Here is a 71847-nt window from a genome sequence, read left to right as displayed (position 1 = left end):
CCTCGAGCTTACCAGTCTGTTTCACACTGTCCTCTCCAACAATATGGCCCCTCTCGTTTGTAAATACTGAAGAAATGTACTCGTTCAAGACCTCTCCTATCTCTTCAGACTCAATACACAATCTCCCGCTACTGTCCTTGTTCGGACCTACCCTCGCTCTAGTCATTCTCATATTTCTCACATATGTGTAAAAGGCCTTGGGGTTTTCCTTGATCCTACCCGCCAAAGATTTTTCATGCCCTCTCTTAGCTCTCCTAATCCCTTTCTTCAGTTCCCTCCTGGCTATCTTGTATCCCTCCAGCGCCCTGTCTGAACCTTGTTTCCTCAGCCTTACATAAGTCTCCTTCTTCCTCTTAACAAAACATTCAACCTCTCTTGTCAACCATGGTTCCCTCACTTGACCATCTCTTCCCTGCCTGACAGGGACATACATATCAAAGACACGTACTACCTGTTCCTTGAACAAGTTCCACATTTCACTTGTATCCTTCCCTGACAGCCTATGTTCCCAACTTACGCACTTCAATTCTTGTCTGACAGCATTGTATTTACCTTTCCCCCAATTGTAAACCTTGCCCTGTTGCACGCACCTATCCCTCTCCATTACTAAAGTGAAAGTCACAGAATTGTGGTCGCTACCTCCAAAATGCTCCCCCACTACCAAATCTATCACCTGCCCTGGTTCATTACCAAGTACCAAATCCAAAATGGCCTCCCCTCTGGTCGAACAATCTACATACTGTGTTAGAAAAGCTTCCTGGACACACTGCACAAACACCACCCCATCCAAACTATTTGATCTAAAGAGTTTCCACTCAATGTTTGGGAAGTTGAAGTCACCCATGACTACTATCCTGTGACTTCTGCACCTTTCCAAAATCTGTTTCCCAATCTGTTCCTCCACATCTCCGCCACTATTGGGAGCCCTATAGAAAACTCCCAACAAGGTGACTTCTCCTTTCCTATTTCTGACTTGAACCCATACTACCTCAGTAGGCAGATCCTCCTCGAACTGCTTTTCTGCAGCTGCTATACTATCTCTAATTAACAATGCCACCCCCCCCCCCCCCCACCTCTTTTACCATCCTCTCTAATCTTGTTGAAACATCTATAACCAGGGACCTCCAACAACCATTTCTGCCCCTCTTCTATCCAAGTTTCCGTGATCGTCACCACTAGGGGCTGGTTTAGCTCACTGGGCTAAATCGCTGGCTTTTAAAGCAAACCAAGCAGGCCAGCAGCACGGTTCGATTCCCGTACCAGCCTCCCTGGACAGGCGCCGGAATGTGGGGACTAGGGGCTTTTCACAGTAACTTCATTGAAGCCTACTCGTGACATTAAGCGATTTTCATTTCATTTCATTTCACATCGTAGTCCCAAGTACCGATCCATGCCTTAAGTTCACCCACCTTATTCCTGATGCTTCATTTGATCGGGTGGAATGGGGGTACCTGATGGCAGTGCTGGAACGGTTTGGGATTGGACCAAGATTTGTGAACTGGGTAAAGTTATTATATAAGGAGCCGAAGGCGAGTGTCCGCACGAACAATATCAGTTCGAGATACTATTCTCTCCACCATGGGACGAGGCAGTGATGTACTCCCTGCTGTTTGCGCTTGCGATATCAGTTCGAGATACTATTCTCTCCACCGTGGGACGAGGCAGTGATGTCCTCCCTGCTGTTTGCGCTTGCGATTGAGCCATAGGCCATCGCATTAAGACGTTCGGGAGCATGGAAAGAAATAGTGTGGGGGGGATAGAGCATAGGGTGTCCTTGTATGCCGACGACTTGCTGCTGTATGTGTCGGAGCCGAGTGCGTCAATAGGAGGAATATTGGATGTGCTGCAGGTATTTGGGTCTTTCTCTGGGTACAAGCTGAACTTGGACAAGAGTGAGTATTTTGTGGTGTCTCAACCGGGGGTGGGGGCAGGGGTGGTGGGGCTGCCATTCCGTAGGGCAGGGACTCACTTTAGGTATTTGGGGGTGCAGGTTGCCCGGGAGTGGGGAAGGCTTCGCAGAAACAACATCACTAGTTTGGTGGGGAGAGTGAAAGCCGACCTGGCGAGGTGGGATGGTTTCCCTCTGTCACTGGCGGGTCGGGTGCAGGCGGTTAAAATGAATGTGTTGCCGCAATTTCTGTTTATTTTTTTAATGCCTACCGATTTTCCTGCCAAAGTCTTTTTTCAGGGAGATTGAGGGGAGGATTACCTCGTTTATATGGGGAAGGAAGGTGGCCAGAGTGAGGAAGGTGCTGCTACAGAGGGGAAGGCAGGCAGGGGGTTAGGGTCTCGCGAACCTGATGTACTACTACTGGGTGGCGAATGTGGAGAAGGTGCAGAGCTGGGTCAGAGGGGTTGATTCCCGTGGGTCAGAATGCAGGAGAGTTCGTGCAGGGGGTTGGGGCTGAAGGCACTAGCAACGGCCCAGCTCCCGATAGCTCCGGGGAAATACTCAGGGAGTCCGGTAGTAATAGCTTCATTGAAAATATGGAGGCTGTTTCGCCAACACTTCAGGTTGGGGGCAGGGTCGAGGGAAATGCCGATCCGGGAGAACCACAGATTTGAGCCAGGGAGGTGGGATGGAAGCTTTCGGAAATGGGAAGAGAAGGGGATTAAGACTCTAAAAGATTTGTTTCCTCGGGGTCGATTTGCAGGATGGAGGGAGCTGGAAGCGAAGTATGGACTGGAGCAGGGAGAAGTGTTTAGGTATGTGCAGGTTCGGGACTTTGCCAGGAAGGAGATACAGAGCTTCCCGGAGGAACCGGCCTCCACATTTTTGGAGGAGGTGCTGGCGGCAAGTGGACTGGAGAAGGGGACAGTGTCAGCGGTATACGGAGTGATGGAATAGATGTGATCCAAAACTCAGCTGAGGGTCAAATGAAAAGTGTGTGCCCATTGCATCTTTTGATCCATTTTCCTGCCCGTGCCCATTCCACACGAGGTTCTCCGTCTCCAAAAGGGCCTTGCAAAATTAGGGAGCATTTATCAAGTTTTTTTATTTATTCTGTGCATTGCCAAAGTCCAAACATCCCACAGAACAAACAAGGCAATTACGGACCAAAGAGAGCCAGAGAAAATCAACACGCCACATGGAGGGGCTCCATTTCTTTGAAATCTAGTTTTCTCAGAAGTCGACAGTAAAAAAACATGCTCATAAATGTCCTTGGGGAAATTGAGGAACACAAGATTAAATGAACTGAAAGAAAGCTCCCCGCCAAATTCATAACCGTCCGATTAAAGTCAATGCGAGTCAGGGAGGGCGTCAGAAATGAAGATGGGAATGTACAGATTAGCGCAGTTTATTTTCTGGTTACCACAAGAGAGGGGCAGAAATTACTATTCGGCATTCCAGGAAAAAATTCCAATGTCAGGAAACGAAGCTAATTCACCCAATTTGTCCCCCCTGATAATGTCCATGTTTGCTGCACTAAAGGTGGATATGAGGAGCTGGTGAAAAGACCTACCCCCACCTTGTTGTATTTTAGGGCGCAATCAACCAAACAGGAACAAAACAAAGCTGATTTCGACATTATTAAATTCCCTTCTGCTTAAATGGAATAATCAGAAAAGTCAGCGGCTTCTTTCACGTGACTTTGGACGTCAGGCTCTCTCTACCTTGTCCCGGTGTGGCTCTGAGCCCGGTCCTCCAGGCCAGCCCCGAGCTCTCTGCCTCTGATACCGGCGCCGCTCACACTCGGATCTCCTCCCTGAGCATCGACATGTCTCTCGGTCTCCTCGCTAATCTCCTCAACACACTCCGGCGCCGCTGGAAAACAGAAAAGCTTTTGTTCCTGTATCTAAGCAACTTTATAAGTGTCTGTAACATTTTCCAGCATTGCCCTGCTTCTGTGTGTACATGGAGAGTAATGAATGATCTGTTAGGCTGGTGTGAGGTAGCTCCTGTTTCACCACAATTTACCTCAGTTAGGACAGCAAACGCAATAAGTCTGGTCTCTTGTGACGTTTCAGGGGACCTCTGTTGCTGAGATTATGTTAAATATATATATAATCTATACCTAGAGATAGATATACTTTGTGCACATCGTTCACTCCAGACAGAAGTCGATGGAGTGTGCTGTTGCTATTTGGTTTTAAGGCCTCATTGTGATCCGAGCTCAAACGCAAAAAGATATAGTCTACTCCTGTCCTATCTCTCGTGTTCTTGCCTTTTCTGAGGTGAACATGCCATGCATGCTATTTTTCATCACGCATAGATGAGTTCACTGGCTTGAGCATTTGCACAGAATGGAAGGTGGCAGCAGGGATCTACCTGGCTCGTAATGCCTTGCAAGATCTAACGCGATTTTGTGAGCCGTTACAATGTGAATCCTGCCCATTGTGGGTGGGATCACGTTTTAGCAAATCTGCATATTTAAGCAAGTCCGCTAGTCTCACTTTAATGTGCAGATTCCGGAATCATGGGATCAATCTCGCTTGCCTCGGAGACTTTGGGTGAGCGTCGTTCAGTACTGGTCTCCACAAACAGGGAATAGATGGAATGGCACTCATGGGGGTCTCCCAAGGAAGTGGAGGCCCCCAGGTGCACACCCTTTGGGCAGGGTGGTACCCTGACATGGCTGGTGCCAACAGACAGCCTGGCATTGGACAGTGAGGAGGGAGGCAGTAAAAAGGGGAAGATGTTGCACCTCCTGGAATTGCAGGCAACGGTGCCCTGGGAATGGAGTGAGATGTTGGGAGGTGATAGCAGAGTGAGCCATCACAGAGGGAAATCCCCTTTGGAATCCCCTTCATGCAGGTTCAGTCGGCAGTTAAGAAGGCAAATACAATGGTGTATTCATGTCAAAAGGGCTAGAATACAAGACCAGGGATGTACTGCTGAGGCTGTATAAGGCTCTGGTCAGACCCCATTTGGTGTATTGTGAGCAGTTTTGGGTCCCTTATCTAAGGAAGGATGTGCTGGCCTTGGAGGTCGAGAGGGGGTTCACAAGAATGATCCCTGGAATGAAGAGCTTGTCGTATGAGGAAGAGAACGTAGAACATAGAACATTACAGTGCAGTACAGGCCCTTCGGCCCATGATGTTGCACCAACCTGTGAAACCCCTCTAAAGCCCATCTACACTATTCCCTTATCATCCATATATTTATCCAATGACCATTTAAATGCCCTTAATGTTGGTGAGTCCACTACTGTTGCAGGCAGGGCATTCCACGCCCTTACTACTACAATGGTTGAGGACTCTGGGTCTGTACTCATTGGAGTTTAGAAGGATGAGGGGGGATCTTATTGAAACATACAAGATACTGCGAGGCCTGGATAGAATGGACGTGGAGAGGATGTTTCCACTTGTAGGAAAAACTAGAACTAGAGGACACCATCTCAGATTAAAGGGACGATCCTTTAAAACAGAGATGAGGGGGAATTTCTTCACCCAGAGGGTGGTGAATCTGTGGAACTCTTTGCCGCAGAAGGCTGTGGAGGCCAATTCATTGAATGTCTTTAAGACAGAGATAGATAGGTTCTTTATTAATAAGGGGATAAGGGGTTATGGGGAGAAGGCAGGAGAATGCGGAAGAGAAAATATCAGCCATGATTGAATGGCGGAGCAAACTCGATGGGCCAAGTGGCCTAATTCTGCTCCTATGTCTTATGGAATGCTGACAGGGGAGGGGAAGATGTGTTTGGTGGTGGCATCATACTGGAATGGCACAAATGGGGAATGATGGTCCTTTGAATGTGGAGGCTGGTGGGGTGACAACGGGAACCCTATCATGGTTCTTGAAAGTGGGAAAGATAGACGTGTAGGAAATGAGCCAGACATGGCTGAAGGGCCCTGTCAACCACAGTGGGTGAGGTGGGGGAAGGGGGGAGGGGATTCCAGGTTGTGGTGAAAGGACCTCAGGTGCTTTTGTGAAGACTACATCATTAGAACAGAAGCAACAGACAAACTGGAAGAATAGAATGGAATCCTTACAGAGGGCAGAGTGTGAGGATGTATAGTCAAGGTCGCTGTGGGAGTCGGCGGGCTTGTAATGAATATTAGTAGACAGTTTATCCCGGGAAATAGAGTCAAAGGACTTTCGATTGTGGCATGTAGATGGAGGTCGCATGTTTGGTGGCTCCTGCCAGAGTAGTCTTAGGCCCTTCACACCAAGGTTTGGGGCAATCCTTTGGGAAAATCTGTGGGAAGGTCTGAGGCGTCAAAAACTGTAAAAGAGAACCCAGGGGAAAAGGGAGTGAGTGAAAGTCCACGTCAAGCATGGTGAGGAGTTCAGCGGGAGTAAAGGTGACAGGAGAAAGCCAATCGGATGGGCCGCACATCACGGTGGAAAAGATGGATGAAGTGATGGCTGGGGAATTTGAGCAGCTATTCTCAAAACATTTTGAAAGGCATTGGACAAAGATGATGATCTCACTTAAGGAGTGGGCTGGTGAGACCCTTGCCCCAATGAGAGAGGAGTTGGTGAATACTTTGACAACAGTGCAGGAGCAAGGAGAGAAAATGAAGGGGGTGGAGGAGGCATTGTCACGGTATAATGGCCAGTTCACCTTGATGGGTGAGGAGTTGCGGAAGGTGGCAGAGATCAACAGAGAGCTGAGAGCCAAAGTAGAAGACCCGGGGAACAGGTCACAAAGGGAGAATCTGATGATTGTGGGTGTGCCTGAGGGGGCCGAGGACCAGAGGTCTACAGAGTACTTCACCAACATGCTGGCGAATTGGAGGGGCCTTCCCAGTATGAATTGGACAGGGCCCACTGGTCGCTCCAGCCGAAACTGAGAATAAATGAAGCACAGAGAGCTGTGACCTGCTTTCACAATTTTCAAGTGAAGGTGAATTTGCTGAGGTAGGTGAAGCAGAAGAGGGAGCTGGAGTGGGACGGCAATGGTATACGTATATACCAGGATCTAACGACGGAGCAGGCGAGGAGACGGGCGGCCTTCGGTCGAGCTAAAGCGTCGTTGTATAACCCCAATCCGTTGGATTGCCCCAAAACGGGTGAGGTTCCCAATGGAGACGGTGGTGGCAGACCGGGGGGGCAGGTATGTGATAGTGATGGGGACGTTGGGAGGCTGGTTGTGCTGGTTAGCGTATATGCCCCAAATTGCAACGACACTGGGTTTGTGAGGAAAATGCTAGCGGCCATACCAGACTTGGATACTCACCATTTGATATTGGAAGGCGGCGGGGGGGTTGGAATATGGTGCTGGGCCCGAAGGTGAACAGGTCCCGGCCACACTCGCTGGTCCCTTCAGGGGGTGGGGGGTGAGGGGGATTGCTGGCCGGGTTCATCAGAGAGATTGGAGGGGTGGATCCGTGAAGGTTTTTAAATCCGCAGGATAGGGAATATTTGTGCTTTTTGCCGGTGCATAAGGTGTACTCCAGGATCGACCTTTTTGTGGTGGGGAAGGTGCTGCTAGCTGGGTTAAAGAAGGCAGAGTATTCGGCAATCAAAGATGTGCGGGTTAGGTGGATTGGCCATGCTAAATTGCCCGTAGTGTCCTTAAAAGTAAGGTTAAGGGGGGGGGTTGTTGGGTTACGGGTATAGGGTGGATACGTGGGTTTGAGTAGGGTGATCATTGCTCGGCACAACGTTGAGGGCCGAAGGGCCTGTTCTGTGCTGTACTGTTCTATGTTCTATGTTCTATGATATCGGACCATGTTCTGCACTGGGTGGACGTGGTCTTGGAGAAGGGTCTAGCGCAGTGGCCAGCGTGGAGGCTAAATATGGTTTGATGGCAGACCCAAATTTTTTCACGAAGATGGGGAAGGTGATTGAGGAATATATGGAGTTCAACCAGAATGGGGAGCTCTTGCCTTTGTGGGTTTGGGAGGCATTGAAGGCGGTAGTGAGGGGCGAGGTCATTTCATTCACGGCAAAGGTGAATAGGGAGGCGCGGGAGGAATGGCAGTGGCTGATAGAGGAAATTTTTGAGGTGGATGGAAGATATGTAGAGGACACGGAGCCGGGGCTATTGGCGAGAAGGAAGGACTATGGCGAGGTTTGATCTTCTGTCCATGGGCCGGGCGGTTTGGCAGTTGAGGTGTTGTCTATGAGTATGGTGAGAAGGCCAGTCGAGCTGGCGGGGCAGCTCCGTGGGCAAGCAACAGCGAGGGAGATGGTGCGGATTAGGGATGGAACGGGCAGGTTGGTGGTGGCGCCAGAGCAGGTGAATAAGGGGCTTGTATGAGTCGGAGCAGCCAGAGGACAAGTCGGAGATGAGGGAATTTCTGGAGCGACTGGACTGTCCAGATTTTCGAGAGGAGGAGAGGGCAAGGCTGGAGGAACCAATGGGGTTAGAGGAAGTGCAGGCAGCAATAGGGAAGATGCAGTCGGGCAAGGCACCGGGGCCAGATAGATTCCCGGTGGAATTTTAAAAATTCAAGGATGAGTTGGAACCCCTGATGGTAGAAATGTTTGCGGACATAATAGTTAGGGGAGTATTGCCCGAGACGATGGGGCTGGCATCCATCTCATTATTACACAAAAAGGAGGATCTAGTGGACTGTGGGTCTTACAGGCCCATTTCTCTACTGAACATTAATGCCAAGGTATTGGTGAAGGTGTTGGCAGTGAGGCCGGAGGAGTGCCTTCCAGAGGTGCTGGGGGAGGATCAGACGACGTTTGTCAAGGGCACGCAGCTGTCATCAAGTGTGCGGCGGCTGCCGAATGTGGTGCTTTCTCCGACAGACTCGGCAGAGGGAAGGAAGCTGGAGGTGGTGGTGGCATTAGATGTGGAGAAAGCGTTTAACAGAGTGGAGTTATTTGTTTGCAGTGCTGGAGAAGTTTGGGATTAGGCCCAAATTTATGGCATGGGTGAAATTGTTATACAAGGACCTGGCTTCCTAAACTTAATTTCTCGAGTCTGGTGGGAAGGGTGAAGGAGGAGATGGTGCATTAGGACAGTCTCCCCTTGTCGCTGGCAGGCCAGATGCAGGCAGTAAAAGTGAACATTCTGCCAAGGTTCTTGTTTCTGTTCGTGTCTGCCGGTCTTTTTGCAAAAATCATTCTTTTGAGGGCGTGGACAAGCTGGTCTTGCCAGCATTGGGCAGGGAAGGTGGCTAGGATAAGCAAGGCAGTGCTCCAAAGGGGTCAGCAGTGGTGGTGGGGGGTTTGGCCCTTCCAAACTTGTTACACTATTACTGGGTGGTGAATGCAGAAACGGTGTGCGTGCGGCTAGAGTGGGTTCGGATGGATGCAGGTACTTACGAAGGATCAGGGTTGTGGGTACTGCCAATGGCGCCACTACCATTCGCCCAGGTATGTACTCGGGTAGTCCTGTAGCAGTAACCACGCTGAAGATTTGACAGCACTTCAAGTTGAGGGAAGGTTCGAGGGTGATGCTAATAAGAGAGAATCATGGGTTTGAGCCAGGGAGGATGGATGTGAGGTTCCAGGGATGGGAGGAGAAAGGGGTGAAAGAGATGAAGGATTTCTGTTTTTGGAGGGGTGGTTTGCAAGCTTGGAGGAGTTGGGGGTGAAGTATGGGCTCCTGCGTGAGGAGGGCTTCGGGTATATGCAGGTGCGGAATTTCACAAGAAAGGTCTTCCCGAACTTTCCAGTGGCACCGTCCTCCTCGTTGTTGGACGAAGTGCTGTCGTTGGGGATTGGATTGGATTGGTTTGGATTTGTTTATGGTCACGTGTACCGAGGTACAGTAAAAAGTATTTTTCTGTGAGCAGCTCAACAGATCATTAAGTACATGGGAAGAAAAGGGAATAAAAGAAAATACATAATAGGGCAACACAAGGTATACAATGTAACTACATAAGCACCCGCATCGGATGAAGCATACAGGGTGTAGTGTTAATGAGGTTAGTCCATAAGAGGATCATTTAGGAGTCTGGTAACAGCAGGGAAGAAGCTGTGTTTGAGTCTGTTCGTGTGTGTTCTCAGACTTCGGTATCTCCTCCCGATGGAAGAAGTTGGACGAGTGAGTAAGCCGGGTGGGAGGGATCCTTGATTATGCTGCCCGCTTTCCCCAGGCACCGGGAGGTGTAAATGGAGTCAATGGATGGGGGGCAGGTTCGTGTGATGGACAGGGTGGTGTTCACAACTCTCTGAAGTTTCTTGCAGTCCTGGGCCGAGCAGTTGCCATACCAGACTGTGATGCAGCCCGATAGGATGCACTCTATAGTGCATCTGTAAAAGTTGGCACGGGTTAATGTGGACATGCCGAATTTTCTTAGTTTTCTGAGGAAGTATAGGCACTGTTGTGCTTTCCTGGTGTAAGAGTCGACGTGGGAGGATCAGGATAGATTTTTGGAGATGTGCACCCCTAGGAATTTGAAACTGCTAACCATCTCCACCTCGGCGCCGTCGATGCTGACAGGGGTGTGTACAGTACTTTGCTTCCTGAAGTCAATGACCAGCTTTTTAGTTTTGCCGGCATTGAGGGAGAGATTGTTGTCGCTGCACCACTCCACTAGGTTCTCTATCTCCCTCCTGTATTCTGACTAATCGAGATCCGGCCCACTATGGTCGTTTCGTCAGCAAACTTGTAGATCGAGTTGGAATCAAATTTTGCCACGCAGTCGTGTGTATACAGGGAGTAGAGCAGGAGGCTAAGTACGCAGCCTTGTGGGACCCCGGTATTGAGGGCTATTGTGGAGGAGGTGTTGGTGTTGATTCTTACTGACTGTGGTCTGTTGGTCAGAAAATTGAGGATCCAGTTGCAGAGTGGGGAGCTAAGGACTAGGTTTTGGACCTTTGATATGAGCTTGGCTGGGATTATGGTGTTGAAGGCAGAGCTGCAGTCAATAAATAGGAGTCTGATGTAGGCGTCCTTGTTGTCGAGATGCTCTAGGGATGAGTGTCGGGCCAGGGAAATGGCGTCTGCTACGACGGTATGCGAATTGCAGTGGATCAAGGCGTTCTGGGAGTATGGAAGTGATGCGCTTCATGATCAACCTCTCGAAGCACTTCATCACGACTGAAGTCAGGACCACCGGATGGTAGTCATTGAGGCACGTTGCCTGGTTCTTCTTTGGCACCGGTATGATGGTGGTCTTCTTGAAGCAGGTGGGGACCTCGGAGTGGAGTAGGAACAGGTTAAAGATGTCCGCGAATACCTCTGGCAGCTGGTCCGCGCAAGCTCTGAGTGCACGACCAGGGATCCCATCCGGGCCCATCGCCTTCCGAGGGTTCCCTTTCAGGAAGGTCAATCTGACTTCAGAAGTTGTGATGGTGGGTATGGGTGAGTTATGGGCTGCTGGGACACTCGACAGCGGATTGTTGGTTACCTGTTCGAACCGAGCATAGAATGCATTGACTTCATCGGGGAGGGGTGTGTTGCTGCCGGAGATACTGCTCGGCTACGCTTTGTAGCCCGTTATGTTGTTTAGTCCTTGCCGCAATCTCCGAGAGACTGTGACTCTAGCTTAGTTTGATATTCTCTCTTGGCATCTCAGGTGGCTTTGCGGAGGTCGTACCTGATTTCTTGTATAGGTCAGGGTCGTCTGACTTGGAACGCCTCAGATATGACCTTCAGTAGGGAGTCAATCTCGTGATTGAGCCATGGTTTCCGGTTGGGGAACGTACGTACTGCTTTCCTTGGCGCGCAGTCATCCACACATTTGCTGTGGTTGATGGTTTGCTGTGGGAGTCTGGTTGATTCAGCTATCGATGGTAGGCTCACGGAAGAGGACAAGGAATCTATGGAAAGTATTAAAGCCAAGTGGGAGGAAGAGTTGGGGATGGTGTTGCAGGAAGAATTATGGTGTGAAGTGCTGCAAAGGGTCAATGCCTCAACCTCGTGCGCAAGGCTGTAGTTGATTCAATTAAAAGTGGTGCACAAGGCACACTTATCAAAGGTGAGGATTTGCCGGCTGTTTGAGGGGGTGGAGGATATCTGCGAACAATGCAGGAGGGGCCCAGCCAATCATGTTCAAATGTTCCGGTCCTGCGCGAAGTTGGAGAAATTTTGAGGGTCGTTTTCAGCACCATGTTGGAGGTTCTACACTTGGAATTGGAATCTGGTGCTCTGGGGGGCATATTTTGGGTGTCAGACCTGCTGGAGTTGCAGACGGGAACGGGACAGATGGTTTCGCTTTCGCCTCGTTGATCGCTCGCAGGCGGGTCCTGTAGGATGGAGGTCAGCTTCTTCCCGCCACCCCCCTCCCCCTATGCCTCGGCATGGCTGGAGGATCTAATGGAGTTCCTGTATTTGGAGAAGGTGAAATTTGCTCTGAGAGGGGCAGGTGAGGGGTTCCACCAGAGATGAGGTTTGTTTGTCTTTCATTTTGGGGATCTGGTGTTGCCATCAAGGGGTGGGGTGGGGAGGGGGGGGGCATTAGGGGTCGGGTTCATTTGTTGTAAAAATGTTAAAAATTTGAATAAAAATATTTTTCACAAAAAAAGCAAATGCAGAGGCAGGATATATTAGGGAGGGGTCATGTGACGGTAAGAGAAGGATGAAAATTGAAAGCAAAATCGATTGATTTTAGCAGTTCTGAAGGAGTTCTGAAGGAAGCAGCACCAATACAGTCATCGATATAGCAGTAAGAAAGTTGTGCGAGGGGATCTGAGGAGGACTCGAACAAGGAATGTTCCACATGCCCCATGAAAAGGCAGGTATAACTGGGGCCAATGCGGGCACTCATAGTCGCACCTTTTCTTTGGTGCAAGTGAGTCAGCTGAAAGGAGAAATTGTTCAATGGGAGAACAAGTTCAGCCAGGCAGAGGAGGGTGATGATAGATGCAGAAAATGTTCGGGCCTCCATTCAAGGAAGATGCCGAGGGCCATCTGACCATCCAGGTAGGGGATGGAGGTGTAGAGGGTCTGAACATCCATAGTAAAGAGGAGGGGAAGACAGACTTTTACTGCATTGTTGCACTGGTATAGATTCCCAGGTCAGTTATGGAATTTGGGAAATATAAATAGTACAACACGCTCTGATCATATATCAATCTGAATACTCCCTCTTCCCTGTGCTCTTTGCAGGTATAAAAGAATCATGTGCTAAATGGCCTAAACACATACAGCAATGAGATTAATAATGTCCTCACATCACTAGAATTATTAAAACCACTTTGCTTCTCTACCTCTCAAAGATTGCCAAAGACAGACAGTGGTCAAAAGGAGAATGTAAACGTCGCCACAATCCCAGAGGACCATCGACTGCTCTCCTCTTTGAGAGCTGACTGGTGGTGATTTAAACAGAGAATCATCATGCCTCAGGTGGTAGGCAAGGTCGAGAAGGCAAATAAATTAATAAATAATTAATTAATAATCATCATGAATAACCTCAGCCGCTACAGGAATTGAACCTGCGCAGTTGCCGTCGCTCCACATCACGAAACAGCTGTCCAGCCAAATGCTCTTCAAATAGCTTTACTGCAGCTGAAAGAGGGCTTACCTTTCTGCACCCCACAAAGTGCCTTCTGCTGAAATTGTGACATGCAGATGATCTCCTGTAACCCACAATATCTTTATTTATAAGGTGCCTTTGATATGATAAAACATCCTGAGGTGCTTCACAGGAGCATTATAAAACAAAAGCATGACAGCGAGCTATCTAGGGAGATATTAAGTCAGATTACCAAAAGCTTGGTCAAAGAGGTAGGTTTTACTGAGTCTCTTGAAGAAGAAAAGCAAGGTAGAGAGGTAAAGGGGGACGATTACCTCTCTTAGAGCTCAGAGTCTCATAAACTGAAGGTGCTGCCACCAATTGTGGAGTAATTGGGCTGGATTCTCCGCCCCGCAGAGCCATTTTTTCTGCCCCGACCCGCCGGCAGGATTCTCCATTACGCCAGCCGGTCAGTGGGGTTTCCCATTGTGAGGCAGCACCACGCTGTCGGGAAACCCTCGGGCGCCGGGCAAAACGGAGAATCCTGCCAGCGGAGAATCCCGCCCATTATGTTTGCGAATGCCAGAGGCCAGAATTAGAGTGCAGATATCATGGAGGGTTGTGGTATTGCAGAGATTACAGAGATAGGGAGGGGCAAAACCATGGAGGGATTCGAAAACAAGGATGAGAATTTTAAAATCAAGATGTTGTTCGACTGCGAGCCAATCTTGGTCAACAATAGCAAATGGGACCTGCTTTAAGTTAAGACACGAGAGACAGGGCAGCATGGAGATGCAATGGTTAGCACTGTTTGATCCCGGCTCCGGGTCACTGTCAGTGCGCAGTTCTCCCCGTGTCTGCGTGGGTCTCAGCCCCACAACCCAAAGATGAACAGGGTAGGTGGAGTGGCCGCGCTAAATTGCCCCTTAATTGGGGAAACAAATGAATCAGGTACTTAAATTTATTTTTAGAAAACACGAGTGACTTTAACTACCATAACTAATGAATCGTACATAATGATTCCATTTGACAATAAAACATGCAGTCAATGAGGCTGAAACATGAGCACGTCCTCTGGATTTCTAGACCATAATTAACCATGAAAATATAAATATTAAAAGAAAAGAAAAATTCAGGCAGACTGAAAAAAAATATGCCCTTTTGTTTTAATGTAGAAAAGCAATACAAAATCAAAGAAATCTAAATACAGCAACTTGAAGACAATCTTGAAATCACTATTAATTTGATTACCCAAAGTAGAAAGGTTATATATTATACCCTGTATAGAACATGGAAGAGACGCCTTTCTCATGTATTCACCATTTTCAGAAATTTCCAAGCAAGCATCAACATATCAACATAGGAGACCTAATTTGTGATGTTTTGCTGACTCAATTTTTGCATTCGCATCTCTGGCATGTACAGGATAATTAGGTTCCTGCAAAAGCCAATTCTGCCATCTTTCTGCTTCCTAGTTTCGATTGCAATAAAAATAATAACCAGTCTAAGTGTAAAGTACATAAAATGGCATGGTTTGTCAGGCGATAGACTTGTGCAGTAAGTAGTATCTATATCTGCTGTAGAGATTTCCCAGCTTGTTTACTGGAATAATCAAAAGTTTCCTGGGAATTTTTAAATGATAATTTTTTTAAAATTTAAAATTTAGAGTACCCAATTATTTTTCCCAATTAAGGGGCAATTTTGCGTCGCCAATCCACCTACATCTTTGGGTTGTGGGGGCGAAACCCACACAGACACGGGGAGAATGTGCAAACTCCACACGGACAGTGACCCAGAGTCGGGATCGAACCTGGAACCTCGGCGCCGTGAGGCAGCAGGGCTAACCCACTGCGCCACCGTGCTACGCTTTAAACGATAATTTGAGCATTACGATAGATTAGGGTTGAAACGGTTTCTGCTCTGCTGAATGGAGTATTGACTTGCAAAATCAAATGCTTACAATTGTTATATGTTTCAAATAAAGATGCTATTCACAAATATGTTCAATGAGTCAAACTTTAATTTCAATAAAAAGTTAATAGATTTTCCACATAACAGTTTGTAACAGTTGTACAATTGTAGGATTCACTAGCCAAATTTGATATTATATTTGAAAAAATACAATCCTTTTTCCAAAAGAAAAATAATTTAAGTAATTTATACAAAATCACAAATAGCATTAAAGTTTTATTCTTTCATCATTGATTTTGTAAAAATTAACATTGATAGCCCCTAATGAAACAAGTTTCTTAATATGTATAAACTTGCATTTGTATAGCACCTTCACCAACAACAACTTATATTTACATAGCTCCTTGAACATGATAAAATGTCCAAAGGTGCTTCACAGGATTATTACAAATTTGGGTAGATGGCCAAAACAGTTAAAGATTTGGGAGTGCCTTAAAAAGGAGAGCGAGTTAGAAAGGCGGAGAGGTTTAGAGAGAGAGTTCCAGAGCTTATAGCATGGACAGCAGAAGCCAGTGGTGGACCAATTAAAATTGGGGTTCTCAAGAGACACTGAGACAGAGGAAATTACAGAGACATCGAGGGGCAAGCTCAGAGATATTTCAAAACAAGATGAAAATGTAAAACAATTGAGACCTTGTTTAACCGCAAGTCAGTGATGACAAAGATCATAAGTGAACTGGTTTAAAGTGCGAGTTAGGACATGAATAGCAGAGATATTTGAATGGCATCAAGGTTATGGAGGAAGAGACCTGGGAGGCCTGCCAAGAGTACTTTGGAAAAGACGAATCTAGAGGAAACACAAAGGCATTGATTTGGGCTTCAGCAGCAGATGAATTAAAGACAGTGGCAGAGTTGGGGTGTAATGCAGTTGAAATCGGCAATCTTAATGATGGCATAGCTTTGTGGTAGACACTCGGGGTCAAATATGACTACGAGATTGCAAACAGTTTGCTTCAGCTTACAGACAGTTAGGGGAAGTGACGGGGACTGAAGACAATAGCTTCCCAAGATTTAATTTTGCTCATTGCTGAATTGCTCATTCAGTAGTGGATGTTGGAAAAGCAAGCTGACAATTTATCAACAGGAGTCGAGAGAGGTGGTGGTGAAGCAAAGCTGGGTGTCATCAGCGTACTACGGAAGTGACCTTTCTTTAAAGATTATGTCACTGAAGGGTAACGTTCAGATGAGAAACAGGAGGGGGCCAAGTATTGGGGATGACAGAATGATTCAAAGCAACAAAACATCCCAAGGCGACAGGAGAAATGAAATGAAAAAAAACCCAGAATGAATGAAAAGAATGAGAAGAAAGGTTAATAGATTTTGTGTGGCAATTCCAGAGGATGGGGCTTAGATAAAAGCTCTGCCAACAGGGAGCGCTACAAGGAGGTGGTGGAGAAGAGATGTGCAAGAGGATCACAGAGCTTGGGCTGGAGAAAGGTCTGATAGGGCATAGGGTGGGGCGGGTGGAGTGGAAAACTTGTTGGTGGGGCAGTTTGAGGTCAGTGGATTGAATTCTCCCAAAATCCTGGTGTTTTCGCGGGGGGGGGGGGGAGGATTTGTTGGGAGGCCTAAAGGTTTGTTTTTACGCCGGCGTGAGCTTACAACAGGATCGTCCATTGGCTTCTGCCGAAAAACCCACTCGAGGCCGGCATGAACCTCATTTGCATCCCACTAATGGGATGCAGCTGAAGGGTAAACCATCCATGCCCAATTCTCTGCGACGCCAGTGGGAAAGCATGTCGGTGCGAAACACCTTCACAACAATGTACCGTACAGATGTTGTGATTCTTCTGAACAATGCCTGGTGCTACCTCCAGAGTTCAGGATACAGGCCAGTGGGAATCCCAGACTCTAGACCACCACCGCAGTGGGTGGGTGGAGCATTTACAGGGTCACTGTCTGTGCAGAGTCTACACGTTCTCCCCTTGTCTGCGTGAGTTTCCTCCGTGCACTCCAGTTTTCTCACTCAAGGTGTGCTTGTTAGGTGAATTAAACATTTTGAATTTTCCCTCCGTGTACCCAAACAAGCGCCGGAGTGTGGCGACTGGGGATTTTCACAGTAACTTCGTTGCAGTATTAATGTAAGCCTACTTGTGGCACTAATAAAGATTATTATTATTAAAACACAGGACAGAATCTTATCAGATTTTGTCAAAGTGTCAGGCTCAGAATGAAAACCGGCATACAAGGTCTCAGCTGCACACTCCAGTTTTCTCTTCTGATATTAAGAAAAAAAAATGAGTGGGCATGGTTTACCCTGTCACGTTGGTGGGGCGGGACCTGATGGAGCAGGCACCTGACTCCACTGAGATCAGGGAGCTATTTTTAAAGGCTGCTCAATCAGAACTGAATCTGAATGGCCCCCACCTTGGACAATCATGGGGGGTTCCCCTCACCACCGTCATGGAAGTATCAGTGGGCCACCCCCACACCCCTCAGCGCCAGTCTCACTGTGCCTACAAATTCCCCCCTCATTTTCTGATCTCCTCCCACTCCCCCCACCACCATACACAACTGGAAACCTCCAAAAACAAAATAATATATACAGTGCTTAAATTTGTCCCGGAAAACATTTTGGTCACAAAAGCCTGAGTAAGATGTAAACACGGAGGGCTATAGTACAACTTCCATTTCAGTCCTCAAGTTGGAGTGTGGACAATTGAAATTTTGAAACACTGGAATAGAAGTTTGCGATTTCTGAAACTGGTGCACGGACATCAATAAATGAATTTATGTGCACTGTTTGAATGTTCAATTTGTTATCTATGCACACAATATTGGTAAAAATAAAGTATCACTGAAGCCAAAACCGAGGAACATTATTTGAAGCATTCAGCAGCAACACTAAACAACTGTGCAAACTGGAAAATGAAGAGCTTAATGTCCTTCCTGAATTGTTCACTACTGTTTTTACTTTAAAAACATTCATAGATGTTGTGGTGAATTATATAACTCGTTAATTCACACTGTATTGCCTTATGTATATTGTGTCCTTGTGGGCTCTGTATACGAGCCGTTGCACGGCTCTGCCCATAGGGGGAGATGAGGAGTTTGTACTGGGCTCCACCCTTAGCTCCGCCCATGGCTCCTCCCACTAACCAGAAGTATAAAGCTCTGCAGTCGTAAGCCTGCTCTCAGTTCATCTCGTCGCAGGCAGGCTCAGTTGTAAGACTATTAAAACCACTGTTCACTTCCACTCACGTGTCTTGTGAATTGATGGTCTCATCAGATGTGGCAAACACATTGGGCAAAATTTAAACCTACAAAATGGCTGTTCTTGGTTGGGTGGGAGGGGGGTTAAATCCCTGTCCAGGCACAATCCCACCCATTTCTGGCTTAATCGAAAGCCGGAAAGATCAACCTGCGCCAAGGAGGCTCCTCCTCCCAATCAATGATCCCTCTGATCCTTCTTCCAATCAGACCTCCTTTCCTCCTCACAAACACACCCCCCTCCATTTGAATACCCTCTTTCCACACTGTCCCACCTCCAATCGACCACCCTCCTCCTCCTCTTCCTCCCTCCCCCAATGACCACATCCTCACCAGCGCAGGCTTACCTGTCCCAGCCTTCACTGACCAACTCCCTGCCCGAGAAGGAGGCCAGGTATTAGATCCACATAGTGTGAGGGAATCCGGAATTTCAGGTTTCCCGGGACTTTCTGACTGACCCTTCCCTGCAGCTCAGGTCAGTAGAAATGCCTCCATTGTCCTAACATTTTCTCAATGCTCCATCTGGACTATCTGGACACCTAAGCAATAACATTTATTAATACTCATTTGAAAGGATGTCGGAAGAAAGAACAAATAATTGGGAATCAAGATGTTGCAACTGACATACGTTTGGCTTGCTTTAGTGCTCACATGTAAACATTCAACTATTGTTGATACAGAGTTAACCTCGATGTGCTCTTTTCCTACAACGGGAATGCTCTATAATTCAAAGAATACTTATATTTCCAAGGTTTTTGCTTAGTTTTCTGAAACCCAACAGTAAGGAGCTCTTCTGTTCCTGGCCAAAGTGTCACATTTACAGGCATTACAGATGAAGAGTGCATATTAACAGTCAGGAAGTCAAATTCAATGTCATACTGCATATGTGGACAAACATTACCCACTGCCAGAACAATGCCTGAACTATACTGTCTTTTGATGAGATACAGACAAGACTCATGAATTGAGCTGAAGTTAGTTTCAGTCCAAGTGATTGAGGCAGTCAAAACATTCTTCCAAACTGAAGTTGATGCTTCATGACCATTTTCTAAATCACAGATGCATAACCTCAAATCAACGTCATTATCAGCACAAACCTCATAAGGACTATATGGGGTCAAGCGGTCAAAGCCTACGAAAGTCATTGCGGTATCCACTTGAGAACGAAAATCTATGACCACTAAATACTTTTCTTCATAGTGACCTGCACTTTCCGATGCCTTAACATAGAGATCAAGTTTCACAATGGTCTCATTTTTGTGTTCTTCATGAATTTTCACATTTTCAAATCTAACACCAATTAATCTTTGACAGGCCTTGTAGCCTTTGTGAGAGTTTTTACCAGTTTGTTGTTGTTGAAGGATTTCATGGTTCATCCGACCAAGTGCAAATTCAGCATATAGTGCAAAACTAGAATCGCTTACCGCTGGCTTTTCAAAGTCTTGGCAAATGCAAAAGCTTGGCGGTATCCTGGGAATGCTATTGCAAGTCCTACCTAGGGAAACTGGGCTCAGTAACCCATCTGCATTCATTCCATATTTCAAATCTTTTCCTTTTTCAGCCCCAACAGATGGCAATAGACCTTGTAAAGTATGATGAATGTCGAGAAGGCTGATCAGCCTGTGCTGGTTTGCATACAAAGATTGAATCTTCTTTTCACCCAGTATAACGGCTGCTGTGTCTGGGACAATCATGAATAGTGCAGTGTGGAATACCTCGACCTGGGATTCTGTGGTCATTGACACAAACTGCCCATAATTATTGCCATGATCTGAAAGAATGAAGGACACAGTGTTTGGTTGATCAGATAAGAAAGATACATGTTTGGCGAGATCTTCATCCACTTGCTTTAACCGGAGGCCTGTATCTTCGTGATTGGTATCCAACATGAGAAAACTGAACAGAGGCTTTTGTAGAAAAGAGAAACGTGTGATAAAGTATTCAATGTACTGCAGGAGGTAGGTATGTTGATGGATACCATTATAACAAACAGCAGCAGGTCCATGGAACATATCCTTCACCCCATTTTCTTGAAGAATATCACAACTAGAGTATGAAACATCCACCCTATCAATTCCGCTTCTTTTAACCGCTTCCAAGAACAATTTGATTCTTTCTGAAAAGGGTGCCTTTTTGTTAAGTGCTCTCAGCTCCTTCACCAAACCCCATTCCCACTTCCAACACATGTCTTCCAAATACAAAACCTCATATCCAAATTTTTTTAAATGTCCAAATGTTTTGTTGAAATCCACAGACTTTGGTGGTAGGACAAATGAACTAAATGGTTTATGTGGACTGAATGACTCACCACCAAAGAGAGCTTGGAGAGACTCAAATGTTCTGCTTTTTAGACCTTGAACCAACTCAAAATCAAACACTTGTCCAGTCTTAAACACGTTAGTGTTCAGCTTTATGAACGTATCAATAGTTTTTGGCAAAACTCTGTAGAAATGATGCCTAGACACAGAATCTAAAAGTAAAATATTCACATTCAGTGCATGTTCATTTGCTGGTTTGTTTGGAGAATTAACATCTGCACGTAACACCGGAGGCAGAATAAGAAGCTGCGATATCTTTCTTCCAGTACGGCTAAGGCAGCGTATAAAGCAGTAACCATGGTGATTGGTCCTCCAATCTGTTAGCAGTTCTTGATTAATGAACACCATGGCTTCCACTGTGGATTTAAACTTCTTCCACTGATTAACACCCATGTCTTCATTGTATAATCCTATCGCTACAGAGAATAACTCATTGCATAGATCATGGCGACAGGTCATTTGGGGTTTTTCTGGATCGTAGTTCTTACAGAAAGCAACAAAAATAAAATTAAGTACAAGAATTAGAATCAATACTCCAAAGCTTCCTCTGTGAAAAGTCAAGCAGACAGCAATTGAGCTATGCAGACCAGAAACATCCAGTGTTTAGTTCCTATTCTGTGCTTAATTGGCTGAACTCAGTGGGACAGCAGTTGGGATGCAACATTTAATGTGTTAGCCCCCAAATTGTGGAATTTAAAATTTGCCACTGTTTCCATTGCTTAACATTACCCATAGTTTGTTTTATATTCGTTCATGGTATGTGGACGTCACTGGTCAGGCCAAAATGTATTGCCTAATTGCCCTTGAGAAAGCAGTGATGAGTTGCCTTCTTGAACTACTGCAGTCCATGGGTGTAGGTACACCCATGGCACTGTTAGGCAGGGAGTTCTTGGATTTTGACCCAGTGACAGTGACGGAATGGCGATATATTTCCAAGTCAGGACAGTGAGTGGCCAAGGCAACATGGTGGCACAGTGGTTAGCACTGCTGCGTCATGGCGCCAAGGTCCCAGGTTCAATCCCGGCTCTGGGTCACTGACCGTTTGGAGGTTGCACATTCTCCCTGTGTTTGCCTGGGTTTCACCCCCACAACCCAAAAATGTGCTGGGTAGGTGGATTGGCCACATTAAATTGCCCCTTAATTAGAAAAGAAAAATGAATTGGATACTCTAAATTTAAAAGAAAAAAAAAGGATAGTGAATGGCTTGGAGGGGGCTTCCAGGTGATGGTGTTCCCATGTGACTGCTGCCCTTGCCAATCTAATAGTAGATAGTACAGGAAAATCTGTTTTCCAGCAACTGGGAATGGGTTATGCCAGTTAATCAACTATGCCAGTTAATTAAGATGCAAGGTGAGTTCCGAGTTTTCCTCTTCAATCAGAAAGCTCCAGGATGGTCACACAGGTGTTGAGGTTGAGAGAGATGTTGGAGCACACAAATTGAGTGAGCAACACTGAGGGAAGATGGTGCTACAGAGCAGTGGAGAATTGAGACCGGAACGAGGACAGCCATCGATAACAAGCACTAGTGAGTTTGACATCGCCAGTCAAAAAACAAGACACAAAAGACCTGACCCCAGAATTCCAGTAAATGGAGTATTCCTGTTCGTAGAGAGCCAGACAACAGAAATTATACTTTACATGTATGTGGATGCCAAACGGAGGGCAAGAGCAGAGTCACACTCTGATGCCCCTGCAGCCAAATATTACAGGCTCACTTTCAAGGTTCATGCATTACAAGTAGCCATTGAGGGAGAGCCATACCCCAGAGGGATGGCAATCATTTCAGGAGATGTAGAATAAAAAAGGTGGTGCAAATTAGTAGAAATTGTGTGATTGTGGGCAAGGAGAACATGCATCTTAAATTAATATACTGGTTTTGAAACATACCAAATACCATGAAAAGATATTTCATGAGAAAACACTTTTATCCCACTTTGTCTGTGTAGGAAACCAACAGGTCAAATGGTCAATTTTCATGTACAAGCCTGCAAGTGAACATGGCAGGAGCAATCCTGTACTTACCCTAGCACACACACAATTCCAAATAGTGGGCAGCAAATGGGGACAGGTGCAGAAAAAGGCAGAGTGAAAGGGGGGAAATCTCTGGTTTGTGGTGCCCTCTCTAACCTGAATGTTGGGTGAAATGGTCACACCTCCTTATTAAGGGTCTTGATAAGATCAGCACAGATCAAGGATCTGAGGGCTCTGGTGATTCTTACAATGTTATGGACACAGGCAATGCATTCAGTGTTGGGAAAGTTGAGTTTGCACATTTGTGCATTCTAGCTAAATAGAATGGGCACTTTAAAGGGTGATCTGCAGCTAAAGGTTGGTCAGTGCATCTATGCAGTCTGCACAGACACACAGCAGCAAACACTGATGGGAATTTCATATCAGAATCAAGTTTTTCTGTATAATCTCTCCTCTAATCTTCTGCCCAGAACATCTGGACATAACTCCATTAAGCTGTTTCTCATCCTGTGATCTTCAGGATTTAAAAACTCACAGAAATTTACAATACAGCCCAACCATTAATTTAGCTACTCGTCTCTTTTAGTATTTTCAATCTTTGGTGGCCTGCACGATGGCTTTTCAAATTGGTTTAACGACTAAAATAAATTCTGTACAAACTTGATTATTTATTTCATTAGTCTTCCCCACACAAATATTCTTTTCAAACATTTCTTGTGGGTGCACCCATAGGGTTTTGAAATGCTCGATTAAAAATACCTACCTTAATCTCACAAATCACATTTGACAACTGGAATGAACAGTTAGCAGCTCTTTTGTCAGCAAACAACTCTTTCATGATGCGGCAAGAACCTGGTACAAAATCTATTCGGCGACATGCAGCCTGCTCCTGGGGTCCCTCTTTGTCTGACTGCAACCTGAAAACTGGGCAGGTGTCATCATACTGGGACGTTTTCAGCCTGGTGCTGACACGGCGGAGGTTTGATTTGTACTGTAAAGAATGCAAAATACCACAACTTAAATGCAATTATTAAACGTTAATGTTTCAGTATAATTTCCTTAAAGACAAATAACATTACAGCACAGGAACAGGCCCTTCGGCCCACCAAGCCTGCGCCGATCCAGATTCCTTATTTAGACCTACTACTTATTGCCCAAACGATCTGTATCCCTCCAGTCCCCACCCATTCATGTATCTATCAAGATATTTCTTAAATGTGCCATTGTGCCTTCCCCCACCACCTCTACTGGCAACATGTTCCAGGTACCCACCACCCTCTGCGTGAAAAACATTCTCCGCAAATCTCCCCCTCTCATCCATGCCACTTTACCTTTCGTGCCAGTCAACAAAACCCCCAGTCTCACTTTGACAGTCAGTGAATAATGTGACAAACAGGTTTTGAAGAATGATTATGCTCATTCCAGTTCTCCCTCCTAATCAGAATACTCAATTAAAACTACACACCCACTGACTCACAGCACACTAAGTAAAGTAAAGTTGGCATATTCCCAGATGAACAAAGGCTACTTTCTCCTTTGAGAGAGAGGGTTGACTGGTGGTGATTTAACCTGAGCATCACCATGCCTCAGGCGACCGGCAAGGTTGAGAAGACATTGGTAACCTTCATGGATGACCTTAGCCGGCACAGGAATTGAACCCACGCTGTTGGTCTCGCTCTGCATCACAAACCAGCTATCCAGCCAACTGAGCTAAACTGGCCTCCAGTGGTTACTGAGTAAATGGCAATAAAGATTCAGGTTTTGAGACATCAGTGTTCTTGTGCAGGTATGTCCAAGCATCCCTTTGTGGATCGCTGCCTTGTCAGGGGGGAAAGATGCTTGTGCGTCCCCCCGATTCCTTCACCAATGCCTTTGGGAGCTCCTTGTTCTGTGTAGGGCCACCTATGGCATAGCACAATCCAAAAAATCAACAGCCGAACAGGCGAAGGAAGACTCATCAGCTTGTTGATCAGACCATCTATATTTTCCTCCAGATCAGTTATATAGATTACAAACAACAGTGGTCCCAGTGCTGATTCCTGTGGAACACCAATGTTACATATCTCCATTCTGAAAAACTCCCTTCTTTCAGCTGGGAAGAAAGCAGGTGGCAGCAGCAGCAATATGGTTCCCATCATTGCGGTTCAACATGTCAATGAAATCTGATTACCAACCCATTAGAATCATGTGTGCAATGGCAGTGCCTCAATATCTCCATGCTAAATAAATTTAAGTGCAAGCTTCCAGCAGGATCTATTTGTCAAGTTCTGTGGTGATGGAGAATTGACGGCTGGGACAGGACTGTGACGTTTGAAGTCAAGAATCTGCATGAAAGTCACGGATACCTGTCTTGGGACAGAACTGACTTTGGGTAGCAGAATCGAAACCAGAGCTGTCCTCTACTCACCCCAAATGGGTAGGGGGCTAGAAAAGGTGTCCTAAAAATAGGTTGTCCCACTGTTCCCTGGTGGGGGAACCACACACAGAGGGACCACTATCTTTGTGATCTTCAGAAGAAAAATTTTAATTTTGCAACTGGAAGTTAGAACCCTCATGACTAATCTCAAGAATGACAGTCCTGAAAGAATAATCGACATATCACCTAAACTACCAAGATTGATAAAAATTTACTCCAAATTAACATTGCTGCCCACAGTGAGACCTGCCTTGAAGATTGGCTGAAAGTGTTGGCATAAGGGCAGCATGGTGGCACAGTGGTTAGCATTGCTGCCTACAGCACTGAGTACCCGGGTACGAATCCCGGCTCTGGGTCACTGTCCATGAGGAGTTTGCACATTCTCCCCGTGTCTGCGTGGGTTTCACCCCCACAACCCAAAAGATGCGCAGGATAGGTCGATTGACTACGCTAAATTGCCCCTTAATTGGAAAAAATAATTGGGTACTCTAAATTTAAAAAAAAAAGTGTTGGCATAAATGGATCTTTTTCTGGTTGGCAGAATGTGATGAGTGATGTGCCACAGGGATCTGTGCTGGGGTCTCAACATTTTACAATTTACATAAAAGATTTGGATGAATGGAGTGAAGGTATGATTGCTAAATGTCTGACAAAGACAAGTAGAACTGTAAATTGGGAAGAGGGTGAAAAATCTGGCAAATGGAGTATAATGTGGACAAATATGAAATTGTCCATTTTGGCAGGAAGAATAAAAAAGCATATTATCTAAATAGTAAGAGATTGCTGAGCTCTGAGGTGCAGAGGCATCTGGATGTCCTACTGCATGAATAACAAAAGGTCAGTATGCAGGTACAGCAAGTAGTTAGGAAAGATAATAGAATGCTGTCACTTATTTTGAGGGGAACTGAACAAAAAAGTTGGGAAGTTTTGCTTCAGTTGCACAGGGCAATTTAGCGTGGCCAATCCACCTACCCTGCACATCTTTGGGTTTTGGGGGCGAAACCCACACAAACACTGGCAGAATGTGCAAACTCCACAAGAACGGTGACCCAGAATCGAACCTGGGACCTTGGCGCCTTGAGGTGGCAGTGCTAACCACTGCGCCACCGTGTTGCCCCTGGTGAGATCACATCTGGAGTATTGTGTGCATTACTGGTCTCCATATTTAAGGAAATATTTGAATGCATTAGAATCAGTCCACAGAAGGTTTACTCGACTAATATCAGGAATGGGCAGGGTGTCTTGGAAAGACGCCATTCCTTCAGTGTTGCTGGGTCAAAAGCCTGGAACTCCCTCTCTAAAAGCAAAGTGGGTGTACCTAGACCACATGGACTGCAGTGGTTCCAGAAGGCAGCTCATCACCAGCTTCTCAGGGGAAATTAGGCATGGGCAATAAATGCTGGCCTAGCCAGCAATGCCTACATTCTCATGAATAAATATAAAAATAGAGTCAGATGAACTAGTCTCCTATGTCCTGAATATGGTTTCGAGCGACATGATCTCCATGGCTGGTTTGATGAAAACAACACATGAAATATGTGACCTCCTAAAGCAGGGGTGGGCAAACTGCGGCCCGTGGGCCGCATGCGGCCCGCCAAAGGTCTTTAAGCGGCCCACCAAGTCATTAAAAAAAAAAAAAAAAAAAATTTTTAATTTTTTTTTTAATTTTTATTTATTTTTTTAAGGTTAATGGGGGGGGCTGTTGGGTTACTTACTGGTATAGGGTGGATACATTGACTTGAGTAGGGTGATCATTGCTCGGCACAACGTCGAGGGCCGAAGGGCCTGTTCTGTGCTGTACTGTTCTATGTTCTATATGAGGCGCCCAGAATCATAACCGGGTGAAGTAATTATTTTACTTAATATACTATGCGGCCCTTTAAAATTGTGAATTTCTGAATGTGGCCCTTGCACGGAAAAGTTTGCCCACCCCTGTCCTAAAGAAAAACAAGCAGCATTCATTGCCTGGCAAACAGAACAAGATTGCAAATCAAGACGGGAGCATTCCAAAAGCTCACGGCTGACATCCAAAGACAAATCCAGAAATAATAGGCATGTGGGTGGGAATAGAAAGTCCAACAGCTTCAACAACAGATATGGAATTTCCCCATTGATTCCCCTGATCCTCCAAAGGAGATTGGCGTAAATCCTGAAGAAAGCGTAATCTATGGCAGGAAATCAGAAGTATCCCTCTATAAATGTTATTCCTTACCTCCCTTCCTGAAGGGCTGATGATAAGACAAAATAATTGAAAAATCCCTGTTCTAATGGATGATTCTTTAACACTTGTTAGATTTACTCTCCTGCTTCCTAACACTTGTGTACAATTATTTACAATCAGTTCTAATAATGAGAATAATTATTGGGTCACTGCCTAAAATGCAATAGTAAATAATTTAGCACTTGGATTAATTTAGTGGCAGAAGTCCCAAGTCCATTTGCAGTCCTGACCATCTCGAGGATCAAATGTGTGCGTGTGGAACCTAAAAATAATGCTGCGCCTATGTAATATTCCTTGTCCTCTGATGGAAAGCGTGTGTGCATTAAAATCAGGTGAAGGCAATAGCAGCAAGAACTTGTATTTGCACAGCACCTTTAACATAGTAAAACATCCCAATGCATTTCATAAGAGTGTTGACAGACATAATTTGGCATTGAGCCATTTAGCAAGTTATTAGGGCAGATGACCAAAAGTTTGATCAAAGAGGTAGGTTTAAGGAGCAACTTAAAAGTAAAAGGTCGGGTGAAAAGTCCAAAAATCTCAGGCCTCAGCAGCTCAAGGCATGGCCATTAATAGTGGAGCGAAAGAAAATGGGTATGGAAGAAGTCAATTGGAATAGTTCAAGGGCTCAGGGTGCGATTTAACTAAAATAAAACAGAGTCCGTTCTGGATGAGATGGTTCAGGGGCTTTTTTGGCCCCTGGCGGGGAATGCCTCACCGAGGCCCGCTCCTCAGTGCCGATAGAGATCAGGTCGCCATTTAAAATTGGAGTCCCGATCAGTCGTCCCCTGTCCCCTCCCAACGTGACCCCAGACCCCCCCCCCCCCTCCCCCAAGCCCCCCAGTCATCTGTTGGCCGGTCCTTGAGCCCCCACGCACCCCACCACATACCGGCAGAGCACCCACAGGTCCAATCTACGGCACAAACAAAATGCCAGCTTGACACTTTAGCATTGCTAGCCTGACACCCTGGTAGTTCCACTGCCAGGGTGCCCAGCTGACACTGTCAGGATGCTACGCTGGCAGTGCTACAGTGTCACGGTGGCACCAGCAGTGCCAGGCTGCCAGTCTGGCCAAAGGCGGACTACCCAGGGGCCTCCAATCAACTGGGAGACCACCCCAATCAACTGGAGACCTCCCCCATCCCCCAAGTGGCATTCCGCCTGGTCCCCCATTAGTTGGGACCAGTGCTAAACAGCGTCGGGCTGTGGTCTCCTCGGCGAGGCCAGTAGGTGCCGGGTGACCGTTTGATCTGCCGGCAGCATAGCTAAGTGAGATTTTAAGCAAGGCAGCACAGTAGCACAATGGTTAGCATTGTTGTTTTACAGCTCCAGGGTCCCAGGTTTGATTCCCGGATTGGATCACTGTCTGTACGGAGTCTGCATGTTCTCCCTGTGTCTGCGTGGGTTTCCTCCGGATGCTCCGATTTCCTCCCACAAGTCCCAAAAGACATGCTGTTAGGTAATTTGGACATTCTGAATTCTCCCTCTGTGTACCCAAACAGGCGCTGAAATGTGGCGACTAGGGGCTTTTCACAGGAACTTCATTGCAGTGTTAAGCCTACTTCTGTGCTGTACTGTTCTATGTTCTATGTTCAATGTACTTGTGACAATAAAGATTATTATTAAATCTCTTTTAGCTATGCCAGTCTGTGTCCCGTCCCATTGTAAATTGCACCTTCGAACTCCACAGCTTCCTGGGGTAACGAATTCCAAACATTTGCACTCTTTGAGAGAAGAAATTCTTCCTCAAATGCATCTTAAATGAGCAATAAATAGAACAAATTAAATAGAATCATTCATGGAAAACTGCCAGTAGGAGAAGTGACCACAGCATTGCTGGTATCCATGGAACCGCAAGCAACATTTGTCAAAAACATTGAGAAGCAGGGGTGAAAAAAAACACATGAAAGATTTGTGCTAATTTACTCCTGAAACTATCGCTGATACTTCAGAATAAAAGATTTGGATTTGCGAAGAAATTAAATGTACAAATTTTACAACCGAAAAGGTTAATTTTTCTTACTAGCATGTACATTAGTTTGTAAAAATATAATACCAGCTTCGGCTTAAATGTCTGAGAAATTCAATTATTTTAATAAAATTCCAATTTTCTTTTGAATTTCCAGACCTGTTTATTTGCATAATCCTAGTTTTATGTTATTGTATTAAAGTATATTTTCAAAAACTGTGTGTCATTTTCATAATGGCGTTGGTGGATGATAATCTATTCATCCAAAGATATCTCAGTGCAAGAAACTTAATCCATTTGACATGCTTTTTACATCCATTATTAGGTCCATTACCTGATACAGGAAAATTCCCATTCAATGCCCCATTAACACACCTCAGTAGACTATAACAATCCAAATCATCTGCAAAATAATTCATGAAACTAGCAGAGGCAAACAAAATCCTATCCAGTCTGAGCTGGAGGTAAACTCAAATAACTGAAGAATAAAGCAATGGCTCAGCTCATTGTATCCTCCATTATAAATGCACAAATATAATTGAATCCAAGTGGCAAACTGATTATTCAGAATGTCTTAATGATATTGTGCTCCCTCTGCTGTATTTTAGGTGCATTACCATCAGCAATCTTGTACACAAATTAACACTTACGTGGCACTCACTACATTCAGACAGACAGTTTCAATCTCCAAACCATTGTATCCACCTGCTCTGCTACCTTAAAGGACCAGTGCACATGTATACCAAGGTCCCTCTGAACCTCAGTGCATTCTCAGAGTCCTACCGTTCATCATGTATTTCCTTGCCTTGTTTGTCCTGCCCAGGTGCATCACCTCACACTTATCTGGACTGAATTCCATTTACCACTAATCAGTCCATCTGACAAAGCCATCTATCACCTCCAGGAATCTAAGGCTATCCTCCTCACTATTTACCACCCCACCTGTTTTTGTATCATCTGTGAATTTATTGATGAACCCTCCTACATTTATGCTTGAATCACTTATTTAAACCACAAACAACAACAGCCCCAACACAGACCCCTGTGGGACCCTACTGGTCACAGGCCTCCAGTCAGAAAAACATCCCTCGACCATTACCTTCTGCTTACTGCCACTCAGCCAATTCTGGATCCAGTTTGCAAAATGTCCTTGTATACCATGGACTCTTACCTTCGCTATCAATCTCCCATGTGGGACTTTATCAAAAGCCTTGCTGAAGTCCAAGTAGACTATGTCAAATGCATTACCCTAATTTACACACCTGGTAACCTCTTTGAAAAATTCAATAAAATTGGTTAGACATGACCTCCCCTTGTCAAAACCATGATGATTGTTCTTGATTAATGCCTGCCTCTTCAAATGCAGATTCATTTTGTGTCTAAGAATTGCTTCCAATAGATCTCCCCCCCCCCCCCCCCCCCCCCCACTGAGGTTAGACTAACTGGCCTGTAGTTTCCTGGTTTATCCCTTCCTCCCTTTTTGAATAATGGTAACACATTGCCTATCCTCCAGTCCTCAGGCACCTCTCTTGTGGTCAGAGAGGAATTAAAAATTATTGCCAGCACATCTGCTATTTCCTCCCTTGCCTCACAAGAGCCTAGGGTACATTTCATCCAGCCCTGAAGATTTATCTACTTTTAAGCCTGCCAGATCACTCAGAAATTCCTCTCTGTCTATGATAATTTCTTTAGCTTTATTACAGTCCTTCTCCCTGATGTCTATATCCATGCTGTCCCTCTCACAAGTGAACACTGACACAAACTATTCATTTGGAACCCTAATTACATCCTCTGGCTCTACGCACAAATTACCACTATAGACCTTAATTGGCCTTTCTCTTTCCCTAGTTATCCTTTTACCCTTAAATGTACATGTAAATCAACCTGGGATTTTCCTTCATTTTACCTGCTAGTATCCTTTCATGCCCCCTTTTTGCTCTCCTAATTTCCTTTTTAATTTTCCTCTTGCACATTCTATACTCCCCTCAGACTTCTGCTGTTTTGAGCCCTCAATATCTGCCATATCTCACTTTTTTACTTTATCCAGTGCTGTGCATCCCTCAATATCCAGGGTTCACTGGATTTGTTGGTCCCACGCTTTTTCTTTATTGGAACATGTTGGCCCTGTACTCCCCATATTTCCTTCTTGACTGCGTCCCACTGTTCTATCACAGATTTACCTAAAGGTGTATGCTCCCAGTCCACTCTGGCCAAATCACATCTGATCTTATTCAAATTGGCCTTCCCCAGTTTAGAACTTTGATTTCAGGCCCATCCTTGTCCTTTTCCATAACAATCTTGAATCTAACCGAGTTATGATCGTTGTCTTCAAAATGCTCCCGCACTGATGCTTCAACCACTTGCCCGGCTTCATTACCTAAAATTAAGTCCAGATCCATCCCCTCTCTTATAGGACCTTCTACATTCTGGCTTAAAAAGTTATCCTGGATGCATTTTAAGAATTCCGCTCCCTCTAAACCTTTCACACTATGACTACACCAGTTAATGTTGGGGAAGTTTAAATCCCCACTATCACTACCCTATTACTTTCATATTTCTCTGAAATTTGCCTACATATCTGCTCTTCTATTTCTCTTGGACTGTTAGAGGGCCTATAGAACACTCCAAGCAATGTGATTGCTCCATTTTGGTTTTTAAGTTCTACCCATATAATAATCTTTATTAGTGTCACAAGTAGGCTTACATTAACACTGCAATGAAGTGACTGTGAAAATCCCCTAGTCGCCAGACTAACACCTGTTCGGGTACACTGAGGGAGAATTCAGAATGTCCAATTCACCCAACAAGCATACCTTGTGGGAGAAAACCAGAGCGTCCAGAGGAAACCCATGCAGACGCGGGGACAACATGTAGACTCTGCACAGACAGTGACCCGAGGCCAGAATTGAACCTGGGTCCCTGGAGCTGTGAGGCAGCAGTGCTAACCACTGTGCCACCCATATGGCTTCATTTGAAGAGCCTTCCAAGAGGTCATCCCTCCCGACTGCTGTATTTGATTCCGTGATCAAAAATTGAGACACCCCGGGGACTTCCGGTGACGGCGGGCGGAAGGCAGCCGCAAACTGGAGGGCTCCCGCTCGCGAATAGAAATTTTGGGGTTTTAACACCCGGTCCCAGAGGCAATGGAGGCTGAAAAAGCTGTAAGATGGCACAGGGAGGAGAAATGTCCAAGCTTGGGAAAAAAACAGCCGTGAAAAAGGAGGTTAATGAAAGTCCGCCAGTGTGTGGAAAAGTCAGCGCAGGAACTGCAAGGAAAGCGGAGGCTGGAGAACCAGGGGAGGCCGCATCACTCACAGCAGAAGAAATGACCAAAGTGATGATTGTGGAACTTGAAAAACAGTTCACAAAGCACATGGAAGCGATGAAGAAAGAGATGGGGGCGGTATTGAAACTGCTGGTGGAGGAGGCGATTTCCCCGGTGAGGGCGGCGGAATCATGCGCAGCAGCGGAGGTGCGGGAGCAAGGTGAGACACTGAAGGAAGTGGAAGAGGTATTATTGCAGCACAGTGATCAACTCCCTTGATGGGAAAGGAGTTGCAGAAGGTGACAGAGACCAACAAGGGTCTGCGAGCCAAAATCGAAGACCTGGAAAACAGATTCAGGCGGCAGAATCTGAGGATCGTGGGTCTGCCTGAAGGGGTGGAAGGCCCGAGGCTGATGGAGTATTTTGCCACGATGTTTGCGGAGCTATTAGGGGAGGGGGACGATCCCTCTCGATACGAACTGGATCGGACTCATGGGTCGTGGAGGCCTATACCAAAGGCGAGTGAGCCGCCAAGAGACTGTGTTTCCATAGGTACAGCATGAAGGAGACGGTCCTCTGCTGGGTAAAGCAGAAGTGGGTGGTGCAGTGGGCTGGAGCTAGTATACGCATATACCAGGACTTTATGAGGAGGCGGGCTGCCTTCAGCCAGGTGGAGAAGGCACTGTACATCAGCAAGGTGCAGTGCAGCATAGTATATCCAGCTAAGTTGAGGGTGACCTACAATTCCAAGGACTTTTATTTTGGGATGGCGGAAGCGGCGGGGGAGTTTGCGAAGGCAGAAGGACTGCAGCAGAATTGAGAAATGGGACTGAGAGCGGGTCGTGTACCGATGTAGCCTCATGTAACTTGATTTTTTTGCTGCGTGTTGGTGTATGTGCTAAATGAGTCGACGCTGTATATTTGGACAAGGGAAGAGTTGGGACTTTCATTTGCAATTATGGTTCTTTGGGACTTGGGTGTGTATGCTGGGGTCGTGTGCTAAAGAGGATTTCTTGGTTTTCCTGGGACTGGGCAAGGGGGAATGAGACCCGGGCGGGGGCCTCCACGCTGACTGGTTTAAGCTGGCCAGTGAACGGGAGTGAGGTGGGGGTAGGGGCTGCGGCCATCGGAGCCTGGTAGAACAGGTTTCGGTGAGTCTAGCCGGGGTGATAAGTATGGGAAGGAACGGAGGTTGGGGGGAGTTTACAGGAGGAAGTGGAGGGGAGGAGTCTGGGTGGGGGGGGGGGGGGGGGGGGTGTGTCTACAATTCATGGGTGCCATTCGCGGTGGAGATTGGATGGCCTTGAATATTAAGAGGGGTTTGGGGGGGTGGACTATATATGTCAACGGTGATCAGGGGCGATTTCTTATTCCTTTTTCTATTTTCCTCCTTGGAAGGTTTAGTTTTATTTGATGCTAATATTGTCAGGTGGGCCGTTGTTTGGGAGTTGGTGGGAGGATGGGATCATTGTTGTTGGTAGGGGATTGACATTGTATTCGTTAACTGTTTGTTGGTGGGGGGCAAATTCTGAAGAAAATGTGAAAATGGAGAATGAAAATATTTTTCAAAAAAAAGAGTCAACTCCTCCTCTCTTACCTCTTTCCCTGTCACACCTGAAGATCCTATATCCCAAAAAGCTGCCAATCCTGCCCCTCTCATAACCATATCTCAGAGACAGCAATGACATCATGCCCCCATGTTTTGATGTCTTATTAAAAGCTCCCCATCAGAAATCTGGTTTCTTCCATGTGAACAGAGATCTATTTTTCACCGTTTTCACACATGGTCGCTGATGCATAACAGTGTTCATGCATCCTTGATAGAATACAATTTCTTCACACCAATTCTATGGAGTTACACTCCAAAGCTGAGAAGTCTGAAAGTCTATTATGAATTGGTTTCCATAATTATTTGGATAATGGCAGCACGGTAGCATTGTGGTTAGCACAATCGCTTCACAGCTCCAGGGTCCCAGGTTCGATTCCCGGCATGGGTCACTGTCTGTGCGGAGTCTGCACATTCTCTCCGTGTCTGCATGGGTTTCCTTCGGGTGCTCCGGTTTCCTCCCACAGTCCAAAGATGTGCAGGTTAGGTGGATTGGCCATGCTAAATTGCCTTTCGTGTCCAAAATTGCCCTTAGTGTTGGGTGGAGTTACTGGGTTATGGGGAAGGGGTGGCGGTGTGGACCTTGGGTGGGGTGCTCTTTCCAGGAGCCGGTGCTGACTCGATGGGCCGAGTGGCCTTCTTCTGCACTGTAAAGTCTATGATTAATCCACAGGAAAGATTTGCTGCATTTTAAAGAATGGTTCAGACATCTAGGCGAGCTTCCACCACCTTGTGGAGTTACATGTATCATGATAGAAAAGAAAATGTCAGCTGATCTTCCAACTCTCTTTTGCTTTTAATTTTAATGTAAAAAAATTTAATTTGAATAAATCCATGAGTCTATATTACGTGAGGGGCCAACTCATTACTTCTGCGCTCCTCAAGTTCACTGGTTTCCAGTATCCCCGAAAGTCATCTAATTTTCTCATCCTCACCTTCAAATCACTCCATGGTACAAACATGGCAGCAGGAGGCAGAGGCAGAGCAGACCTTGCAGAGGTGACAGAAAATGGTTTTGGTGACAGATCAGGGGCGAAATTTTCCGACCACCAGCAGGGTCGGAGAATAGCCTGGGGCCGCTGAAAATCCCGCCCCCGCCGTGGCAGAGATTCTCCGCCACCCGGGAAGTTGCGGGAATCTCGCCACTCCGATCGGAGAGGCCCCTGCAGTGATTCTCCGGCCCGGATGGGCCGAAGTCCCGCTGCTGGGAGGCCTCTCCCGCCGCCGAGGTTTGAGGCCCCACGGTGGCCTGGCCCGCGATCGGGGCCCCCCGCTCAGACTCCGGGCCAGTGCACTATTTCTCCTCCGCGGCCGCCACGGCCTTCGCCATGGGAGAACCCCACATCGCACATGCGCCGGCAGTGACGTCAGCGGCCAGCTGCCGCTGACGTCACTGCCGGCGCATGCGTCGACTGGCGAAAGCCTTTCGGCCAGCCCCGCTGCCGGGGGCGCCGGTTTTTTGCGCCAGTCTTCTGGTGCCAACCGCTCCGGCGCGGGGCTGGCCCCCAAAGGTGGGAGAATTCCCCACCTTTGGGGAGGCCCGACAGCTGAGTGGTTGGCTCCACTCCCCTATGCCGGGACCCTCCGTCACGCCGGGTAGGGGAGAATCCCGCCCCAGATATGGGAAAGGAAGTCAAGTTCAAAGTTAAGCGAGGGCCAGGGCTCAACCAGAAGTGTTAGCTGGGTGGGGATGGTGGAGGGGGGATACTCAGTGGTATACGAGTGTGCATGGAAGAGTATGGTTTCAGTTTTGTTTACATTAATTTGGAATAGGTTTTATCTCATCTAGCTCAGTTCCAAACAGGCAGTTACAATATCTGCACTGGGTTAATGGAGAGACTGCAAGGCACAGCATGTGAATGGTACTCCATACTTCCAGACCACAACACTGAGGAATTATGTAATATAAAGAGTGGAGCCAAGCCTGGAAACAGGACCAACCTACAGGAAGAAATCTTTTCAGGCTTATGAGGTAGCTGGAGCTTGAGCTGGATGAACTTCGGATCATTCGGGAGGCAGAGGGGGTCATAGATAGGAGCTTCAGGGAAGTAGTTACAACAAAGACTGGAGATAGATGGGTAACTGTAAGAGGGACTGGGAAGAAGCAGTCAGTGCAGGGACCCCCTGCGGTCGTTCCCCTGAGTAACAAGTATACCGTTTTGGATACTTGTGGGGGGGACGACTTACCAGGGGTAAGCCATGTGGTACGGGCCTCTGGCACGGAGTCTGTCCCTGTTGCTCAGAAGGGAAGGGGGCAAAGGAGTAGAACATTAGTAATTGGGGACTCAATAGTCAGGGGCACAGATAGGAGATTTTGTGGGAGCGAGAGAGACTCACGTTTGGTATGTTGCCTCCCAGGTGCAAGGGTAAGTGATGTCTCGGATCGTGTTTTCCGGGTCCTTAAGGGGGAGGGGGAGCAGACCCAAGTCGTAGTCCACATTGGCACTAACGACATAGGTAGGAAAGGGGACAAGGATGTCAGGCAGGCCTTTAGGGAGCTAGGATGGAAGCTCAGAGCGAGAACAAACAGAGTTGTTATCTCTGGGTTGTTGCCCGTGCCACGTGATAGTGAGATGAGGAATAGGGAGAGAGAGCAATTAAACACGTGGCTACAGGGATGGTGCAGGCGGGAGGGATTCAGATTTCTGGATAACTGGGGCTCTTTCCGGGGAAGGTGGGACCTCTATAGACAGGATGGTCTACATCTAAACCTGCGGGGCACCAATATCCTGGGGGGGAGATTTGTTAGTGCTCTTTGGGGGGGGTTTAAACTAATTCAGCAGGGGCATGGGAACCTGGATTGTAGTTTTGGTGTACGGGAGATTGAGAGTATAGAGGTCAGGAGCACAGATTTGACTTCGCAGGAGGGTGCCAGTGTTCAGGTAGGTGGTTTGAAGTGTGTCTACTTCAATGCCAGGAGTATACGAAATAAGGTAGGGGAACTGGCAGCATGGGTGGGTACCTGGGACTTCGACGTTGTGGCCATTTCAGAGACATGGATAGAGCAGGGACAGGAATGGTTGTTGCAGGTTCCGGGGTTTAGGTGTTTTAGTAAGCTCAGAGAAGGGGGCAAAAGAGGGGGAGGTGTGGCGCTGCTAGTCAAGGACAGTATTACGGTGGCGGAAAGGATGCTAGATGGGGACTCTTCTTCTGAGGTAGTATGGGCTGAGGTTAGAAACAGGAAAGGAGAGGTCACCTGTTGGGAGTTTTCTATAGGCCACCTAATAGTTCTAGGGATGTAGAGGAAAGGATGGCGAAGATGATTCTGGAAAAGAGCGAAAGTAACAGGGTAGTTGTTATGGGAGACTTTAACTTTCCAAATATTGACTGGAAAAGATATAGTTCGAGTACATTAGATGGGTCGTTCTTTGTACAATGTGTGCAGGAGGGTTTCCTGACACAATATGTTGACAGGCCAACAAGAGGCGAGGCCACATTGGATTTGGTTTTGGGTAATGAACCAGGCCAGGTGTTAGATCTGGAGGTAGGTGAGCACTTTGGAAACAGTGACCACAATTCGGTGACCTTTACGTTAGTGATGGAAAGGAATAAGTATACCCCGCAGGGCAAGAGTTATAGCTGGGGGAAGGGCAATTATGATGCCATTAGACATGACTTAGGATGTGTTGGTTGGAGAAGTAGGCTGCAAGGGTTGGGCACACTGGATATGTGGAGCTTGTTCAAGGAACAGCTATTGCATGTTCTTGATAAGTACGTACCAGTCAGGCAGGGAGGAAGGGGTCGAGCGAGGGAACCGTGGTTTACCAAAGAAGTGGAATCTCTTGTTAAGAGGAAGAAGGAGGCCTATGTGAAGATGAGGCATGAAGTTTCAGTCGGGGCGCTTGATAGTTACAAGGAAGCGAGGAAGGATCTAAGAGAGAGCTGAGACGAGCAAGGAGGGGACATGAGAAGTCTTTGGCAGGTAGGATCAAGGAAAACCCAAAAGCTTTCTATAGGTATGTCAGGAATAAAAGAATGACTAGGGTAAGAGTAGGGCCAGTCAAGGACAGTGGTGGGAAGTTGTGTGTGGAGGCTGAGGAGATAAGCGAGATACTAAATGAATACTTTTCGTCAGTATTCACTCAAGAAAAAGATAATATTGTGGAGGAGAATGCTGAGACCCAGGCTATTAGAATAGATGGCATTGAGGTGCGTAGGGAAGAAGTGTTGGCAATTCTGGACAAGGTGAAAATAGATAAGTCCCCGGGGCCGGATGGGATTTATCCTAGGATTCTCTGGGAAGCCAGGGAAGAGACTGCTGAGCCTTTGGCTTTGATTTTTAGGTCATCATTGGCTACAGGAATAGTGCCAGAGGACTGGAGGATAGCAAATGTGGTCCCTTTGTTCAAGAAGGGGAATAGAGATAACCCCGGTAACTATAGGCCGGTGAGCCTAACGTCTGTGGTGGGTAAGGTCTTGGAGAGGGTTATAAAAGATACGATTTATAATCATCTAGATAGGAATAATATGATTAGGGATAGTCAGCATGGTTTTGTGAAGGGTAGGTCATGCCTCACAAACCTTATCGAGTTCTTTGAGAAGGTGACTGAACAGGTAGACGAGGGTAGAGCAGTTGATGTGGTGTATATGGATTTCAGTAAAGCGTTTGATAAGGTTCCCCACGGTCGGCTATTGCAGAAAATACGGAGGCTGGGGATTGAGGGTGATTTAGAGATGTGGATCAGAAATTGGCTAGTTGAAAGAAGACAGAGAGTGGTAGTTGATGGGAAATGTTCAGAATGGAGTTCAGTTACGAGTGGCGTACCACAAGGATCTGTTCTGGGGCCGTTGCTGTTTGTCATTTTTATAAATGACCTAGAGGAGGGCGCAGAAGGATGGGTGAGTAAATTTGCAGACGACACTAAAGTCGGTGGAGTTGTAGACAGTGCGGAAGGATGTTCCAGGTTACAGAGGGACATAGATAAGCTGCAGAGCTGGGCTGAGAGGTGGCAAATGGAGTTTAATGTGGAGAAGTGTGAGGTGATTCACTTTGGAAAGAATAACAGGAATGCGGAATATTTGGCTAATGGTAAAATTCTTGCTAGTGTGGATGAGCAGAGGGATCTCGGTGTCCATGTACATAGATCCCTGAAAGTTGCCACCCAGGTTGATAGGGTTGTGAAGAAGGCCTATGGTGTGTTGGCCTTTATTGGTAGAGGGATTGAGTTCCGGAGCCATGAGGTCATGTTGCAGTTGTACAAAACTCTAGTACGGCCGCATTTGGAGTATTGCGTACAGTTCTGGTCGCCTCATTATAGGAAGGACGTGGAAGATTTGGAACGGGTGCAGAGGAGATTTACCAGGATGTTGCCTGGTATGGAGGGAAAATCTTATGAGGAAAGGCTGATGGACTTGAGGTTGTTTTCGTTAGAGAGAAGAAGGTTAAGAGGTGACTTAGTAGAGGCATACAAAATGATCAGAGGGTTAGATAGGGTGGACAGCGAGAGCCTTCTCCCGCGGATGGGGGTGGTTAGCACGAGGGGACAAAGCCTTAAATTGAGGGGTAATAGATATAGGACAGAGGTCAGAGGTGGGTTTTTTACGCAAAAAGTGGTGAGGCCGTGGAATGCCCTACCTGCAACAGTAGTGAACTCGCCAACATTGAGGGCATTTAAAAGTTTATTGGATAAGCATATGGATGATAAGGGCATAGTGTAGGTTAGATGGCCTTTAGTTTTTTTTTCCATGTCGGTGCAACATCGAGGGCCGAAGGGCCTGTACTGCGCTGTATCGTTCTATGTTCTACAGCACAATAGATGGGAGAGAAAGCAGGAGAGAGCAGTCCCTTAGAGATGGATAACAAAGGACAAACATTTGAAGAAAACTGGGTGAGCCACATATGATTTGATTAACATACAGAGTATTGACAAAATTAGTTTAAGCCAAGCAAGGTAATGCTCTGAAGTGGGGTAGTGGAGGATGTTCATTGTTTTTGCATTGTTATATACAACAGAGCCAAGTTGAACTCAAGCAAATTAATCTTGTAAAATTAAGCAATTTGCCTTTGAAATCAAAGCTTATCGAATGAAATCTGGAGGAAAAAAACTTACACTTTCATTATCACATCTCTCGGAAACTCACAAAAGTGTTTGACACAAAGTGGATTGCTTACAAATGATAGAGATAAACATTGGTTTAAATATGTACGCGCTTCATGACTAGACAACTCATGAATAATGCAGTTCATACGCCAAGCAGCTCTAATACTTACAATAGCCCTGTCCTTCTTGTACGCATGACCAGGTAAGATTGGAGTGGACACCTCATTTAAAAAAAACTGTAAGCAAACCTGCATGACAGATCAAGGTTAAATATAAATCAAGAGAAAAAATACTGACATACCAACATTTTACTTCATTCGTTCTGCTAAGCATATTAAAGGTGGAACGGCACACTCTCAGGATTTACGACAAGACAAGAATCTCATTTAGGTTCATGAACCTACTCCATGGGAACACCACTGTACTCCCAAATAAAACTACTGTAGCAATAATGACCACATATATCTGCCCATTTATATTAAAAATCTGACATCTATGTGCACTGTGGTGTATCTACATCACATGTGCTGCAGCGGTTCAAAAAGGCATCTCGCCACCGCCTTCTCAAGGGCAATTAGAGATGGGCAGTAAATGCTGGCCGAGCTAACAATGCCCACAGCCCATTAGTGAACATTTTACGCTTCTTTTGTGTCACTTGGTATACTGATATCATGGGCAGGACTTCCTGTCCAGCGACGCCGGAATCATGATGCACTATCGGCGGAGAATCGCATGTCAGCCAAAAATAGAGGCCAGCGCCAGGCACCGCACAGAATGCCATCTCCAGTGCCTCAACAGCGGCATGAAAGTGTTCCACGTCACACTCCAGGTGGGCACGCAGATTGCACAATTAACACCGTTGGCATATCATTAACGGACCCGCTCCAGCATTCTCTGGTCCTCCCACGATGTTCCGCCTATGTCAGGAGGAATTACCGATGGCAAGGTTGACTTGTGGTATTTCAGATCGGGAAACAGGCACCGTGGCTGCTGAAGGAGAGAGAGAGAGAGGAGGTAATCATGTTCCCAAAGATGCAGCCGTGGGCTGCCACTCCTGCCGCCTGCTGGACCTCCGCCTCGGGCAGGCTCACCGACCAGGTCCAACGCCCTCTGCTCTGAGGGGACACAGGTCCGGCGGGCACCCTCCCGTCTTCTCTATCTCCCTGCAGTTGTGGGCATAGGTGGCAGTCTCCTTCCCACCCGGGAACAGGGTGTCCCATCTCTCTTCCTCGGTATTCAACAATGTCACCAGCTCCGCATCTGCTAATCTCAGGGCCGCACTTCAGGGTGGTATCATTTTAGCTGGAATCTGTGAGTGTGGGGAGTGGGATAGTTATATGATGGCCACCGGGAGGGGGCATCCCCCTCCTCCACATGGTGCCACGTCCACAAAAACATGGCACAGGTGTGCAACCCCTGTGACCCCGGGCCCATTGTCCAGGAGCGAAGGTGGCTACTCACCTCCTCGGATCACAACAGCAGTCCTGCTGCCAGCTTCAAGTTTTTAAAAAGGTGTACTAATCTGTGCGCGCTTGATCACTTGCTGGGGAGGCTGTTAATCACAGGAGGCCGTTAGATAGGGAGTCGCTCTCGTTAATTGTATGGAGATTGGCCTTAAGTGGTGATTAATGGTTTCTCACCACGCCACCGCGGGTTCCAGATTTTGTGAACGGAAGTAGGACGGTTAGATCGTAAACCGATAGGTGTCCAGCGTGGTTCTCGTCTTTGGCCTCTCCCGTGATGTAATGACCTCATCGCGTTCTCGCTTAAGCGCAACACAGCCAGTAAATCGCACCCAGAGAATTTCAGTCGAAAGATACCTCGGTGCAAAAAAAAATCATCGACTTCTGGAAAAGATAAATCCAGTTTTTAAAAAAAATTGTCTCTAATTTACAAGGGTTTCAATTCCTGGAATTTCAAGATCACCTTGGAGAAAAATATGCTGGAGACACAGATACCAGCAAAGGATTTATGACCATGAACTCTCTCTTTTTCTAGCTTTTAGCATTGAACTTTTTTTTTATAAATGTTTTTATTCAGTTTTCATATTTTATATTGAACAAATTACAAATTGTTAGGAGAAAGAAAAAAGAAAAAAAACAAACACGCAAAAATTAACATACATATTTACAGGTAAGCATCTTCGTAGTAGTAACTGCGCCCCCCCCCCCCCCCCCAACATGTTTATTTAGTTTGGTTTTGGGCCTTAGCTAGCCATCAAACCCCCGTAACGAACCTGTAGCCCCCCCCCCCCCTCCCGCTACCTTCCCCCGACTATTCTTCCTCTTGTACATTGGCCACAAATAGGTCCCGGAACAGTTGCATGAATAGCTCCCACGTTCTGTGGAAGCCGTCGTCCGACCCTCGGATGGCAAATTTGATTTTCTCCATTTGGAGAGATTCCGAGAGGTCGGACAGCCAGTCCGCAGCTCTGGGCGGTGCTGCTGACCGCCAGCCAAACAGGATTCTACGGCGGGCGATCAGGGAGGCAAAGGCAAGGGCGTCTGCCCTCCTCCCCAGGAATAGATCTGGCTGTTCTGAAACCCCGAAGACCGCCACTATCGGGCATGGCTCCACCCTCACTCCCACCACTTTGGACATTACCTCGAAGAAGGCTGTCCAGTACTCCACGAGTCTGGGGCAAGACCAGAACATGTGGGCGTGGTTGGCCGGGCCTCTTTGGCACCGTTCACATCTGTCTTCCACCTCCGGGAAGAACCTACTCATACGGGTTCTTGTTAAGTGGGCTCTATGTACCACTTTTAGTTGCGTCAGGCTGAGCCTTGCGCACGTGGAGGTGGAGTTGACCCTATGCAGTGCTTCGCTCCAGAGTCCCCACCCGATCTCCATCCCCAGGTCGTCCTCCCATTTCCTCCTTGTTGCGTCCAGTACGGTGTCGTCCCTATCTACCAGTCGGTCATACATGTCACTACAGTTCCCTTTCTCTAGGATACTTGCGTCCAGTAGGTCTTCCAGTAGTGTCTGTCGTGGCGGTTGTGGGTACGTCCTTGTCTCCTTTTAGCATTGAACTTTAATTTGGCTAATAAAGAAACTTCCAACTGCATATCTTGTAACTTTGCACACGCATGTGTGTGCGTGTGTGTGTGTGTGTGTGTGTGTGTGTGGGGGGGGGGGGGGGGGGGGGGGGGGGGGGGGAAGAGGAGAGCAAAGGTTCGGCATGGATTTACCCTTTCAAAATATTTTATATCGTTAACTAGGTGGGCTTTTAAACTCAGAAAAAATTAACCCCTTTTTGCTTTTAACTCAAGAAAGGTTGCCAGATCGGTTTATTTGCAATCTGCACGTGAATGATTAAGCACCAACACTGAGTAACTGCTTTAATTCTCACTAAATTCACAATAAACCATGTTATGGTCTGCCTTGGATACTACGGGAATCATTCTTACCACTCCTCACTTAGCTGTAACCAAGTTTAGCTTATCTGGTCTCAATTCAGTGGTTCCATGCTGCAGCCATTTAATTTAGCTGCCTTCCCTGGTGTGTTGTATGGAGCAGATTTCCTAGTTTTTTTTGAAAAGGAGGCTGGAGTTGGTTTCTCTTATTAGGATGGTTACTTTGCAAAGTACCTCTCAAAGAGAGCGAGAGAGACAGAAAAGGCACAGATTCAAACAGCTTGTGTTCAGTACAGCCATGTTTTTTGTTCTCTACCTCCTCCTTTGTAAGGGGGTCCTTGAAGTACTTTGCTGATTGGATATTCCAGAGAAATCTATAGTTCATGTCTACTGCAGTTATTGTTTCAGACCAGGCAAGTGATTTCTGAGGTCTCATTGCAGAAACATTTTCAAAGTCTCAGGATGTTATGAATCGACGGGGGATAGGGTCTTTCATGCTCCACAGAGGGCTGAGTGTCTGTTTTATCTCACTTGAGTTCATTTATAATAAACAGATTACAAATATGAAAATGACATAGCTACCATGAAGCTCCCTTTGCACTTCATGGTACTTTGAATTAGTTTAGTTGGGACAATAGACCAACACTTAACATGAGAGAATTCCAATACCTCATTCAACATTATGATCTCAATCCTGTCACCAGCTCACAAAGCTATTCACTATCAAATAGAAAGGCAGAGATTACTCATTTTGAGCTCAGAGGAAAGAGGAGCAGTTGTAGGTCATTTGGCCCCTCGGGACTGCTCCACCATTCAAAGAGATGATGGCTGAACTTACTCAATGCCATTTTTCCACATTGTCCCATACCCCTGTATGCCATTACTATCTAAAAATCTGTCAAACTCTGTCCTGAATATACAATGACTGAGCCTCCTCATCCCTCTGGTATTGAGGATTCCAAATATTTTCCACCCTCTGAGTGAAGATATTTCTCATGTCAGTCCTAAATAGTCTACTTCTTACTCTACGACTATGTCCCCTGGTTCCTGGTTCCCCTGCCAGGGGCAACATCCTTTCAACCTCTACTCTGTCATTCCCTGTCAGAATTTTATATGTTTGAATGAAGTGGCCTCTTGGTCACGCATACTCTAGACCATAGAGACTCAATACCCTTCATAGGACAATTCCACCATCCCTGGAATCTGTCTGGTGAACTTTCAATGCACTAACTCTATGGCAATTATATCCTCAAGTAAGGGGATCAAAACGATACACGGTACACTAGGTGTGGTCACACCAAGGTTCTAGACAAATTGCAGCAAGACATCTTTACTCCTGTACTCAAATCCTCTTCCAATAAAGGCCAACATACAACTTGCATTCCTAACTGTTTACTTCACCTGCATGCTAGAGTTCAGTGACTTATGAACAAGGACGTCCTGATCCTTCTGGACATCAACACTTCCCAATCTCTCACCATTTAAGAAAGACCACTTCTGGGCAGCACGGTGGCTAGCACTGTTGCCTCGAGTATGGACTTTCGGTGGAGTCTGTGAACAGAGCGGTCGAAGTAAACAGGCTCCCGCGGGGCCACAAAATCTGGGGGTTTTCGGGGGTTTCCTGGCGGGTTTTATAAATTTAAAAAAAATTTTAAGTCCGCGAAATTGGGAGCGGGAGAACTGGGCGCTCGGGAGCAGAGCGATCCAGCAGCACCACCACCCCCCCCCCCCCCCCCCCCACTCCACCTCCACGCATGGCAGCAGAGCGCAGGGCAGGACGAGCGGCGGCCCAGACCGTAGCAGGGACCGAGCCAGCAGGAACGACCAACGACGACCCCCCCCCGGCACCCCACGGAAGGAGAACGCAGGGTGCGACGAGCGGCGGCCCGGACCAAGGCAGGGACCAAAGCGGGGACCGAGCCAGCAGCGAGGACCAAGCCAGCGGCGAGGACCTTACCACCCCCCCCCCCCGACCACCACGAGGCAGGAACAAAGAGGGACTCCCAGCCAGAAGCCTCTCTCTCTCTCGACCCTGTGTGAGTGAGAGAAAAGGGGAAAAAAATGAATTTCCCCTTTTGTATAAACAAAACTTTGAAAAGAAAACTTTTAAAGAGAGGGGGGAAGATTTTTTCCCTCACCCTTTCTTTTTTTTTAAAAAAGAAAAACAAATTCTCCTGAAAACAATTTTATTTAAAAAAAGAATACAGGAGGGAGATAGAGAACATGGTGGAGTGGTGTAACGACAACAATCTCTCCCTCAATGCCAGCAAAACTAAAGAGCTGGTCATTGACTTCAGGAAGCAAAGTACTGTACACACCCCTGTCAGCATCAACGGGGCTGAGGTGGAGATGGTTAGCAGTTTCAAATTCCTAGGGGTGCACATCACCAAAAATCTGTCCTGGTCCACTCACGCGACGCTATCACCAAGAAAGCACAACAGCGCCTATACTTCCTCAGGAAACTAAGGAAATTCGGCATGTCCACATTAACCCTTACCAACTTTTACAGATGCACTATAGAAAGCATCCTATCGGGCTGCATCACAGCCTGGTATGGCAACTGCTCGGCCCAGGACCGCAAGGAACTTCAGAGAGTCGTGAATACCGCCCAGTCCATCACACAAACCTGCCTCCCATCCATGGACTCCATCTACACCTCCCGCTGCCGGGGGAAAGCGGGTAGCATAAATCAAGGATCCCTCCCACCCGGCTTACTCACTTTTCCAACTTCTTCCATCGGGCAGGAGATACAGAATTCTGAGAACACACATGAACAGACTCAAAAACAGCTTCTTCCCCACTGTCACCAGACTCCTAAATGACCCTCTTATTGACTGACCTCATTAACACTACACCCTGTATGCTTCATCCGATGCCAATGCTTATGTAGTTACATTGTATATCTTGTGTTGCCCTATTATGTATTTTCTTGAATTTTGTTTAATTCCCTTTTCTTCCATGTACTGAATGATCTGTTGAGCTGCTTGCAGAAAAATACTTTTCACTGTACCTTGGTACACGTGGCAATAAACAAATCCAATCCAATCCAATAAAGGAGAGAAGGGAGGGGGGAAAGAAAGGTGGAAAAAATGCAGAAGAGGCACCAAAGGCTTACGGGGCACTGTGCTAGCCAGTTCAGACGACCTAATCAGCCCACGAAGCGGCGGAACAGAAGGTTCGCATCAAAAAGAACTGGGCAGACAAGAGCTTTTTCCCTCTGGCCAGGGAGACCTGGAACTGGAAGGCAGCCTTTGCCGAGGCGCTGAGGGTACATCAGCAGGAAAACAAGGCAGAGGCTAGAGCGGACATAGAGGCCGCAGTGCAGACAGCAATGGCCAAGGCCCTGGCGGAGGTGCAGCTCGCCCTGGGCAGAGCAGAGGAGAGACTGAAAGCCCAAGAGGAGAAACCGGAAGCCAAAGAGGAGAAACTGGAAGCCCAAGAAGCAACCATTAAGGAGCTGGAGAAAGCCGCAACTGACATGAGCGACCGGATCACAGCCCTGGAGAGGGAGGTGGCGAGACTGGGCACAACACAGGGGAGCCTGAAGGGCAGAGTGGACGATCAGGAAAACCGCTCGAGAAGGCAAAATGTCAGGATAGTGGGCCTACCAGAGGGGATCGAGGGTAGAAACCCCACGACATACGTGGCCGAGATGCTGGGCAACTTACTGGGGAGGAATACCTTTCCCAACCCACCAGAAATGGGCAGAGCACATCGGTCGCTGCGCCCGAAACCCAAGGCAGGGGACCACCCGAGAGCAGTTACAGCTAAACTGCACCAAGACAGGGCAACAATCCTGCGCTGGACCAGGAAAAACATAACCTGCAAATGGAAAGGACACTTCCTTAGAATTTACGAGGACATTGAGACAGACCTAGCCAGGAGACGGGCTGAATTCAATAGAGCAAAAGCAGCTTTTCACAAGAGCAACGTGCTTTTTGGTATGCTGTACCCAGCGAAACTCTGGGTCACATACCAAGAAAGAGAATTCTTTACACCCCCGCTGAAGCAAACACGTTTGTCGAGGAATACGGGCTGGAAAACCAGCTGCTAGGGTAGAAATAAGGGGACCCTGGCAAGGGGCGACAACACGCCGACGGAGGGGGGGGGGGGGGGAAGGAGGCAACGCCAGGCTCCCCCGCCCCCACCACGGCGTGTGCACCCTGAACAAAAAGCAAACCACTACCCGAGGGTCTGCTTCAGGTGGGAGATCAGGCCCCAGCTCGAGGAAACAAGAGTAGCGGAGAAGGGAGAGCAAGCGAGAGGAGTGCAGGGTAGGATGGGGGAAGAGCGGCCAGAAAACCGCAGAGGCCGGGCAGGGGAGAAGCGAGACAGTAATCCCAAGAGGGGGGTCACCGCACTAGCAGGAAAGCTAGCGCCGGGGGCATGCAACAAAGCAGGGCCTCAGCGCACCCCCAACAGGGGGGAAGGCACCAAGCAGGGGGTGGGGGGACCACGCAACAGAGTCGGGAGAGCAAATGGGGACAGGAACAGGGGAAAGAGGGACAAAGGAGGGGTATACGGGAGAGGGGGGGAAAGGGAGAGACCGGGGCGTGGGGTACACAGGGAGGGAGAGACCAAGGAGGGGGGATGCAGGGAAGGAGGGACAAACAAGGCTAGAAAAGGAATAGGGCTACAAAGTGCCACAACCAAGGGCTCGAAACAAGGAATCGCTGCCAGCACCCACCCAGTACGGTCTCTGAACGAAGGGAGACCCCAGAGTGCAGGGGACTACCCGCGTGGCAGACAGACAGAGGGCGGCCATGTCAGGTGCCCCCTGGACAAAGGGAAACCCCGGAGCGCAGGGACCCAACCGCATGGAGAGAGCAGCGACAGCGGCCATCCTGGACGGCCCCTTAACAGAGGGAAACCCCGGAGAGCAGGGACCCGACAGCGTGGAGAGAGCAGCGACAGCGGCGATCCTGGACGGCTCCCTAACAAAGGGAAACCCCGGAGGGCAGGGGCACGTCCACCAGGTAAGTATGGCTAATCCCACAGGAACGAGGGGGCAGAGGCCCCCCACCAGGATAGTCACTTGGAACGTAAGGGGACAGAACGGCCCAGTGAAGAGATCCAGAGTCCTCACCCACCAAGAAATATGAGAGCCGACATATTCTTCCTCTAAGAGATGCACCTGAGAGAGCAGGACCGACTGCGGGTAAGAAAGGGCTGGGTGAGACAAACCTACCATTCCTAGAATGGGACTAGGGCCAGGTGGGTGGCGATACTGATCGGCAAGAGGACAATGTTTAGGGCGACAAAGGCGGTTACGGACCCAGGAGGACGGTATGTCATGGTCAGCGGAGCCCCGGATGGGGCACCGGTTATACTAGTTAACGTGTACGCACCCAACTGAGTCGACACGAGCTTCATCAAGAAGACAATGACAGGGGTTAAGGTTGGTTCCGCCGCCGGTTCGTCCGATTCTCTTTAGTGTTTGCCGTGTGACGGCAGCGGGAAGCGGCTCCTCTTTCCTGCTTCGGGAGCGAATGGATTGATTTGTTTCTTCAGAAATTCGGCATCGAGTTTACCGCCCCTTTTTTTTGAAGAAAGGAGATATATCCTGCTACAGCATATTTCTGATCTTAAACCAGCGCCTCTGTGGAATCTTCCTGTAACCTAATCTTCTTAAAAGTTTGAGTTGGAAGTGTGAAATGTCTCAGATTCAGGTTCATAACTCGCCCTCCAGTCTATCGCAGCCTCTTATGGGTAGCACTGTTGGCCAGGGCATTCCTTCCGGAATTGGCCCTTTGGCATCAGAAAGTGCTAGTAGGCCCATTCAAAGCTCAGCTTTACCTTCCATGTCTGCCACTTCCACCACCGCAACTGCAGTTCCTTCAAACATGGCAAACCCCAAAGAGAAAACCCCTATGTGTCTTGTGAATGAGTTAGCCCGTTTCAACAAGATTCAGCCAGAATACAAACTTTTAAATGAACTTGGTCCAGCTCATGCCAAGGTTTTTACAGTGCAGTTGGCACTTGGTGACCAGCACTGGGAAGCTGAAGGAAGCAGCATTAAGAAGGCTCAGCATGCAGCAGCTGCAAAGGCCTTAGTGGAAACCAGTCTCCCAAAACCACCACCTCGTCCCCCACACAGTGTTACTCCAACAGTAGAATTGAATGCCTTGTGTATGAAAATGGGAAAGAAACCAACCTACAGACCAATTGATCCTTACCCTGGGTTAAGGCTGGGCTACAATATGCTGAGAAATAATGCTTACCCTCAAAGGTACTTTTACCCTTTCCCTCCTGTTGGACCAGTCACTTACCAAGTAGAACTTGTAATTGGAAATCAGCAGTTCCAGGGAAAAGGAAGATCAAGACAGGCTGCTAAACATGATGCAGCTGCTAAAGCACTCAAAGCCTTGCAAAATGAAACCCTGCCATCCAAGTTACCAACCGTTAATGGAAAAGAACCAGATGATGATGATCTCAATAAATCCGAAATAAGCCAAGTTTTTGAGATTGCACTGAAAAGAAATATGCCTGTGAACTTTGAAGTAATAAAAGAAAGTGGCCCTCCTCACATGAAAAGTTTTGTAACTAAAGTAATGGTTGGAGAATTTTCAGCTGAAGGAGAAGGTAAAAGTAAGAAAATTTCCAAGAAAGCTGCCGCAATTGCTGTTCTGGAGGAACTGAAGAAACTTCCACAGCTTCCAATTGTAGAAAAAGTGAAACCACGCATAAAAAAGAAAACTAAATCAATAGTGAAGACAAGTCCAGAGTATGGGCAAGGAATGAATCCAATCAGCCGTCTAGCTCAAATTCAGCAAGCAAAAAAAGAAAAGGAGCCTGAATATACATTAATGGTAGAACGAGGCCTTCCTCGCCTCAGAGAGTTTGTTATGCGGGTTAAAGTTGGTGGTCAAGTAGGAGAGGGAATGGGCCCAAATAAGAAAGTTGCCAAGCGAAATGCAGCTGAGAAAATGTTGGAGCTTTTAGGTTTTAAAGTTCCCCAGCCTCAGCCACCTAAACCAGCTTTGAAAACTGAAGAAAAGCCAACAGTGAAAGATCCTGTTAAAGGGCGGAAAGTGACCTTTTTCGAGCCTGGTTCCTCTGTAGAAGATAGTGCAACAGTTAAAGATGGGAGCATGCGTCTAGAAGATGAGTTTCAAATGCCTTATCCCAGCCACCAGCAACTACCTGCAGGAATCCTTCCTATGGTTCCTGAGGTAGCACAGGCTGTTGGTGTCAATCAAGGGCATCATACCAAAGATTTCAACAGGCCTGCAGCAAATCCAGCCATGGCTACTGTCACCGCAATGATAGCAAGAGAACTCCTATATGGTGGAACGTCCTTAACTGCAGAAGCAATTTTGAAAAATAATCCTGCAGCCCGCAAGCCACAAAGCACCCTTACCAGACCTTCAGAACAGTTGGACTTTTTGGCTAGTGTTCAAGGATTACAGGTTGAATATAAGGATTTTCCAAAAAATAATAAAAATGAGTATGTGTCTCTGATAAACTGTTCCTCTCAAACTCCTCTGATCAGTCACGGAATTGGAAAAGATGTTGAGTCCTGTCATGATATGGCTGCTCTTAATATCTTAAAACTATTGTCTGAGCTGGACCAACAAAATGTAGACATACCAAGAACAGGAAATGGACCAATTGCTGTATGTGTGAAACAAGAAATTGATGGTGATTCTCTCATCAAACCGGCTAACTCAAACACTTTAGGACAAACACTGGATGTCACTGACTGAAAGCCTTTTATTGACCCAAAGCGCCAAGCACCAGAGAAAATCGGATGCTTCCTGTTCTGTGACATGTAACTTATGTTTTAGACAGCTACAGTTTGAATCTGCTGTAGTATCTAAATCATTAAGTTGCTTAACTTTTTAAAATAGTAATGCATTTCAACATTAATTCATTTTTTTTGATGAAGGAAATTTGTTCCTAATGTTTCATTGGAACCTTGTTCACACCAATATCCAGCAGCAAAAAGTTAGAATTTCTGTTGATGACTCTCCAATAGTACATTACATGATGATTGAAAAATTGCTTAACAAAATGAGGGTCATATCCAATGTATGTAGTTCGTGATTTGGTACCTGTCTGAATTGGCCGTTGGTAACATAAACCATTTGAGTTTGACAAAACTTGGTACTAGTTTAAAAAGTAGTGTGCCTGCATTTTCATAATTGTATATCCGAAAGAAGCAAGTTGAAACTCTAAATTGAGTTCTGTTTCAATAAGTTATTTTTTAAAAACTGCCTCTTTTCTTCACCCTTAAAAGATGGTATCAAGTAAACTGTTCAGTCTCAGTTCTAGGTTAAGTTTGTATTTTTTAATCTAAACTTTTTTTTTAATTTGGCAATTCTGAAGGACTTTGCTTTTTGTTTTTATATTAAACTTTGTTTATATAAAAAATAAATGAGTAATTTTCAACAGTGCACAAGAATTACATTGTTGGATATGATCTGTTACCTAGCTTATACCAGAAATTGCAGATTACTGTAAATCTTGGTGTACGAAAATGTAAGATGTTGTCTTGTACTTTATTAATGCTTTGATGTAATGTTCCATGTGATGTACACAAAGTGTGTACAGTAAACATTTTGCTTATTGTCCAAGTAAAGCACGAAACCCTTGCCAACTAAGTCAAAACTTTGTTACTTTACTTTTGGACTTTTTTTTCCTTCCCATGTATTGTACCTATGGAATGGAGAAGTAAAAATTGGTGTTTATGCAAAAGTACTGGTGGCTTTTTTTGGCATAACACATTTTATCAATGTGAAGCTGAGTTAAAGGAGTTATAAACCACTGTCAAAATTTCAACTTTGATTTCTAAACTGCTTCAACACGTTTTTTAAAGATTATTTTGAAGAAAACATCCTGCTGTTCTGATTTATCTTGCAATACATTTTATTGGAATCTAGTTTTCAAACAGCTAGGCTATTCCAGTACTTATTTTGTGTATCACAATGCCCTCCTTTACAAATGTAGAATTGCTGGAAAATGCTGTAAACATGCCAATAATTAACTTTTAACTTTTAAAAGCCTTTTGGTTGTAAATGAAGCATTTAACTCCTTTAAGTCAAGCTACACAAGCTTTTCTCCATTGTGTGTGGTAGAACAGCTAACCTTTAAACATAAAAGATTTTTTTTACCTAATAGCAATGGTCTGGACAATAACACTACTCCAAAGTTGCACTTCGGTGACTTTTGGTATCTACAGTCAGTAACTTTTAAAATGGCATAGATTTGAAGCTCTGAAAAATTATACAATTGAGAATAATTGAGCTTTTCTGTATTAAAAGTTCTTTTGACTAAAACTTAATTGTTTAAAAATGTTTTGATTCAAATATTGGTAGGAAGAGTAAAGCATTCTTGAGTTTGATCCCAAAAAGGAATTAACTTGAGTACTGAGCAATTTTGGTTTGGAAATAGTGTTTTAAGTAAAAATAACTGCATGATCCCACACATACATTTTTGTGAAACACTTAAAACTTAGACTCGACCAATGTAGTCTACCTCATACGCTGCAGGAAAGGATGTCCCGAAGCGTGGTACATTGGCGAGACCATGCAGACACTGCGACAACGAATAAACGGGCATCGTGCGACTATCAACAGGCAGGACTGTTCCCTTCCAGTTGGGGAACACTTCAGCAGTCAAGGACATTCAGCCTCTGATCTCCGGGTCAGCATTCTACAAGGAGGCCTTCAGGAGACACGACAACGCAAAATTGCTGAGCAAAAACTTATAGCTAAGTTCCGCACGCATGAATGCGGACTCAACCGGGATCTGGGATTCATGTCGCATTACATTCGGCCCCCACCAACAAGCCTGGACTTGCAGAGGCCTACCGACTGAACTGGCTTGGGACAATTCACACCTCTTTAACCTGGAGTTACCTCTCTCTCTGCATCTTTGATGATTTGATTGCCTGCAGGTGCTCGCATTCCGGGGCATCTCTGACTGTGTCTATATAAACATTTCTGGAACAAGCCTTTCCATTCACCTGAAGAAGGAGCCGTGCTCCGAAAGCTCGTGTTTGAAACAAACCTGTTGGACTTTAACCTGGTGTTGTAAGACTTCTTACTGTACTTAAAAGATTAGCAGGGGAAAGGGATGATAAGGAGAGGAGAAAGACTGACCAGCTGGAAATTGCATTTGATGTGTCTGGAATTTCTTCCCCACCTCTCGGGTGGTGCTACTGAACTTTGAATTGAAGTTTGTATAGTATCTATTTTACTCAAATTACATACTTTGCTTCCTATTTCGTATCTCCGTAGTTGTGCTCACTTTTCATTCATTTGACTTTTCTGTAAGGCCCATTCTATTTTCATAACTATTCTAGTTATACAGGGGTCTGAGCAATTTACATCTGTCGATCTTCTAAATTAAAATTGCTGCTATTTTGAATGTACAATTATTTTAAGTCTAAATCTACATAAAACAGTCCAATGCTGACAAACTCCAGTGTATTTGACAATCTGACTTCTAACATCCTATCAAAGGATTCAATCTACCAGCAGAACTTTGAATTGTCAGGCTGAATTTCATCAGAATAAACACTTCTAAAGTTCATTTGTTAACTGCTGAATGAGTAAGACTTTAAAATGAGAGGAGCAAAAATATTTGTTTCTGATAGACTTGCATTCATAATTTTTCGGAAATATTTCCAATTCTTCACATACAATGAATCACTTCTGAAATTGTGATTTGATGTAGTCAAGTATAGTGGACATTATGCACAGCCAAGTCTCTCAAACTGCAATGAGATGTATGATGAGTTCATGTATTTTCATATAGCTTGAGATATTAAACTGATATCCTAAAGACAGCATCTTTTATTCCAAAAAAAAAAGAAGACAATGACAGAAATCCCTGACATAGCGACGCACCGACTAATCATGGGGGGGACTTCAACTGTGTACAGGGTCCAAAGACAGACAGATCAAACCCCAAAACGGGGAAAGCCTCAAGCATGGCAAGGGAACTCAGTCACTTTATGGAACAGATGGGAGCAGTGGACTCCTGGAGGTTCACCCACCCAGGGGAGAAGGAATTCTCCTTCTTCTCCCCAGTACACAACATATACACCAGAATTGACTTCTTTGTGGTGGGGAAAACGGTACTTCTGGGGATAGACAGTGGAATACTCCACAATTGTGATATCAGACCACGCTCCACATTACATGGACGTGAGGCTGGAGACGGGCAGGGCCCAATGCCCCACATGGAGGTTGGACATTACCCTACTAGCAGACAAGGCCTTCAACGAAAGGATATCGCGGGCCATAGCAGAGTACACGGAGAACAACCAGAACGGGGAGGTCTCATCCTCCACGTTCTCGGAAGCGCTAAAGGCCGTACTAAGAGGGGAGATCATCACTTTCAAAGCGCGGATAGGGAGGAAAGGGCGGCTAGGCAGCAGCTGGTCAACTCCATACTGGAGGTAGACCGTAAATACTCCGAGGCCCCGACCGTAGAGCTCCTGGCGGAGAGGAAAGAGCTACAAAGGAACTTTGATCTGCTCTCCACCAGGAAAGCAGTGCACCAACTCTGCCAGGCACGTGGGACCCTATACGAACACGGAGACAAAGCCAGCCGCCTGTTGGCACACCAGCTGAGAAAGCAGGCAGCCACCAGAGAAATTGGGCAAATCAGGGATACTAGAGGCACATTAGAAACAGAACCAGAAAAAATCAACAAAACCTTCAAGGTCTTCTACCAAGGGCTGTACACCTCAGAGCTCCCAATGGGGGAGTCCAGGATGAAACGGTTCCTTGATGGACTGGACATACCAGTCATGGGGGAGGGCAGAAAAAGGTGCCTAGAACGGTCCACTAGTACTGGAAGAGCTCATGGACAGCATTAGCTCCATGCAGGCGGCGAGGCGCCGAGACCAGACGGGTTCCCGCCGGACTTCTACAAAAAATTTGCGACAGCACTGGCCCCGCACCTGCGGGAGATGTTGACAGACTCGCTAGCTAGGGGCACACTGCCACCTACGCTAGCACAGGCCTCAATTTCACTGATACCTAAGAAAGACAAAGACCCAACGGAATGTCGGTCATACAGACCCATCTCACTGCTGAACGCGGATGCCAAAATACTGGCCAAGATTCTAGCCAAAAGGCTAAAAGACTGTGTCCCTGAGGTGGTCGCAGAGGACCAGGTAGACAGCTTACCTCGAACATCAGGCGACTGCTGAACATGATAATGACCCCCTCCGGGGAGAGAACACCAAAGGTGATCGTCTCCATAGACGCAGAAAAGGCCTTCGACAGAGTCGAATGTAAATACCTCAGAGGTACTGGAGCGGTTCGGGCTTGGAACAGGATTCACCTCCTGGGTCAAACTCCTATACAACGCTCCCATGGCGAGCGTACGGACCAACAACACCAACTCCCGATACACCCAGCTGCACAGGGGCACCAGACAAGGATGCCCACTGTCCCCGCTACTGTTCGCTCTAGCGATCAAACCACTAGCAATCACGCTCAGAGCAGCAAAAAGCTGGAGGGGGACCCGAAGGAGCGGCATAGTGCACAGAGTCTCACTCTATGCAGATGACCTGCCCGTCTACATTTCGGATCCACCGAGCAGCATGGACGGAATCATCACGCTCCTGAAAGAGTTTGGCGCCTTCTCAGGCTACAAACTCAACATGAGAAAAAGCGAGATCTTCCCAGTACACCCACAAGTAGGGGGGGGGGGGGGGGGCAGCACTAAAGGGGCTGCCGTTTAAACAAGCCCGACACAAATTCCGCTACCTGGGGATCCAAACAGCCCATGACTGGAAAGGGATCCACAAATGGAACCTCACCAGTCTGACGGAGGAAGTAAAAAAGGACCTACAAAGATGGGACACACTCCAACTCTCCCTCGCGGGGAAAGTCCAGGCGATCAAAATGAATGTACTGCCCAGGACCTCTTCCTACTTAGATCCATTCCGATCTACATCCCCAGGGCCTTTTTCAAAGCACTGGACAAACTAATCATGGCATTCGTAAGGAGATGGATGAAGGAGCCAGAAGCTGAGTGGGTGTGCGCGGAAGAGGCCTCCTGCAAGGGGACCTCCGACCGGGCCCTCGCCACGGCAGCACTCCCATCCCCCCCCAAACAACACTCCAGCAGCCTGGTGGTGATAGCCACCCTCCAATCCTGGAACCAACTGCGGCAGCAATTTGGCCTGAACAAAATGTCGGGTAAAACTCCCATTTGCAACAACCAGAGGTTCACACCAGCGCTGACTGACGCCACCTTCAAAAGGTGGGGGCAGGACGGAGGGACACTGACAGTCAGGGACCTATACACGGACGGCAGGATCGCAACACTGGAAAAACCGACAGAGAAATTCCAGCTAGCCAGGGGAAACGAGCTAAGGTATCTACAGCTCAAAAACTTCCTACGAATTGAGACAAGTACGTACCCACAACCACCACGACAGACATTACTGGAAGAGTTACTGGTCGCAAGCATATTCAATAAAGGAAACTATAGCGACATGTACGACCGACTGGTAGAAGGGGCCGACACCGTACTGGACGCAACAAGAAAGAAATGGGAGGAGGACCTGCGGATTGAGGTAGGGTGGGGACTGTGGAGCGAAGCACTGCATAGGGTCAACTCCACCTCCACGTGTGCAAGGCTCAGCCTGACGCAGCTAAAAGTGGTACATAGAGCCCACTTAACAAGAACCCGTATGAGTCGGTTCTTCCCGGAGGTGGAGGATAGATGTGAACGGTGCCAAGGAGACCCAGCCAACCACGCCCACATGTTCTGGTCTTGCCTAGACTTGCGGGGTACTGGTCAGCCTTCTTCGAGGCAATGTCCAAAGTGGTGAGGATGAGGGTGGAGCCATGCCCAAAAGTGGCGGTCTTCGGGGTTTCAGACCAGCCTGATGTATTCCTGGGGAGGAGGGCGGACACCCTTGCCTTTGCCTCCCTGATCGCCCGCCGCAGAATCGAGTTTGGCTGGCGGTCAGCAGCACCACCCAAAGCTGCAGACTGGCTGGCCGAACTCTCGTAATCTCTCCAAATGGAGAAAATCAAATTCGCCATCCGAGGGTCAGACGACAGCTTCCACAGAACATGGGAGCCATTCACCCAATTGTTCCGGGACCTGTTTGTGGCCAAAGAACAAGCAGAGGAAAAGCCAGGTAGCCAAGAATCAGCGGAAAGTAGCCAAAGCAGGAGATTGAGAGGGGGGGGGGGGGTGGGGGGTGGGGGAAACAGCTAAACCTAGGAGGAAAGAAAAGCGAACCACAGGAGGGGGGGGGGGGTGATATATATATATATATTTCTTATTCTGTGTACATAACGGTAAATATACTTTGTTCAAAAACCCAATAAAAAACATTTATTTAAAAAAAAGCACTGTTGCCTCACGCCACCGAGGTCCCAGGTTTGATCCCATCCCAAGGTCACTGTGTGTGTGGAGTTTGCAGATTTTCCCCGTGTCTGCGTGGATCTCACCCCCACAGCCGAAAGATGTGCAGGGTAGGTGGATTGGCCACTCTAAATTGACCCTTAATTGGAAAAAATGAATTGGGTACTCTAATTTTTTTTTTAAAAGCATTTCTGCTTTTCCAACTAAAGTGGCTAATTTCACATTTTTCCACATTATAACCCAACCACCATGTTCTTACCCACTCACTAATCCTGTCTGAATGCCCTTGAAGTCTCTTTGCATTCTCTTCACAACTCGCATTCCCACCTAGTTGTGTGTCAACAGCAAATTTGGAAATATATCTCTTGATCCTCATATCTAAATCATTAGTTGAAGCCCAAGTACTGATCGTTGTGGTACTCTACTAGATAAAGCCTACTAACCTGAGAATGACCTATTTATTCATGCTCTGTTTCCTGTCTGTTAATCAATTCTCAATCCATGCCAGTATATTACCCCCTGTGCTGTAATTTTGCTTCCTAACCTCTTGTGTGGGATCTTATCAAGAGCTTTCTGAAATTTAAAATACAACAGATCCACTAGTTCCCCCGATCTATTCTGCCAGTAATAATCTCAGAAATCTCCAACAGGTTTGTCAAACATGCTTCTCCCTTCATAAATCCACGTTGTCTCTGCCTAATCCTACCATTATTTTCTAGATGTCTAGTTATCACATCCTTTATAATGGTTGCGCACATTTTCCCAATATCTGTAGTTCCCCATTTTTCCTCGCCCTTCTTTCTTAAATATTGAGTTTCATTTGTTATTTTCTATCTGTGGGAACCATTACAGAAGCTGTAGAATTTCGGAAGTTTATATAGTTCTGATTTTGCATCATACATTCCTATTTACTTCATAAGCAATGGGAAACACCCAGTTGTCAAAATGGATGAAATTTGCACTGCGATTACTAATTTTCCAAAAAAGGTTTTTGTCCAAACACACATAGGCGTCAGAGATCCCCCCCTCTCCAGTCGCACATGCAAAAGCTTCCATAATGCTTGCAACCCAAATCCAGGACCAGCTACGTCAGAAGAGAATTTTGCCTGGAAAGTAGCAGAGCTCCATAATTTTTTTTAAAAACAGTATCTTACATGAATGTGTTTCATTCTGTCCTCTGTAATAGCAGGAGTTCATGCATCACAGCACATGCAAGGTCACAGTGAGAAGTAAACAATACACTGGATCTATGTTACAACTCCTTGAAGCATGCTATCACTTAACTAAAAACAAGGTAAATAGAATACTTTGAGGTTAATACAATTGGTGAACTACAGGCACAGGTTGACAAATGGAATTATGATATTATTGCTATAACAGAAGGCTGACTCAAAGAATGGCAGGACTGGGTGTTAAATATTCCTGGGTACAAAATATTTAGGAGAGACAGGAAAGGAAGTAAAGGAGTTGGGGGCGAGTGGCAATATTGATTAAATATAGTATTACAGTATTAGACTGAGAGGATGTTCCAGAGGGGTCGAGGATGGAATTTCTCTAACTAGATATAAGGAATGAAAAAGGGCGGCACAGTGGTTCACACTGCTGCTTCATGGCAGCTAGAACCCGGGTTCGATCCCCGTCCCAGGTCACTGTCCATGTGGAGTTTGCATAACCCCATGCCTGTGTGGGTCTCACCCCCACAACCCAAAAGATGTGCAGGGTAGGTGGATTGGCCAAGCTAAATTACCCCTTAATTGAAAAAAAAGAAAAAAGGTGCAACAACAGTGATCGGTATAGTATATAGACTGGCAACTAGTGGAAGAGATTTGCAAAGAAATCGCAGCGAGGTGCAAGAATTATAGAGTAATTATAATGGGGGACATGATTATCCAAATTCAGACTGGGAAGGGAATATTGCAATGGGTGAGAGTTCCTGGAGTGTGTTCAAAATACTTTTCTGCAGCAGTGTGTTTTCATTCCAGAAGAGGGCAGGCACTGTTGGATCTGGTTCTACGGAATGAGTTGGGCCAAATGGATCAAGTAACAGTGGGAGTGCATTTAGGAACAGTATCTTAAGTTTCAGGTTAGCCATGGAAAAGGACAAGGAGCAATGGAGAGCGGGGATAATTAATTGGAGGAACACCAACTGTTAAGAATTGGGGAAAATTAAGATTAAAAAAAGAAAATTAGATAAAAGAAAATAAACAGGGAGGTGTCTGATGAGATGTTGAGATGCAAATGAGCATATTAGTGAGAAAAGCAAGTATTTAGCTAGGTGACTAAAGGAAAACAATAGGGATATGAAAAAGGTAATTTCAACTTGAAGCGGTAAGGAAATTGACACGTACATGCAAAAAGTTGACTTCACAGGGTAGATAACATCAAAGGCAAATTGGTATATCCATAGGACAATGACTGGGGAAAAAGGAAGAAAAAGACAAACACAGCCACAACTACCATCAGCTACACCCAGCTGCAAGAATAGTCTCTTGCAAACAAGTTATTGCTAAACACGCAGCCAGGTAAGATAAAAACCCAAATCGAGCAGGTTTTGCCCTTTGCTGAAACTGAAGATGGTTTTTCCCAATGACTGAACTACTCCTCCCTGGTTCACATATTTTTCTCAGTGTACCAAATTGAAAATGTAAACCACTAAGACCACTTCCAAGTTACCCTTCTGGATTTTGGGATACTCTCGCATTTAACATCAGCGGGGTTCGTAACACAACTTCGAAGGGATCTGAATACATCGGAGTCATACCTGGCACAAAGCAAGATGGTTGTGGTGGTTGGCAGTCAGTCATCTCAGTCCTGGGACATCACTGCAGGAGTTCCTCAGGGTAGTGTGCTAGACACAACCATCTTCAGCTGCTTCATCAACGACCTTCCTTCTATCAAAAGGTCAGATGTGGGGATGTTCACAGATGACTGCACAATGTTCAGCACCATTCGTGGCTCCTTAAGACACTGAAGCAGTCCACGTGCAAATGTAGCAAGATGTGGACAATATCTAGGCTTGGACTGATAAGCGGCAAGTGCCACACAAGTGCCAGGCAAAGAACATCTCCAATAAGAGAGAATCAAACCATTGCTCCATGACATTCAATGGCTTTACCATCACTGGATTCCCCTACTACCAACAGCCCGGGGGTTACCATTGACCACAAACTGAACTGGAAGTCATATAAATACTGTGGCTACAAGAGCAGGTCAGGGGCGAGGAATCCTCCAGATCTTCCAAAGCCTGTCCACAATCTACAAGGCGCAAGTCAGGAGTGTGATGGAACACTCCCTACTGGCTTGGATGAGTGAAGCTCCAACAACACAAGAAGCTCGACACCATCCAGGACAAATCAGTCCATTTGATTGGCATCCCTTCAACAAACATTCACTCCCTGCACCACTGATGCACAATAGCAGCATTGTGTACCATCAACAAGATGCACTGCAGGAACTCACCAAGGTTCCTCAGGCTGCACCTTCCAAACCCATGACCACGACCATCTAGAAGGACAAGGGCAGCACGTACATGAGAACCCCACCACTTGGAGGTTCCCCTCCAAGCCACTCACCATCCTGACTTGGAAATATAATGTTGTTCCTTCACTGTTGCTGGGTCAAAATCTTGGAATGCCCTCTCAAATAGCACAGGGGTGCACCTACACCATATGGGCTGCAGCAGTTCAAGTAGGCAGCTTATCACCACCGTCTCAAGGGCAATTAGGGATGGCCAACAAATGCTGACCTAGCCAGCAAAGCCCACGTCCTGTAATAAGTGAATTTTTAAAAATCAAACACTGGAAGTGTCCTTACTTTCCCTTTGGGAGCTGGAATGTTTTCGGATTGATATTTACAAGCAATTCGGCGAAAATAATTCAGAGGAAAAAAAATCAGAAAACAAATGCACATTTTTGAGCAAGTTTCATCTCCTCAAGATGTTCCATAGCCCTTTGCAACCAGTGGAGTCATTTTGAATTATCACTGCTGTGGGGTAAAGAAACATAAATTCTTAAATCTAACTTACTGGTGATCAAACACAGTCGTAACAAAAGCAACAGCTGTTGACATGATGGGGGGGATAATATGCTCTAAAATTGAAATCTAACGCATTGAAAATGGTGGTGTTGTGGTGTCAGCAAACCAGTATGTAATCTTTGGATTTTTTTAATGAATTTAGAGTACCCAATTATATTTTCCCGATTAAGGGGCAAATTAGTGTGGCCAATCCACACGGACAGTGATCCGGGGCTGGGATCGAACCCAGGTCCTCGGCACCATGAGGCGGCAGTGCTAACCACTGCACCAATCATTGGATTTTAATTAATACATCTGGAATATAAACATGATGACAATCAGTGATTGTGGTCAAGAACCCATCTGGTTCACGAATGTCCCTTTGGGGAAGGAAAGCTGCCATCCCTGCCCGGTCTGACCGACATTTGACCCCAGACCAAAGCAATGCGGTTGATGCTGAACTCTGAAATGAGTGAACGAGCCACTCTGTCCGAGGGTAATTAGAGATGGACGGCAGCGGTTCATGGAGGGGTTAAATGAGCATTTGGTTTGAATGGTCCACAGTTGTCTTCTCACCCGCAGCAAAACTCGGCCAACTTCGCAGCAATGACAAGGGTTATTGATAAATCGAGCATACGTGTTAGCCTGAAACTGTCCTTTATGAAATATGACCCACAAAGAAGTGGAGGTGAGTTACTGATTCCGGCAGCTCAATCTCACCTACCAGAGAGAGAAGGGTACAGCAAAGTAATAGGCACCAGGCGCGCCTCCTGCCACCTCTCCTGTACATTGTGGGAACTCCTCATTCCCGGATACACTTGCTGACGGGGTTATGCTCCTTTTCTGTGAGTACATTCCTTCACTCTGGCGACATTATGGCTGCCGCCCTCTCCATGACTCTCGGCTCACATTCCAGCTGGAGCCCGGTCCGTCCCCCAGCAGTAGAGATCCGCGCATGCGTCCCCAGGCAGTGAGACTCTTCAGACTTGCAATTCTCTGCAGAGGGGGAGAGAGTAATGTAACCAGAGAAAGATAGAATAATGAATCAGATATAGAGACACAGAGAGACTGTGACATAGAGAGTAATGTAAGTAGAGATAGAGTAATGAATCAGATATAGAGACAGAGAGAGTGACATAGAGAGTAATGTAAGCAGAGATAGAGTAATGAATCAGATATAGAGATAGAGAGTAATGTAAGCAGAGATAGAGATAGCGTAATGAATCAGATATAGAGACACAGAGAGAGAGTGACAGAGAGAGTAATGTAAACAGAGATAGAGGTAGAGTAATGAATCAGATATAGAGACACAGAGAGAGAGAGAGAGAGAGAGGCGTAGAGAGTAATGTAAACAGAGACAGAGATAGAGTAATGAATCAGATATAGTGACACAGAGGGAGAGTGGCATAGACAGTAATGTAAACAGAGACAGAGATAGAGTAATTAATCAGATTGTATTTTCTTGAATTTTGTTTAATTCCATTTTTTTCCCATGTACTGAATGATCTGTTGAGCTGCTTGCAGAAAAATACTTTTCACTACCTCGGTACACGTGACAATAAACAAATCCAATCAAATCCAGATATAGAGTTATAGAGAGAGTGACATAGAGAGTAATGTAAGCAGAGATAGAGTAATGAATCAGATATAGAGACATAGAGAGAGAGACATAGAGAGTAATGTAAGCAGAGATAGAGATAGAGTAATGAATCAGATATAGAGACATAGAGAGAGAGTGACATAGAGAGCAATGTAAGCAGAGAGAGTAATGCATCAGATATAGAGACACAGAGAGTGGCATCGAGAGCAATGTAACCAGAGAGAGAGATAGACAGCAATGTAACCAGAGAGAGAGAGAGAGTGCAATGTAACCAGAGAGAGAGAGACAGATAGACAGCAATGTAACCAGAGAGAGGGAGACAGAGAGAGAGCAATGTAACCAGAGAGAGAGAGACTGATAGAGAGCAATGTAACCACAGAGAGGGAGACAGATAGAGAGCAATGTAACCAGAGAGAGAGAGACTGATAGAGAGCAATGTAACCAGAGAGAGAGCAATGTAACCAGAGAGAGAGAGACTGATAGAGAGCAATGTAACCAGAGAGAGAGAGACTGATAGAGAGCAATGTAACCAGAGAGAGGGAGACAGATAGAGAGCAATGCAACCAGAGAGAGAGACAGATAGAGAGCAATGTAACCAGAGAGAGAGACAGATAGAGAGCAATGTAACCAGAGAGAGAGACAGATAGAGAGCAACATAACCAGAGAGAGAGACAGATAGAGAGCAATGTAACCAGAGAGAGAGACAGATAGAGAGCAATGTAACCAGAGAAAGGGAGACAGATAGAGAGCAATGTAGCCAGAGAGAGAGACAGATAGAGAGCAATGTAACCAGAGAGAGAGAGAGACAGATAGAGAGCAATGTAACCAGAGAGAGAGGGACAGATAGAGAGCAAAGTAACCAGAGAGAGACAGATAGAGAGCAATGTAACCAGAGAGAGAGACAGATAGAGAGAGCAACGTAACCAGAGTGAGAGAGAGAGATAGAGAGCAAAGTAACCAGAGAGAGACAGATAGAGAGCAATGTAACCAGAGAGAGAGACAGATAGAGAGAGCAACGTAACCAGAGTGAGAGAGACAGGGAGAGAGCAATGTAACCCGAGAGAGCGAGCAATGTAACCACAGAGAGAGAGAGACAGATAGAGAGCAATGTAACCAGAGAAAGAGACCGATAGAGAGCAATATAACCAGAGAGAGACACAGATAGCAATGTAACGAGAGTGAGGCAGATAGAGAGCAATGTAACCAGAGAAAGAGAGACAGGTAGAGAGCAATGTAACCAGAGAGAGAGACAGATAGAGAGCAATATAACCAGAGAGAGACACAGATAGCAATGTAACCAGAGAGAGAGGCAGATAGAGAGCAATGTAACCAGAGAAAGAGAGAGACAGATAGAGAGCAACGTAACCAGAGAGAGAGAGACAGAGAGAGAGCAATGTAATCAGAGCGAGAGAGAGAGAGAGAGAGCAATGGAACCAGAGAGAGAGAGAGAGAGAGCAATGTAACCAGAGAGAGAGAGAGAGCAATGTAACCAGGAGAGAGACAGATAGAGAGCAATGTAACCAGAGAGAGAGAGAGAGCAATGTAACCAGAGAGAGAGAGCGAGAGCAATGTAACCAGAGAGAGAGAGAGCGAGAGCAATGTAACCAGAGAGAGAGAGAGAGATAGAGAGCAATGTAATCAGAGAGAGAGAGATAGAGAGCAATGTAATCAGAGAGAGAGAGAGCGAGAGCAATGTAACCAGAGAGAGAGAGACAGATAGAGAGCAATGTAACCAGAGAGAGAGAGAGAGAGAGGCAGATAGAGAGCAATGTAATCAGAGAGAGAGGCAGATAGAGAGCAATGTAACCAGAGAGAGAGAGCAATGTAACCAGAGAGAGAGACAGATAGAGAGCAATGTAACCAGAGAGAGAGACAGATAGAGAGCAATATAACCAGAGAGAGACACAGATAGCAATGTAACCAGAGAGAGAGACAGATATAGAGCAATATAACCAGAGAGAGACACAGATAGCAATGTAACCAGAGAGAGAGGCAGATCGAGAGCAATGTAACCAGAGAGAGGGAGACAGATAGCAATGTAACCAGAGAGAGAGACAGATAGAGAGCAATGTAAGCAAAGAGAGAGACAGATAGAGAGCAATGTAACCAGAGAGACAGCCAGATAGACAGATAGAGAGCAATGTAACCAGAGAGAGAGACAGATAGAGAGCAATATAACCAGAGAGAGACACAGATAGCAATGTAACCAGAGAGAGAGACAGATAGAGAGCAATATAACCAGAGAGAGACACAGATAGCAATGTAACCAGAGAGAGAGGCAGATCGAGAGCAATGTATCCAGAGAGAGGGAGACAGATAGCAATGTAACCAGAGAGAGAGACAGATAGAGAGCAATGTAAGCAAAGAGAGAGACAGATAGAGAGCAATGTAACCAGAGAGACAGCCAGATAGACAGATAGAGAGCAATCTAACCAGAGAGAGAGAGAGAGAGAGGCAGATAGAGAGCAATGTAACCAGAGAGAGAGAGATAGATAGAGAGCAATGTAACCCGAGAGAGAGAGAGAGAGAGAGATAGAGAGCAATGTAACCGGAGAGAGAGAGAGAGAGAGGCAGATAGAGAGCAATCTAACCAGAGAGAGAGAGAGAGAGGCAGATAGAGAGCAATGTAACCAGAGAGAGAGAGATAGATAGAGAGCAATGTAACCCGAGAGAGAGAGAGAGATAGAGAGCAATGTAACCGGAGAGAGAGAGAGAGAGAGGCAGATAGAGAGCAATGTAACCAGAGAGAGAGAGATAGATAGAGAGCAATGTAACCCGAGAGAGAGAGAGAGATAGAGAGCAATGTAACCGGAGAGAGAGAGAGAGAGAGGCAGATAGAGAGCAATCTAACCAGAGAGAGAGAGGCAGATAGAGAGCAATGTAACCAGAGAGAGAGAGATAGATAGAGAGCAATGTAACCCAAGAGAGAGAGAGAGATAGAGAGCAATGTAACCGGAGAGAGAGAGAGAGAGAGGCAGATAGAGAGCAATGTAACCAGAGAGAGAGAGAGAGAGAGAGAGGCAGATAGAGAGCAATGTAACCAGAGAGAGAGAGAGAGAGAGAGGCAGATAGAGAGCAATGTAACCAGAGAGAGAGAGAGAGAGAGGCAGATAGAGAGCAATGTAACCGGAGAGAGAGAGAGAGCAATGTAACCAGAGAGAGAGAGAGAGATAGAGAGCAATGTAACCCGAGAGAGAGGGAGAGAGAGAGAGAGAGAGGCAGATAGAGAGCAATGTAACCGGGAGAGAGAGATAGAGAGCAATGTAACCCGAGAGAGAGAGAGAGAGAGAGAGAGAGGCAGATAGAGAGCAATGTAACCGGAGAGAGAGATAGAGAGCAATGTAACCCGAGAGAGAGAGAGAGAGAGAGAGGCAGATAGAGAGCAATGTAACCGGAGAGAGAGAGAGAGAGAGAGAGAGCAATGTAACCAGAGAGAGAGAGAGAGATAGAGAGCAATGTAACCCGAGAGAGAGAGAGAGGCAGATAGAGAGCAATGTAACCAGAGAGAGAGAGAGAGAGATAGAGAGAGCAATGTAACCCGAGAGATAGAATGTAACCAGCGAGAGAGAAGCAGTGCAACCAGTGTTACTGGTTATGGAAAGAGGGAACCTGAGCTTTATGTTTCTGTCTGTACATTTTGTATATAAACACTTTAAAGGTGGCATTTTCCAGATAGAATGACATTTGTTGACAGTCTGAACACTAGATGGCGCAAGAACCGTGACTCACACATTGCCTTAAACCTTACGGGCTGAAACTTCTCCGCCAGGTCGGTAATGAAGATGGACAAATTCCACTTTAAAAAGACCCACCCTCCCTCTCCAGCTGACACCGGTGGGACTCACTGCTTCACCCCCAACTCCTTCCCTGTCCCAATCACCTCCCCCCCACCCCCCTTCTCTTGCTTCTCTTCATGACTCCCTGTCTTCTCCTTCCCTCTTTCATGTCTGTTTTGCTGGAGTGTGAGACTGAGGGAGGATAAGAGGAAGATAACTTTGTTCCAGTTTGGGAAGTCCACATCATCTCCTGACTATTCAGGAAAGGCAGCAGATTTCAAGGGCAGCCAGCCTAATCTTTAAACCAAATTTTTCACAGTAACTTAATTGCTGTGTTAATGTAAGCCTTCTTGTGACACTAATAAAGATTATTATTATCATGCAAGGCTTTTAAGGCAAATTTAAAAATATATATTTTAAATCAGTCTTTAAAAATTACAAATAAGGGCAGCACGGTGGCGCAGTGGGTTAGCATTGCTGCCTCACGACGCCAAGGTCCCAGGTTCGGTCCCGGCTCTGGGTCACTGACCGTGTGGAGTTTGCACATTATACCCGTGTTTGGGTGGGTTTCGCCCCCACAACACAAAGATGAGCAGTGTAGGTGGATTGGCCACGCTAAATTGCCCCTTAATTGGAAAAAAATCAATTGGGTACTCTAAATTTAAAAAAATTACAGATAAACACAAACAATAACAACAACAAATTATTTCACAGCAACAACAAACCTCCCCCCATTCATTTAACAGCGAATGGTTATCACCTCTTCATGGCATACCTAGCTTTTTTGAGATCTAAAAATTCCATAAGATCGCCAAGCCATATTGAGGCACTGGGCGGAGAAGATGACCTCCACCTCATTAGCATCAGCCTTTGAGCAATTAGTGAGGCGAAGGCAGGACCATCTGACCCCATGCTTGTCCTCAGCTTTGGCAGGTCCGACATCCCAACTATGGCTACTGGAGAACAGGGAATTCAAATTGATTTGTAGAATGGCCGCCAGGGTGCTGAAGAAGTAAACCTAAAATCCCAGAAGCTTATGACATGCCCAACCATAGATTTGAGCCAGGGAAGTGGGATGGAAATTTTTGGAGATGGGAGGAGAAAGGAATTAGGACACTAAAAGATTTGTTTCTTGGAGGTTGGTTTGCAGATTGAAGGAGCTGGGAGCGAAATATGGGCTGGAGCAGGGGGAAATATTTTGATACATGCAGGTCCGAAACTTTGCCAGAAAGGAGATACAGAGCTTCCACATTGCGAGAGGAGGTGCTGACGACAGAGGGACTGGAGAAAGGGTTAGTATTGGCGGTTTATGGGGCTATTTTGGAAGAGGAGAAGGCACCACTGGAAGGGATCAAGGCAAAGTGGGAGGAAGAGTTGGGAGAGGGTATGGAGGAAGGGTTCTGGTGTGAGGTGATCCGGAGGGTGAACGCCTCCACCTCTTGTGAGAGGTTGGGGCTGATACGGCTGAAGGTGGTTTATAGAGCCCACTTTACAAGGGCTAGGATCAGCCGACTCTTTGAGGGGGTGAACATTGCAGGGGGGTGTGGGGAGGGCCGCAAACCACATTCAGATGTTTTGGTCCTGTCCAAAACTGGAGGATTACTGGAAGAAGGTGTTTAGGGTAATCTCTAAAGTGGTGCATGTGAAACTGAACCCGGGCCCTCGGGAGGCTATATTCGGGGTGTCGGACCAGCCGGGGTTGGAAATGGGTGCGGAGGCAGATGTTGTAGCCTTCGCCTCATTGATCGCCCGAAGGCAGATCCTGTTAGAAAACCTCTCCACCCTGTGCCCTGGGCGTGGCGGGGGGACCTGCTGGAATTCTTGACTTTTGAGAAGGTTAAATTTGAACTGAGGGGAAGGGTGGAGGGGTTCTACAATTCATGGGCATTATTCATTATGCACTTTCGAGAATTGGATTACATTGAATATTAGTGGGGGCACTGCGAGGGTTGGAGGAAGGTTGACTGTATGTGTTAATGGTGACTATGGGTGATTCCTGATTCCTTTTTACCATTTGTTTATGTTAACATGCGGGCTAATGTTTGGGGGTTTGGTGGGAGGATGGGATCGTTGTAATTGATATGGGGATTGACATTACATTCGTTACTGATTGTTGTTTATTGTTGGGTGTAAATTTGGGAGAAAATGTGAAAAAGGAGAATAAAAATATTTTTTTTAAAAAAGCTTATGACATGCCCAAAACAGATGTACATGATCGTCCAGGTTGATTCCACACCGTTTGCACTCATCTTTCACTTCCACAAACATCCTACTCATCTTGGATTTGGTCAAATGAGCTCTATGCACAACTTTCAATTGTATTAATCCTAATCTAGCAAATGATGATGTTGCATTTATACTTCATAAAAATTTGCACCTTTCGCACCCCATCTTCCAGTTCGAATCCCAGTTCCTCTTCCCACTTGATTTTGATCCCAATCAAGGATGCAGTCTCCTCTATCATAAACCCCTGATGTGTTGCCTTCCTTCTTCCCTGTTAGCGACAGAATCTTGTCCAATAACAAAGAAGGCGGAACCCCGGAGAAGATGAAAAAATCTTTTTTGCAAAGTCACACACCTGGAAAGATTTAAATTTCTCTGTTCGTGAATCCCATCCCCCTGAGTGATTTCAGCGATGCTGCAGGCCATAACCTCAATGATTACTGGGCCAATAATTTGGAGCACTGTCTCCTCCAAGGCAGTAAGAATATAAAGCGATGCCTTTCCCCTATCTGTCTTTTGCTCTGCCTCCAGTTATGTGCAATTTTATTCTGCAAAAGAGCGGGTCGAGTGTCAGTGGGTGTTTCGCAATGAGTTTGGATGATGTGTTTATCACAGCTGAACAAATGGCACTGTGTGGAAGCCACAAGATAAGAGGCTTAGAGCAGCTAAAGTTTCTGAAGTAACGTGGAACATATGAATGTTGAGCATGAGTCCTGATTGCTAGAGATTGTTGTTGGGTGAGTGCGAGGGTGTGGTGAACAGTGTGTGAGGTTGGTGGTGCGCTGAATAGCATTTAAAGATGTATTTATTGATCTTGACCATTTGTGTTAGGCTGATATCCAGGTCCGTGACGCCAGGCTGCTGACATTAACATTCATATCCACCTGTTCCAACTCCCTACTAAGAGTATATCTCAAAGGCCTCTTGGCCCAAGTGGAAAAATGAACTCTCTCCTCTACTAAGACTACCAGAGTGACATTTGAGAAGCTGGGAACTCTCCCTCTATCACCAGTTACTCCAATACTGTGGTTTCTGCCGCCTCAGAAAGCCTTTCCCAGCTACATACAGCAACTACTGCAGCAGAATGCACCTCCTCTATAAAAGGTGCAAGCTGCTTTTAAGAAGGGCTGGCTTCAAGTACAAGTTAACCTCGCACAAACCTGGGCTCATATGGAGCATACGGACAGTCAGTTAATACTGGAATGAACACCATAGTCATGGAAATTAGCACGGAGCATGATCTTTGCGTGGTACCTGCATCACCTCAGTATTCACCCATCATGATTCCCATGGCAACTAATTAATTTTAAATTTATTCTTTTATGGGTGTTGCTGGCCAGGTCAGCATTATTCACAGAATCACAGAATAGTACAGTGCAGAAGAGGCACTTAGGCCCATCGAGTCTGCACAAAACATGAAAAACACCTGACTTACCTACCTAATCCCATTTGCCGGCACTTGGCCCATAGCCTTGAATGTTATGATGTGCCAAGTGCTCATCCAGGTACTTTGTAAAGGCTGTGAGGCATTCCGCCTCTACACCCTCCCAGGCAGTGCGTTCCACACTATCACCACCCTCTGGATAAAACATTTTTTCCTCAAATCTCCCCTAAATCTCCTGTCCCTCACATTGAACTTGTGTCGCCACTTAACTGACCCATCAACTAAGGGGAACAGCTGCTCACTATCCACACTGTCCATGTTCCTCATAATTTTATACACCTCAACCAGGTTGCCCCTCAGCCTTCTCTGCTCCAATGAAAATACCCCAAGCCTATCCAACCTCTCTTAAGAACTTAAATTTCAGCACAGTATGACCAGCACGGTAGCACAAGTGACTAGCACTGTGGCTTCACAGCTCCAGGGTCCCAGGTTCGATTCCCCACTGGGTCACTGTCTGTGAGGAGTCTGCACGTTCTCCCCGTGTCTGTGAGGCTTTCCTCCGGGTGCTCCAGTTTCCTCCCACAGTCCAAAGACGTCCAGGTTAGGTGGACAGGCCTTGATAAATTGCATTTAGTGTCCAAAAAGGTTGGGTGGGGTGACTGGGTTCTGGGGATAGGGTGGAGGTGTCGGGTGAAGTAGGGTGCTCTTTCCCAGGGTCAGTGCAGACTTGATGGGCTGAATGGCCTCCTTCTGCACTGTGTTCTATAATTCTATGAACCAGAGGACATAACCAGTGGGGGTAGGCACAGCTGTTTCTCCTTAGCCAGAAGGCAGAGACAGCACTCTCCATCATTACAGCAGTCACTCTCCATCATTGCAGTAGTCACTCTCCATCATTACAGCAGTCACTCGCC

General features: G+C 46.3%; 2 protein-coding genes across 2 annotated transcripts; one reads left to right on the top strand and one right to left on the bottom strand.

The window, feature by feature from the left end:
* Positions 1–19049: 19049 nt before the first annotated feature.
* LOC119963118 lies at positions 19050–41969 on the bottom strand. Its single transcript, XM_038791734.1, has 4 exons — positions 41878–41969; positions 40408–40485; positions 23482–23709; positions 19050–21230 (listed from the first exon to the last, which is right to left on the bottom strand). The coding sequence occupies exons 3-4, from the start codon at positions 23554–23556 to the stop codon at positions 19134–19136; spliced, it is 2172 nt and encodes a 723-aa protein (XP_038647662.1). The 5' UTR covers positions 23557–23709; positions 40408–40485; positions 41878–41969; the 3' UTR covers positions 19050–19133.
* A 7035-nt stretch (positions 41970–49004) lies between these two features.
* LOC119963119 (double-stranded RNA-binding protein Staufen homolog 1-like) lies at positions 49005–52868 on the top strand. The gene has a single exon (XM_038791736.1). The coding sequence runs from the start codon at positions 49245–49247 to the stop codon at positions 51294–51296; it is 2052 nt and encodes a 683-aa protein (XP_038647664.1). The 5' UTR covers positions 49005–49244; the 3' UTR covers positions 51297–52868.
* Positions 52869–71847: the final 18979 nt, after the last annotated feature.

Source organism: Scyliorhinus canicula, chromosome 3 (genome assembly GCF_902713615.1).
Source record: "Scyliorhinus canicula chromosome 3, sScyCan1.1, whole genome shotgun sequence".
In the NCBI taxonomy this organism is placed as follows: Eukaryota; Metazoa; Chordata; class Chondrichthyes; order Carcharhiniformes; family Scyliorhinidae; genus Scyliorhinus; species Scyliorhinus canicula.
Note: the sequence above shows the minus strand (reverse complement) of the source record. Positions and strands in the feature narration are given on the sequence as shown.

What these genes read in the sequence shown, in the direction of transcription:
- LOC119963118 (XM_038791734.1), bottom strand. Translation starts at nt 23,556, where the DNA reads ATGAAAGAGTTGTTTGCTGACAAAAGAGCTGCTAACTGTTCATTCCAG. An exon ending in ATGTGATTTGTGAGATTAAG is followed by an intron (nt 21,231 to 23,481) that starts GTAGGTATTTTT and finishes GCTTTCTGTAAG; the next exon opens with AACTACGATCCAGAAAAACC.
- LOC119963119 (XM_038791736.1), top strand. Translation starts at nt 49,245, where the DNA reads ATGTCTCAGATTCAGGTTCATAACTCGCCCTCCAGTCTATCGCAGCCT.